The 72,089-nt window shown below is 34.6% G+C and overlaps 4 protein-coding genes across 7 annotated transcripts in view; 3 read left to right on the forward strand and 1 right to left on the reverse strand.

The window, feature by feature from the left end:
* Nucleotides 1–222, reverse strand: part of LOC116020122 (nudix hydrolase 26, chloroplastic-like) — a 3,617-nt gene extending 3,395 nt beyond the window's left edge. Inside the window, exon 1 of the mRNA XM_031260610.1 lies at nt 1–222. This exon is cut by the window's left edge and continues 92 nt beyond it. Within this exon, the coding sequence (XP_031116470.1) occupies nt 1–142 (142 nt within the window). The 5' untranslated portion in view covers nt 143–222.
* A 31,215-nt stretch (nt 223–31,437) lies between these two features.
* LOC116020916 (SART-1 family protein DOT2-like) lies at nt 31,438–36,992 on the forward strand. Of its 4 annotated transcripts, none has more exons than XM_031261481.1 (12): nt 31,438–31,553; nt 32,779–32,920; nt 33,110–33,164; nt 33,706–33,819; nt 33,937–34,033; nt 34,128–34,188; nt 34,305–34,364; nt 34,460–35,075; nt 35,491–35,828; nt 35,943–36,163; nt 36,370–36,425; nt 36,563–36,992. In XM_031261481.1, the coding sequence occupies exons 3-11, from the start codon at nt 33,149–33,151 to the stop codon at nt 36,416–36,418; spliced, it is 1,572 nt and encodes a 523-aa protein (XP_031117341.1). In that variant the 5' UTR covers nt 31,438–31,553; nt 32,779–32,920; nt 33,110–33,148; the 3' UTR covers nt 36,419–36,425; nt 36,563–36,992. The 4 variants fall into 4 exon arrangements, with proteins under 4 accessions (XP_031117341.1, XP_031117343.1, XP_031117342.1 ...); XM_031261483.1 differs by having other exon boundaries at nt 33,709–33,819; nt 33,906–34,033; XM_031261482.1 differs by lacking the exon at nt 31,438–31,553 and adding an exon at nt 31,583–31,696.
* Nucleotides 36,993–48,072: 11,080 nt separating this feature from the next.
* Nucleotides 48,073–56,102, forward strand: LOC116019955 (exocyst complex component EXO70A1-like). Its single transcript, XM_031260362.1, has 12 exons — nt 48,073–48,374; nt 48,943–49,038; nt 49,671–49,876; nt 50,143–50,397; nt 50,807–50,945; nt 51,019–51,231; nt 53,478–53,683; nt 53,882–54,082; nt 54,226–54,325; nt 54,408–54,520; nt 54,628–54,774; nt 55,634–56,102. The coding sequence occupies exons 1-12, from the start codon at nt 48,195–48,197 to the stop codon at nt 55,749–55,751; spliced, it is 1,974 nt and encodes a 657-aa protein (XP_031116222.1). The 5' UTR covers nt 48,073–48,194; the 3' UTR covers nt 55,752–56,102.
* Nucleotides 56,103–67,759: 11,657 nt separating this feature from the next.
* LOC116020134 (secreted RxLR effector protein 161-like) lies at nt 67,760–68,284 on the forward strand. The gene is made up of 2 exons (XM_031260622.1): nt 67,760–68,102; nt 68,169–68,284. Exons 1-2 carry the CDS (start codon nt 67,760–67,762, stop codon nt 68,282–68,284), a joined length of 459 nt encoding a protein of 152 aa, XP_031116482.1.
* Nucleotides 68,285–72,089: the final 3,805 nt, after the last annotated feature.

Consider the following 72,089-nt stretch of genomic DNA (forward strand, 5'->3'; position numbering starts at 1 on the left):
GAGAGCGTTTATGGCGGAGGAGTGGCAAGGCTGTAAATTTGGAGAACCTCGGAGGGGGAGAGAAAGTGGAATTGGCGATTATCGGCTGCAAATGGCGACGAGGAATTGGCGAGTTTATGAGAATGGATCGGCATATAGCCATCAAACAACCCAACTCGATATACCTTGCGCACTTCTCTAGGACTACTGTTTTGCTATCAAGAAGTGCGAGGTATACTTGCAATCCAAAGTCATACTCATTTCAAGTAGAGTTAATGACAAATTTAGTTCCTTTAACTATAATAAAATTATTTTTTTTAAGAAGACTATTACGAATTTATTGATTTGATCATGTAATATCATTTTGATCAAATTAAATTTTTAATTTTAAAAATTTTATCTAATTTCTTCCTCCATTGTCATCATACGATTCAAATTGATTATTATCCTACGGCTCAAATTGACAAAAAGACAAAATCGGTAAAATTTTCAAAATTGAGGGCTTAATTTGGTAAAAATGATAGTCGATGATCAATCTGTAATTTTGTTATAATCAAGGGATCAAATTGGCCATTAACTCTTTCAAGTAGTTAACTCGAGTTAAAAGAGATGAGTATGTTTGGAGTATATTTTGGAATGCCACCAACCAATGGTCATTAATGGAATAATATTCCATTATACACTTATTATTCAATAGTCAAGAAAGAAGAAGTCCAGGCAAGAAAGTAAAGAGAGCTACGGAAAGTTGCAACTGTCAGAAATGATTTTATATAAATACTCAGAGATTAAACAAACGATCTAATTAAGGCTCATTTTCAGTTCCAAATAATCCTCTTTCTACGACGTACTTTTCTCTCCTTTTCACTTCATAGCCATGGTTGCCTATGTATACATAATGAAGAATTTTGACTTGGCTTAGCTTAAAAAGGCCAGTGATTTTTACTGTTTTAGTTTGCACGTTAAATCTTATGTCCTGATTATTTATTAATTCCCTACAAACACCTTTTTTATTCATATTTTTCCATGAAGAAATCAATTTTCTCCATTAGTCATCAAAAGAAAAATAATAAGTTTAATTTGTATGCATTTTTTTTTGGATTATATATTTCAGTATTTTATGAAATAACACTAGCGTTGCATAGAAATTGCACAGAGATTTAAGAAATAATGATTTACATCAAGTTATAATGTTACCCATTATCAGTGGGAAGTTTAACATATTTTTTTAATGTTTTATTTTGTATAAATTTTAGAGGCGAAGAAGGAGAAGAATGTACAGACAAGTTCTTCCAAGAAGGAAGTTAGGAAACAAAAAAGTCATTTGAACTGTTTTATGATATCTACTTGCCATCAGAATGGTGTTATTAAGTTTAATTAGACTATACATCTAAATTGTAAAATGTTATATGATAAGGAATATTGTACATATGGGCTCCGATTCAAATCCACTTGAAAAAAATGATATGATCAAAAACTCAAATCCACTTGGAAGAATTACCCCATATGGCCCCGACTCAAATTTAGTTGGATTAGTCTTATTCCGTGAGATGTGGATACCAATGTGTAGTATAGTTGTCAAAACTGAATGGTAGGACAAGGCTTGTTGCCAACCACTTAACATGCTAAAGATTTGCCGGGAGCTCAGCATGTTAACCACAGCAGAGGCGCGAAGCGGTTGAGGTTTCAAAAGCTAAGCAATGAAAAGGGGAAGATGCAAAAGACGCAAATGAGAGGGGAAAGCTCCGGAAAATGACTTCTAGAAAAAAAAAATCCGGAAGTCATTTTCCGGAAAAAGCCCTCTTTTTCCGTTGACTACCCTCTTAATTTCCATTGACCGTGTTTTCCTTCCCCTTACCCCTTGCCAAACACCAGAAACCCGGAAAATAATTTCCGGAAATCATTTTCCGGCTTTCCAAACACACCCTAAATTTGAAAATTTTGGATATATGTTTGCTTGGCGGCAGACTGTTAATGGATAAGCATTATCCATGAGGCAACAAGCAAATTTGAAATTAGAATTTCATATTTCAAGTTTTGAATTCATTGTTAACTGACAATGTTAAGTCTGAATTTTGCCTATAAATAGGCATATTACATGCATGTAAACACACGGCAAAAGGAAGACGAGAAATGATATAAGAGAAAATATCCTTATTTCCTATGGAAATGGTTAAAGGAAATTATTTTTTATTTTCTAATTTTGCTGAGGTTGTTCTAATCAAAGTCTTAGTACTTTTTATAGAGCATACATTGACAAATATCCCCTCGTATTTGCTCTCGTGATTAAATATGTTAAGCAACCAAATTCAATTGTTACACTTTTGATAGGAAATAACTTCAAGGCATATGATCGTATATCCGCTCGGTACATACTCTGTATCCTCTGAGGAACATTACCTACCCCGACCTTGCCTCGTCCGGGTCCGACCCAACCCGAGATATAGAGTTATCCCTTTAGATAATTATTTATTGTGCAGTGCCTTATGAGATCAGATCCAACCTTATCTCTCGGACCGGGACTCTTCGACCGAATGCCGCAACGTAAGAGGAAAGAGGATGAATACCTCCACTACTACTCTGACCGATCTCATTATAAATGGACTTGTCAGGAATCGTCACCCATGTATGCCTATTAGAAGTGGCGCTGACCAAATCAGTGCATGCGGGACACGTGACGAGCATGCCAAGCGACCGACATGTGCTCCCTCTTAACCCCTATAAATAACGCATTAAATGCTTGTTTGGGGACTTGGGGATTTTCTCACCATTATGAAACTGGAGTATTTTTGTTTTAAATGCCACCAACCAATTGCCATCAAAAGAAAAATAGTAAGTTTAATTTTTAATGCATTTTTTTGTTATTTCAAATTCTATATTTTATGAAATAGCGTCGACATCGCACTGTAATTGCGCAGAGATTTATGTAATGACACCGACATTGCACATAAATTGCACATAGATTTATGAAATGATTTTTTTATTATTATTATTAACAAGAGTGGTGGCACTCAAAAATCTAGCTCTTATCTAAGCCTCAACATTTGATATAAATATAATCTAATGATATTGAATAATACTCTACGAGAAACCTAATCGTGTAGTAGCGGAAGTAGAAGTAATTTTGATATTCGGTTATAGTTGATAGAGCGAGGCACGATAGATCGTTAGTCATATTTAATTTATTTGTCCATACAAGACTCTGAACCACATATGGTATATTGGTGTCTATTGAACAGTATGAGTACGGTGAACTATATGTGCTATATAATGGATATCCTATATCTCATCAATCCATGTTTATATAGGCATAATGGTGGAATATGGACAAAACTTAGATGTTCAATCCAACCTATTATTTAATGGGTCTAGTCCACTCGCACCACATAATTAAGGCACACAATATATAATATATATTGTATGAAAAAAGTTTTACAGTCTTCCACTTCAGTGCAAGTACTAGCACAATTCTCATCAAAGATCAAAACACATGAATCATAGTGATATGTCCTCTATTCGACAGAGTAGTATCTTCTATGCATTACACATATTTTAATTCTCCAACTTAAGTACTTTATAAACAAACCGAACGTTTATTTTTGGTACTAACTCTACAGGTTCTCGGTATATCCAAAATATATTTGTGAAGAAGAGCACGAATAACTTCCGGCAGTCAATCGAAGCGGGTCATCCCATTCCTCTCAATAAGGGTTAATTAATTGACTTAATTCTGACTCTTCCGTGGACTACTCTATTTTGTTCTCTATTTAAATATAAGTGATTTTGATGTCCCATTGTCTATGCATTAAGATACCACACTTGGCCTGCAGAATGTTCAGGATTGGTCCATGCATCCCATTTGTACTCTCCGGTTTAGGGTTATGTGTAAGACAAAAGTTGTACACCATGGCGTTGTATCTTGAAAGGAAATTTTCTCTTTTCCGTGCCAATTTCTAATAAATTAAAAGTTTTAAGAAAAAGTTTTAGGGCGTTTTGAAATTAACCAAAAAAAAAGGAGGAAATTTGTTTGCATTGTCCAAATAAAAAAATATTGGGTAAAAATAGGAAAAAACCTCAACTTTTGATAATTACATTTACTACATAGCTCAATGCAAAGGAGGTCAGTGAGTATCCGTGAAGCTCTTAATTAGCTGGCTTAAAGGGATGGGTGTGGGTGTGGTGATATTGATGTTGAGACAGACTCACAGTTGGTTTTCTATGTTCTTTCTTCATATTCCTTTAATTCTGTTTTTGTTTTATTATTGATGATGTTAGAGAAACTGCATCCATGATAAATGGTGTAGCTTTTCGTTTTGTTAGACGATCTGCGAATCGTGCTACCCACATTGTTGCTAGGGAAGTCTTTTATGTAGCAGGTCGTGGGGAGTGGTTGAACACTCAGCCTCTTTATCTTGTGAATTGTCTTTCTTCTAATTTAATGCATTAAGTTTTTTATTTCAAAAAAGTATAATTTTTCCAAATAAACATTACAACTCTATAAAAGTTCAATAAAATTTTAAAAATACTAAACAAATTTAATACGAAGTTTTTTTTTTTCTTAAATAGGGTCTGATTAGAAATTCGAAAAAAAAAAACTTATAAAATCATTTTATGAATTTTTCAATGTTTGGATATCAAAAAATGAATTCAATAGAAAATACTCATTTTGGTCAAACTAAAAATGACCTATTTTGGTGGAAATTGTCTTCCAATTTTATTTTTTTTTTACACGAAAGATATTTTCCAAATTCTTATCTCACACTTAGCTCTCTTTTTCTCTCCCCCCGCTCCCCCTGGCAATTTATATCGTGGAACACGGTGCACAATGCATTGTGCACCCCGTACCAAAATGAGTTCTGTGTATTCTAGGTAATTATTCTGTGTATTTTGTGTATTCATGTTATTAACACAGGTTGTGATGTGTTTGTGCATTCGAATGTTAGGAGGATGAGTTCTGTGTATTTTGTGTCAATATTCTGTGTATTCTAGGCAAACGTTCTGTGTATTCTTGATAATGATTATGTGTATTATAGATAATGAATTCTCTGGAGTTATTCACGTCCGCGTCCACTAACATCGAAACGACGTCGTTTCGGACTAGGGTCCATAGTGCACTGTGGACCCTGGTCCACGATATAACGATTGCTCCCCCTCCTCTCCAATCATTATTGCATGGACCATAAATAAAAAGTACATTTTTAATATACTAAAAGTACATTATTTTTGTAAATAAAGTACATTATTTTAGGGTACATTATTTTTGTACTGAAAGTACATTATTTTATAGTACTATAAAATAATGTACCTTCAGTACAAAAATAATATACCTTCAGTACAAAAATAATGTACCTTATGTTCATGGTCCACACAATAATTTGCCCCTCCCCTCCCCTCCATGCCCTTGAGGCCTTGAGTAGTGTCAAATGGGTGGGTTGACTCATCACATGTCTAGTTATTATTTAAATTATATTGGACTAATCTAATTAAAATATAGGTATAATTGAGTAGGGTCAAACAATATAAATATTGGCTCGGCCCAACCCATAACCATAAGCCTAAAAAAAATTGTTAAACTTTTCTTTTTTCCAATTTCTTTAGTTTAGACTTATTAGTTATTACATTTATCAATGACCGATTAAAATATGAATTAGGTTAGGCCAAACTAAATAATAAAAATCTTGATATGGTCCACAACCCCCAAAAAACTAATTTTTTTCTTCAATTTCTTTAAATAAGAGTTATTACATTTATCAATTCTTGATTAAATATGAGTCGAGCCGAACCAAATCAAACACTACGGTTTTATATTTTCTAACTTTCAGCTAAACAACAAAAAATGAAAATTTATAATTCATTTTTAAAATTAAATGGCACGTGTAGGTCTCAAACTTGCCACCTTCACATTATTAGCACGACGCTCAATTGTTATATCCATGGGCAGAGTCGGATCAGATGGTGCGGGGGGCCAATCACGATTCAAGAGAGAATAATCAAATACATTAATATTCATTTAACATATTTCAAAATACATCATTGCATTAAAAATTTACTAAAATTTAGAACGTCTCCTTGCATGTCACGAAAATCATCTATAATTGAATCTATACTAAATTGTTTTGCAATTTGCTTTTCAATATATACTAATAAAAAATCATTAAGAAATTCATCTTCCATCTTATTACGAAGTGTAGTCTTGACTATATTCATGGCAGAAAAAGATCTTTTTGTAGTAGATGTAGATATTGGAAGTGTGAGAATGGGAGTTACTACTCTGACACAAGAGATAGATGTTCGATTTTCTAGTTTTCATTAACTATTGGCATAGATCATAAATACTTTCTAGTGTTCTAAAACCAGGAAGTTGTTGCACATGTTAAAAATGTTCAAGTTCCATTCTCAATTGTAAAATCTCATATGAATTAATTACCGAAATGATCAATTGACTATAGAAAAATTACCAATTTGGTCATTGACTATTTTTTTTTTTTTTTGCTTAATTAAGTCATCAACTTTAAAAATCTTAACCAATTTGGTCATCTGTTTGTTTAGCTATCAGACGTCTGTTTAATTCATGACCAAATTCGTAATTTTGCTATAGTATAGGGACCATTTTGCTAATTATTCGGGACCAAATTGATAATTTTGCTATAGTTAAGGACCATTTCGATAATTAACTTTTCAGTTTAATAAGAGAAGAAATTATGCTGGATGTGAAATTCCAACAATACCCTCAGATTAAACGGATTTCTGGCGTTGACCAAACGGAGGACCAAATTGGTTAAGATTTTCAAAGTTGAGGACTTAATTAGGTAAAGAAAATAATCAAGGATCAATTTGGTAATTTCGCTATAGTCAAAAGACCATTTCAGTAATTAACTCATCTCATAATCTTGAAAGTCTTGTGGGTAAAACTTCTCTACCAACTTACAAATGTCATCAATTTTGAATGATATATATACACATCTCTTTTGGGTCTAGCGATGAATTGAGAATAATTAACTCCATTGCTTTATCATCAAACCTATTGCTTAACTCTTGCAACTGAGGATCAATCGCTGCATTAAAAATATCAAATTTGTAATGATGTCCGATTGTGACATCATCTTGTTGATGTCTAGCCCTTCCTCTTGTTGCAATATCTTGATCATCAAAATTCAGCACAATTATATTGATAGTTTCACCAAAAAAAACTTCACATTTGCAACTAATTCATCCCATTCACTATCTCTTAAGTTTTGAATAAGCAATTTAGTAGACGACACATGATACATTGCATCCAATATATTAAACGTGTAGGTTTTGAAGATTGTTATCTTCAAGGGGTAACATTTACTTGAATCAATCCTGAAGATTCGGTCTTGAAGACAAACAATTATGCGCTTTTTCCTTTAATTGTATTTTGATATAATTTTGTTAATTAAGGATTTTTTGACAAGGCAGCTAGTGTAACCCATGAATACACACATATCATGTACTCTTTTCCTCACAAAGTTTTTTTTTCACTGGATTTTTCTAGTGAGTTTTAACGAGAGTACGAGACATGAGTATGATATATTAATGTCCAAGGAAATGTGTTGTAAATAAATTTATGTGGACATTACTAGAGAAATTGTATTATGATAATATTTTATCTTTTATAGACTTGTACATATACTAAAACTCTATGTATCATGTATATATTGGATTGGATGACGAATAATAAAGGATTGATGATTCTCACTGTATTTCTTGTCTTTCTTTTCTTTATTGTATTCTTATTACCTTCTTGCAAACAGGATGATACAACTGTTCACGCAAGGATCCGTCCAGTTTTATAACAATAATAAAATATTATTACAAACAAATACTAAATAAATGATGAATCAACTTTTCTAGTTAATTTATATTCGAGGAATGCAATATATATATATATATATATATATAATGATGAATCAACTTTTCTAGTTAATTTATATTCGAGGAATGCAATATATATATATATATAGAGAGAGAGAGAGAGAGAGAGGGAGAGAGAGAGAGAGGGAGGGAGAGAGAGGATTGCGTTCAAATGAGAACGGTGCACCTAGGGAAGAACTAAGAACCCATGACATCTGTCCACGTGTTCAGATCTAATGGTTGAGAAACATTGATTTTTTTTGTTAAATACAGTGACATTTTCATAAATAATTGTACATCGAAGTGCAAGTAAAATGTATTATAAGTGCAAGTGGCAATTTCATACAGTGCACCAAGTGCAAGTAAAATGTATTACAAGTGCATGTAAAATGCATTACAGGTGCATGTAAAATGCACTACAGGTGCAAGTAAAATGTACACTGAGCATCAATACTAAGTGCACCTAATGTTATAACTAGTTGCACCTAACGGTATAATTAGTTGCATCTAGGTGCACGAATGTTAACAAGATAAATTACTTGCACTTGTAAGTGATTTTACTTGCACTTTTTACTTGCAAATGTGCACCAACTACTTGCACTTATAACACATTTACTTGCACCAAAGTTTTAGTTATTTATGAAAATGCGCGTCATTTTTTTAAAATTACATCTGATTCGTTGATCTGAACACGTGGACGGTTATGAATCGTTCTTAGTTCTTTCCTGGGCGCCTGTTCTCATTAGAGCGCGCCCCTCTATAAATAAATAAATAAATAAATAAATAAATAAATATATATATATATATATATATATATAATATATATATATATATATATAAGGGGGGGGGCTCCCGCAGGAGTGGAGTATGCCTTTAGTAAAGGTTTATAAAGTTTTAGTCTGTCTCTGGTCCACTGGAATAATTCCAGTGTCTCCTATCCCAATCATCAGTCTCATGATGATTATTATAAGTGGGAAAGTTGAAAATTTGGAGTTTGTTACCAAGGTGGTAAGTGGCGTTTACCTCAAAAGGTCTAAGGAAACCTCTGAAGTCTGATATGTGATTTGAAGTAATTACAAAGTGGGATAATTCTTTGAGTTTAAGTTCTAGTTCGTGTTTTTCAAAAAGTTGACCAGTAGATTCTGTAATTGAATCTAGACATAAGGTTTCTTGGAAGGTTTGAAATTCTAACTTTGAAAGTATAGTATTTGAGATTTCTGTAGGGAAAGTTTTGTCTAATCCTTGTTTAATTAAGTTATGATTTGGTACAGTGATGTTGTAGTCAAAGTATGTTTCTGAATTTGGGTCTTGATAAAAAGTATGGATTTCATCAGTTTCCTGATGTATCTTCTCAGTTAAAAAGTTTTTAGTACTTCCAAAGTATTGTTGAATAAGTTTTTTATCCATGATGATAAATAAGTTTTTTAAGAAGTTTAAGTTTTATAAAAACCTTCTGGTTTGAAGATTCTTCTTCTCTCTTGCATCACAGGTTGCTGTACTAAGAGTTTTATTACTTATCTAGATCTTTTTAGTTTATGTTTGTTCTTACTTTTATTGCTTTATTATCAGATTTGTTCTTTTTATTTTCACCTTATCATCCCTAACCTACTAACCAAAGGATCCCATGACCCTCCGTCTACAACCTTAACAACATCTAAGTATTCAGACTCAGGTTTCTCTTTTCCCCACCTGGGTACTTTCTCTACCTGACATATAAACTTAGACTACACAGGTTGCTTCGGCTCAAGCAGGATTTACGTCTTTTAAATATGAACAATAAGAACAATAAAGCATAATAATAAGAACAAACACAAAGTAAAGAGATCTGGTTTAAGTAATATTACCTCTTAGTAGCAATCTGGTTTGCAGAGAAAAGAAGAAAGTTTTTAGAAGTGAAGTGTTTTCTGAAAAGGGTTTTTCATTGATATTTGCTGGTATTTTTCGTGTGTTTTTACAAATGTACAAGCTTCTCCTTATATAGAAGGAAGAAGAAGAACCTAGAACTACCTTTACAGCTGTCTACTAATTACATTATTGACATACCGAAGATAAGATGTAATCTTATCTCATATCTTCGGTCGAAGTGACAGAAAGATAAGGAATCTTATCTCCTTACCCCATAGTCAAAAAGTGTACAGCAAAAGTAGTACAGTTAAAGAAAAGTTGAAAGGGACAGGCCCCCTTATCTTAGCCAAAGTAAAGTAGAGATGTCTTCTCAAGTTATATTCATATCTTCTGATTCGGAAGAAGACAAAGTTCTTGGCAGTACTCTCCTGATCCTTCTCTTGTAGGAGTTGACAAGTCTTGGATTGGAGTGAGTGACTTCAAATGGAAAAAAGTATCTTGATCCTATGCTTGGATCACAGTAGATTTTCCCTTGGGAATCTTCTCTAAGTATGTTTTTGTTGGCAAATCTGTATTTTGTCCAGTTGAAGTTTTCAGCAAGTATCTTGGCTCTGGCCTGGTCAAGTTGTATTTCCATTGTTTCTTCCAGTTTCAAGGCCTTGGGATGTTGGTGTTCTGGTTCGAAGTCCTTGTATTCATCATCCACCTTATGGAAGTTCACTTCTAGTAAATGATATGCAGGTTTATTTTCTTTGAAGTCTGGGTAAAGGGAAGTGAAATCCAATCTGAATTTTTTGGGAAATTCAGGGATAATAGTTTCAAAAGTTTCTGCCAGCATTTCTGGAAGTATTCCAGAAAATTCATGGAGTGGGGAAATATTGGCTGACTTAACCAATCCATGTTTTAAAAGTGTAGAAAAGTTAACTGGATAATCCTGAAATTTAAAAGGTTTAAACCCAGGAATAAGAAGTCTAGCTCTTCTAATGGCAAACTCAAGTTTACAAAGGCATTCGAAATCATCAGACTGTTGGTTTTCTGGACAATCTGGAAAAAGTAAAGAACAAGTTTTGTAAAGGTTATAATTGAAATCCCAAGAAATTGAGATTCCAGGAGTTGAAATGCCTGAGTTGGCGATTTGAGCCAGGCATTCTTGGAGTAAAGCAAAAGTTTTTAAAGAACATTCTCCAAGAGAGACTGGAGTTTTGGTTAGTGAAGGGGAAGTGATAGTTTTGAGGGAAACGGCTGGAGTTGGGATCTTTCCAAGTGAAGGAATCTCCTTTTCCTTAAGTTTCAAGGAAGTTTTCATCACTTCTGAGAAAGTGTTCTCAAGTTTCTTTCTGGGAGTTTGAGGTTCAAACCTCTGAAGTTTCATTGAGCTGGAAGCTCCAGTTTCTAAGTTTTTCAGAAGTTCCTGATCAGAGAACTGATCCAAGTGTTTTAGGTATTCTTTATACCTAAGTACCTGTTCAGAAACCACAAAATCATTTCCAAACCTTTGAGTTAGCATAGAAGTAGCTTCCTCAATACTGTAATATCCTTTATAAGAAGGATTTCCAGACTTTGGATCTTTCTTAAGTTCTTCAAGTTCAGTGATCATTTCTTCCCAAGTTAAGTATAAACCAGCATTCTTACCAGTATAAAGTGCATAACAAGTAAATGGTTTCTTGGTCTTATGCCTTCCAGAGACCAAAAGTTGAATTAAGTAGTTTACGCAAGTAGCCTTCCTTCCGGAGGATTGGGCTATAGTTGACAAGCTCCAAATATTGTCAACCAAGCATTGCTCTTCTTCAGTAAGTTTCTCACGAAGTGGAGTTTTGAACTGATTCCTTTCAGGAATAACAGCAAGTTCATACCTGTCCACCTTGAAAGTTTTCTCCATAGTGAAGTCTAGAAAAGTTCTGCAAAACTTTAGACAAATTGTTAAAATGATTTATGGAGGATCATACAGTTTATAGTCTAGAATGTTTCTGGAAAGGATATCAGCAAGTCTATTATCTTTTCCTTTAGTATGTTCCCATTTAATATGGAAACCTCTAGTTAGCACAAATTCTCTGAATTTGAGCCATCTGTTTGCAGTAAGTTTCCTTTCATTTTTAGTGTCTGCAAATTTTACTATGGACTCGCAATCTGTCCTTATAGTAAAAAATTTTCTTGAAAGTATAAAAAGTGCAAATTTTTCCAGGACATAAATAATAGCAAGTAATTCATAATCCATAGAAGTTAAGTATCCTTTTTCCTTAAATACACCAGAAGTGTATCTACAGAGTTTTTCAGTAGATTTAGGAGAATATTCAGTTGGTTTCTTAATAAGTATTCCTCCCCATCCATCTTTACTTCCATCAGTTTGTACTATTAAGTAGTCTGAATCTAATGGCAAAGCCATGGGTTCAAGTTGTTGGATTTTTTCTTTTATTTGTTGAACAATTTTAATGTCTTGGTCATTAAAGTTTCTATATCCTTTGGTTTGTGATTTATTGTAAAGTGGTGTAGTGAGTTTTGCAAGATCTTTAAAATAAGGTCTAGTGTAATTTACTAATCCTAGAAAGGATTGTAATTGTTTTAAGTTTTCAAGTTTATCTGGGAATTCAAGTATTTTCCTAGAAATATGTGGTTGTAGTTTAATAGTGCCTTCTCCTATCTCAGCTCCTAAAAAAGAAATATGGTTTTTGCAAAGTTCCATTTTCTTTTTCGAAACAATAAGTCCATATTTTTCAAAAATAGTAAAGATAGTGTAAAGATGAGCTCTATGCTCTTCTTTAGTTTTTGAAAAAACAAGTATATCGTCTATATAGATGCAAGTAAAGTCATAGCAATCCTTAAAAAATTCATCCATCATTCTTTGAAATTTTTGAGGAGCGTTTTTAAGTCCAAATGGCATTACTTTCCATTCAAAAAGTCCTAATGGACATGAAAAGGCTGTCCATTCTATACTCTCTGGATGCATTTTAACTTGCCAAAATCCAGATTTCAAGTCGAATTTTGAAAACCAGTTTCTATTTTGTATTTTGTTAATCAAAGTATCTTTGTCAGGGATGCAATACCCATCTTCATAAGTGTTGTCATTAAGTCTCCTGAAAGTACCCAGGTGGGGAAAAGAGAAACCTGAGTCTGAATACTTAGATGTTGTTAAGGTTGTAGACGGAGGGTCATGGGATCCTTTGGTTAGTAGGATACCAAGTTTTAAAAGTTGGTCGATGTGCATTTTAAACTCATCTTGTTCCCAAGGTCCATATTTAAAGTTTTGGGATTTAATAGTTATGTCTGGGTTAATGATTTCAAGTTTACATTCAGTTTTGTTCTTTTCCCAGAATTTTACAGGATTCTCTCCTATAATTTCCATTTTTTCAAGTCTTTTAACTAAGTTTTCTAAGTCATTTTCTCTTAATTCTTTTTTGAAGTTAGTAGTTTCTACTAAATGTAAGTTTAATTCAATTCCCTCAAGATTCTCTAGATGTTCTGGAAAATCTTGTAATTCTTCAGTATTTATACAGTTACAATCTTTATTGTTACTGCATTTACAAGAGTCTAATATTTTAGTTTCAAAGATCTTAGCAGGGAAGTTTGAAATAATAGGAATTTGGAAACAATTCCTACTAATAGTTAAATAGTCTTTGTTAATGGTCATTTGACCATTATTATAAAGTATGAAATCTAATCCCATAATTACAGGAACATTATGGTTTTTAAGTGTTCTTACCCAAAGTTTTGGCCAATAAAAAGATTCTGACCAAGTATTGCAGTTGGTTTGAAATTTGGCTTGTATATTTTTAAGTTGAGTATCTATGGATACTTGAGTACCATCAAATTGAGTAGATTTAACAGGAGTAACTTTAACAGTTTTTTGTTTAATTGTTTCTGGTAATATTCCAGAATCAATCGTTGAAGAAGTAGCTCCAGTATCAACAAGTATTGGTACAAGTAAATCTATTCCATGTATTGAAAGTTTGGATGGAATAATTACTTGGGTTATTCTTGTATTATTACATACCAAAGGTATATTTGTGCTACAAGTTTTTTCAGTTTGAGTATTAATTATGTTTTGTTCTTCAGTAGTTATCTCAGTTATTTTGAGATCAGTTTCAGTTATTACTTGTTTTCTTTTTTCTAAGAGTTCAAGTATTTTTTCAAGTTTTTCTTCAATTTTAGCCATTTTGTTTTCTAGAGTAATTACTTGGTTTTCCAAAGTTCTTATCTTTAAGTTTTCCCATTGAGTATTATTAAGTGTAGTATTTTCTGGGATAGGTATGTTGAAGTTTTTTGTAATACAGTTATTACAAATTTGTTTAAGACAAGTTTGGCATTTCCATCTTCTGTCGAAGGCTGGATACCATTTGCAGATATGACAACAAATGTTGTCACTACCTGACCTATGTTTCCAGGAATGTTTACATTCCATAGTTCCAATTATTTAGTCTATCCATAAGGATATTAAGTGAGTCTTCTTCTTCAGGAATTTCAACCTCTTTGGTTTCAAATCCTTCCAAAGAACATATACTCCAAATTTCTGAAGTATCTGAAATATCAGAAGTAATTTCAAGTATATCTTCATTAATGGTGTTTACTAAGTTTGCTTCTTCATTAAATAAGTTATTTCTGTTTGGACAAACAGAGGATAAGTGTCCAGGTTTTTGACAAGCATAGCAAGTTATTGTTTTCTTGTAGTTTTTGTTTGGATTGTACTTAGTAACATGCTTATCTTTATTGAGATAAGGTTTTTTAGCAGTTGATTTTCTTATGTATTTTCTTTTTACATGGTTTCTTTTAGGTTTCGCAGGTTGTCTCCTGGGAGTTGGATCATCAGGATGTCTCCCATATTGTTGTGGAGTGTAGATATTTTTACAAAAACCTACATTCTTTTGTTTTAAGTCTCTCTGGATCTGTATATAAGTACATCTAGTCTTAAGTTCACTAATAACATGTTGAATTCTGGTTCCCATGTTATCAAAAAGTTCTTCTTTAGGTATTAAATTCCAGGAATCATGGATTTCTTTTCCTAAAGGTCCAGGTAATTTTGAAAAAAGTCTTTCTCCTAAGTCTTTAGAGAAATAGTTTCCAGAGGTGCAGGCTAGTGATAAAAAGTCTATTAAGAAATCTATAACTTTATGCCAATCATACAATTGGATTTGTTCTAGATCTCTCATGGCTTCAGCTTGTCTTATAGTTAAGCCAGTGTTTGCTTCTCTTCCAGTAAGAAGTGTGTGTATTTGGTAAGCAAAGTTGTGTATACTATTTCCTTGCATTGCTAATTCTGCAAGCTTATCAGGAAATTTTAGTTTAAAGGCTTCCCATGCTGCTCTAGCAGTTCCGCCTAAATAGTTTTCAGCTATTTTAATCATTTCTTCTCCGTCATTGACGTAAGGGTGTTTTGATTCAAAGTCTCTTATTATAAGTGCAGTCCATTGTTCAATATAGTTATCGAAAAGTTGTGGATGAACCCTAGTTATATTAAGTATAGTTGGTTCATTACTGAGTATCTGTACTTCATGAGGCATTTGTTTTCCTAAAGTTCTTCTGTTTGGATTATTTTGGTCATAAATAGTTACAGCTCTTCTGGGAAACTTAGATAGAAAATCAACTGCTAAGAAACCTTATCTTAATAAAGACAAACATGTTACTAAATACAATCCAAACAAAAACTACAAGAAAACAATAACTTGTATGCTTGTCAAAAACCTGGACACTTATCATCTGTTGTCCAAACAGAAATAACTTATTTAATGAAGAAGCAAACTTAGTAAACACCATTAATGAAGATATACTTGAAATTACATCTGATATTTCAGATACTTCAGAAATCTGGAGTATATGTTCTTTAGAAGGATTTGAAACCAAAGAGGTTGAAATTCCTGAAGAAGAAGACTCACTTAATATCCTTATGGATAGACTAAATAATTGGAACTATGGAATGTAAACATTCCTGGAAACATAGGTCAGGTAGCGACAACATTTGTTGTCATATCTGTAAATGGTATCCAGCCTTCGACAGAAGATGGAAATGCCAAACTTGTCTTAAACAAATTTGTAATAACTGTATTACAAAAAACTTCAACATACCTATCCCAGAAAATACTACACTTAATAATACTCAATGGGAAAACTTAAAGATAAAAACTTTGGAAAACCAAGTAATTACTTTAGAAAACAAAATGGCTAAAATGAAGAAAAACTTGAAAAATACTTGAACTCTTAGAAAAAAGAAAACAAGTAATAACTGAAACTGATCTCAAAATAACTGAGATAACTACTGAAGAACAAAACATAATTAATACTCAAACTGAAAAAACTTGTAGCACAATATACCTTTGGTATGTAATAATACAAGAATAACCCAAGTAATTATTCCATCCAAACTTTCAATACATGGAATAGATTTACTTGTACCAATACTTGTTGATACTGGAGCTACTTCTTCAACGATTGATTCTGGAATATTACCAGAAACAATTAAACAAAAAACTGTTAAAGTTACTCCTGTCAAATCTACTCAATTTGATGGTACTCAAGTATCCATAGATACTCAACTTAAAAATATACAAGCCAAATTTCAAACCAACTGCAATACTTGGTCAGAATCTTTTTATTGGCCAAAACTTTGGGTAAGAACACTTAAAAACCATAATGTTCCTGTAATTATGGGATTAGATTTCATACTTTATAATAATGGCAAATGACCATTAACAAAGACTACTTAACTATTAGTAGGAATTGTTTCCAAATTCCTATTTTTCAAACTTCCCTGCTAAATTTTTGAAACTAAAATATTAGACTCTTGTAAATGCAGTAACAATAAAGATTGTAACTGTATAAATACTGAAGAATTACAAGATTTTCCAGAACATCTAGAGAATCTTGAGGGAATTGAATTAAACTTACATTTAGTAGAAACTACTAACTTCAAAAAAGAATTAAGAGAAAATGACTTAGAAAACTTAGTTAAAGACTTGAAAAAATGGAAATTATAGGAGAGAATCCTGTAAAATTCTGGGAAAAGAACAAAACTGAATGTAAACTTGAAATCATTAACCCAGACATAACTATTAAATCCCAAAACTTTAAATATGGACCTTGGGAACAAGATGAGTTTAAAATGCACATCGACCAACTTTTAAAACTTGGTATTATAAGAAGATCAACTTCTAGACACAGAACTCCTGCTTTTATTGTCCAGAAAGAAGCAGAAAAGAAACGTGGTCAATCCAGAATGGTATTCGACTACAGGAGACTTAATGACAACACTTATGAAGATGGGTATTGCATCCCTGACAAAGATACTTTGATTAACAAAATACAAAATAGAAACTGGTTTTCAAAATTCGACTTGAAATCTGGATTTTGGCAAGTTAAAATGCATCCAGAGAGTATAGAATGGACAGCCTTTTCATGTCCATTAGGACTTTTTGAATGGAAAGTAATGCCATTTGGACTTAAAAACGCTCCTCAAAAATTTCAAAGAATGATGGATGAATTTTTTAAGGATTGCTATGACTTTACTTGCATCTATATAGACGATATACTTGTTTTTTCAAAAACTAAAGAAGAGCATAGAGCTCATCTTTACACTATCTTTACTATTTTTGAAAAATATGGACTTATTGTTTCTAAAAAGAAAATGGAACTTTGCAAAAACCATATTTCTTTTTTAGGAGCTGAGATAGGAGAAGGACTATTAAACTTCAACCACATATATCTAGGAAAATACTTGAATTTCCAGATAAACTTGAAAACTTAAAACAATTACAATCCTTTCTAGGATTAGTAAATTACACTAGACCTTATTTTAAAGATCTTGCAAAACTCACTACACCACTTTACAATAAATCACAAACTAAAGGATATAGAAACTTTAATGACCAAGACATTAAAATTGTTCAACAAATAAAAGAAAAAATCCAACAACTTGAACCTATGGCTTTGCCATTAGATTCAGACTACTTAATAGTACAAACTGATGGAAGTAAAGATGGATGGGGAGGAATACTTATTAAGAAACCAACTGAATATTCTCCTAAATCTACTGAAAAACTCTGTAGATACACTTCTGGTGTATTTAAGGAAAAAGGATACTTAACTTCTATGGATTATGAATTACTTGCTATTATTTATGTCCTGAAAAATTTGCACTTTTTATACTTTCAAGAAAATTTTTTACTATAAGGACAGATTGCGAGTCCATAGTAAAATTTGCAGACACTAAAAATGAAAGGAAACTTACTGCAAACAGATGGCTCAAATTCAGAGAATTTGTGCTAACTAGAGGTTTCCATATTAAATGGGAACATACTAAAGGAAAAGATAATAGACTTGCTGATATCCTTTCCAGAAACATTTTAGACTATAAACTTTATGATCCTCCATAAATCATTTTAACAATTTGTCTAAAGTTTTGCAGAACTTTTCTAGACTTTACTATGGAGAAAACTTTCAAGGTGGACAGGTATGAACTTGCTGTTATTCCTGAAAGGAATCAGTTCAAAACTCCACTTCGTGAGAAACTTACTGAAGAAGAGCAATGCTTGGTTGACAATATTTGGAGCTTGTCAACTATAGCCCAATCTCTCGGAAGGAAGGCTACTTGCGTAAACTACTTAATTCAACTTTTGGTCTCTGGAAGGCATAAGACCAAGAAACCATTTACTTGTTATGCACTTTATACTGGTAAGAATGCTGGTTTATACTTACTTGGGAAGAAATGATCACTGAACTTGAGGTTCATCCACAACTTTTCGATAACTATATTGAACAATGGACTGCACTTATAATAAGAGACTTTGAATCAAAACACCCTTACGTCAATGACGGAGAAGAAATGATTAAAATAGCTGAAAACTATTTAGGCGGAACTGCTAGAGCAGCATGGGAAGCCTTTAAACTAAAATTTCCTGATAAGCTTGCAGAATTAGCAATGCAAGGAAATAGTATACACAACTTTGCTTACCAAATACACACACTTCTTACTGGAAGAGAAGCAAACACTGGCTTAACTATAAGACAAGCTGAAGCCATGAGAGATCTAGAACAAATCCAATTGTATGATTGGCATAAAGTTATAGATTTCTTAATAGACTTTTTATCACTAGCCTGCACCTCTGGAAACTATTTCTCTAAAGACTTAGGAGAAAGACTTTTTTCAAAATTACCTGGACCTTTAGGAAAAGAAATCCATGATTCCTGGAATTTAATACCTAAAGAAGAACTTTTTGATAACATGGGAACCAGAATTCAACATGTTATTAGTGAACTTAAGACTAGATGTACTTATATACAGATCCAGAGAGACTTAAAACAAAAGAATGTAGGTTTTTGTAAAAATATCTACACTCCACAACAATATGGGAGACATCCTGATGATCCAACTCCCAGGAGACAACCTGCGAAACCTAAAAGAAACCATGTAAAAAGAAAATACATAAGAAAATCAACTGCTAAAAAACCTTATCTCAATAAAGATAAGCATGTTACTAAGTACAATCCAAACAAAAACTACAAGAAAACAATAACTTGCTATGCTTGTCAAAAACCTGGACACTTATCCTCTGTTTGTCCAAACAGAAATAACTTATTTAATGAAGAAGCAAACTTAGTAAACACCATTAATGAAGATATACTTGAAATTACTTCTGATATTTCAGATACTTCAGAAATTTGGAGTATATGTTCTTTGGAAGGATTTGAAACCAAAGAGGTTGAAATTCCTGAAGAAGAAGACTCACTTAATATCCTTATGGATAGACTAAATAATTGGAACTATGGAATGTAAACATTCCTGGAAACATAGGTCAGGTAGTGACAACATTTGTTGTCATATCTGCAAATGGTATCCAGCCTTCGACAGAAGATGGAAATGCCAAACTTGTCTTAAACAAATTTGTAATAACTGTATTACAAAAAACTTCAACATACCTATCCCAGAAAATACTACACTTAATAATACTCAATGGGAAAACTTAAAGATAAGAACTTTGGAAAACCAAGTAATTACTCTAGAAAACAAAATGGCTAAAATTGAAGAAAAACTTGAAAAAATACTTGAACTCTTAGAAAAAAGAAAACAAGTCATAACTGAAACTGATCTCAAAATAACTGAGATAACCACTGAAGAACAAAACATAATTAATACTCAAACTGAAAAAACTTGTAGCACAAATATACCTTTGGTATGTAATAATACAAGAATAACCCAAGTAATTATTCCATCCAAACTTTCAATACATGGAATAGATTTACTTGTACCAATACTTGTTGATACTGGAGCTACTTCTTCAACAATTGATTCTGGAATCTTACCAGAAACAATTAAACAAAAAACTGTTAAAGTTACTCCTGTCAAATCTACTCAATTTGATGGTACTCAAGTATCCATAGATACTCAACTTAAAAATATACAAGCCAAATTTCAAACCAACTGCAATACTTGGTCAGAATCTTTTTATTGGCCAAAACTTTGGGTAAGAACACTTAAAAACCATAATGTTCCTGTAATTATGGGATTAGATTTCATACTTTATAATAATGGTCAAATGACCATTAACAAAGACTATTTAACTATTAGTAGGAATTGTTTCCAAATTCCTATTATTTCAAACTTCCCTGCTAAGATCTTTGAAACTAAAATATTAGACTCTTGTAAATGCAGTAACAATAAAGATTGTAACTGTATAAATACTGAAGAATTACAAGATTTTCCAGAACATCTAGAGAATCTTGAGGGAATTGAATTAAACTTACATTTAGTAGAAACTACTAACTTCAAAAAAGAATTAAGAGAAAATGACTTAGAAAACTTAGTTAAAAGACTTGAAAAAATGGAAATTATAGGAGAGAATCCTGTAAAATTCTGGGAAAAGAACAAAACTGAATGTAAACTTGAAATCATTAACCCAGACATAACTATTAAATCCCAAAACTTTAAATATGGACCTTGGGAACAAGATGAGTTTAAAATGCACATCGACCAACTTTTAAAACTTGGTATTATAGCAAGATCAACTTCTAGACACAGAACTCCTGCTTTTATTGTCCAGAAAGAAGCAGAAAAGAAACGTGGTCAATCCAGAATGGTATTCGACTACAGGAGACTTAATGACAACACTTATGAAGATGGGTATTGCATCCCTGACAAAGATACTTTGATTAACAAAATACAAAATAGAAACTGGTTTTCAAAATTCGACTTGAAATCTGGATTTTGGCAAGTTAAAATGCATCCAGAGAGTATAGAATGGACAGCCTTTTCATGTCCATTAGGACTTTTTGAATGGAAAGTAATGCCATTTGGACTTAAAAACGCTCCTCAAAAATTTCAAAGAATGATGGATGAATTTTTTAAGGATTGCTATGACTTTACTTGCATCTATATAGACGATATACTTGTTTTTTCAAAAACTAAAGAAGAGCATAGAGCTCATCTTTACACTATCTTTACTATTTTTGAAAAATATGGACTTATTGTTTCGAAAAAGAAAATGGAACTTTGCAAAAACCATATTTCTTTTTTAGGAGCTGAGATAGGAGAAGGCACTATTAAACTACAACCACATATTTCTAGGAAAATACTTGAATTCCCAGATAAACTTGAAAACTTAAAACAATTACAATCCTTTCTAGGATTAGTAAATTACACTAGACCTTATTTTAAAGATCTTGCAAAACTCACTACACCACTTTACAATAAATCACAAACCAAAGGATATAGAAACTTTAATGACCAAGACATTAAAATTGTTCAACAAATAAAAGAAAAAATCCAACAACTTGAACCCATGGCTTTGCCATTAGATTCAGACTACTTAATAGTACAAACTGATGGAAGTAAAGATGGATGGGGAGGAATACTTATTAAGAAACCAACTGAATATTCTCCTAAATCTACTGAAAAACTCTGTAGATACACTTCTGGTGTATTTAAGGAAAAAGGATACTTAACTTCTATGGATTATGAATTACTTGCTATTATTTATGTCCTGGAAAAATTTGCACTTTTTATACTTTCAAGAAAATTTTTTACTATAAGGACAGATTGCGAGTCCATAGTAAAATTTGCAGACACTAAAAATGAAAGGAAACTTACTGCAAACAGATGGCTCAAATTCAGAGAATTTGTGCTAACTAGAGGTTTCCATATTAAATGGGAACATACTAAAGGAAAAGATAATAGACTTGCTGATATCCTTTCCAGAAACATTCTAGACTATAAACTGTATGATCCTCCATAAATCATTTTAACAATTTGTCTAAAGTTTTGCAGAACTTTTCTAGACTTCACTATGGAGAAAACTTTCAAGGTGGACAGGTATGAACTTGCTGTTATTCCTGAAAGGAATCAGTTCAAAACTCCACTTCGTGAGAAACTTACTGAAGAAGAGCAATGCTTGGTTGACAATATTTGGAGCTTGTCAACTATAGCCCAATCCTCAGGAAGGAAGGCTACTTGCGTAAACTACTTAATTCAACTTTTGGTCTCTGGAAGGCATAAGACCAAGAAACCATTTACTTGTTATGCACTTTATACTGGTAAGAATGCTGGTTTATACTTAACTTGGGAAGAAATGATCACTGAACTTGAAGAACTTAAGAAAGATCCAAAGTCTGGAAATCCTTCTTATAAAGGATATTACAGTATTGAGGAAGCTACTTCTATGCTAACTCAAAGGTTTGGAAATGATTTTGTGGTTTCTGAACAGGTACTTAGGTATAAAGAATACCTAAAACACTTGGATCAGTTCTCTGATCAGGAACTTCTGAAAAACTTAGAAACTGGAGCTTCCAGCTCAATGAAACTTCAGAGGTTTGAACCTCAAACTCCCAGAAAGAAACTTGAGAACACTTTCTCAGAAGTGATGAAAACTTCCTTGAAACTTAAGGAAAAGGAGATTCCTTCACTTGGAAAGATCCCAACTCCAGCCGTTTCCCTCAAAACTATCACTTCCCCTTCACTAACCAAAACTCCAGTCTCTCTTGGAGAATGTTCTTTAAAAACTTTTGCTTTACTCCAAGAATGCCTGGCTCAAATCGCCAACTCAGGCATTTCAACTCCTGGAATCTCAATTTCTTGGGATTTCAATTATAACCTTTACAAAACTTGTTCTTTACTTTTTCCAGATTGTCCAGAAAACCAACAGTCTGATGATTTCGAATGCCTTTGTAAACTTGAGTTTGCCATTAGAAGAGCTAGACTTCTTATTCCTGGGTTTAAACCTTTTAAATTTCAGGATTATCCAGTTAACTTTTCTACACTTTTAAAACATGGATTGGTTAAGTCAGCCAATATTTCCCCACTCCATGAATTTTCTGGAATACTTCCAGAAATGCTGGCAGAAACTTTTGAAACTATTATCCCTGAATTTCCCAAAAAATTCAGATTGGATTTCACTTCCCTTTACCCAGACTTCAAAGAAAATAAACCTGCATATCATTTACTAGAAGTGAACTTCCATAAGGTGGATGATGAATACAAGGACTTCGAACCAGAACACCAACATCCCAAGGCCTTGAAACTGGAAGAAACAATGGAAATACAACTTGACCAGGCCAGAGCCAAGATACTTGCTGAAAACTTCAACTGGACAAAATACAGATTTGCCAACAAAAACATACTTAGAGAAGATTCCCAAGGGAAAATCTACTGTGATCCAAGCATAGGATCAAGATACTTTTTTCCATTTGAAGTCACTCACTCCAATCCAAGACTTGTCAACTCCTACAAGAGAAGGATCAGGAGAGTACTGCCAAGAACTTTGTCTTCTTCCGAATCAGAAGATATGAATATAACTTGAGAAGACATCTCTACTTTACTTTGGCTAAGATAAGGGGGCCTGTCCCTTTCAACTTTTCTTTAACTGTACTACTTTTGCTGTACACTTTTTGACTATGGGGTAAGGAGATAAGATTCCTTATCTTTCTGTCACTTCGACCGAAGATATGAGATAAGATTACATCTTATCTTCGGTATGTCAATAATGTAATTAGTAGACAGCTGTAAAGGTAGTTCTAGGTTCTTCTTCTTCCTTCTATATAAGGAGAAGCTTGTACATTTGTAAAAAACACACGAAAAATACCAGCAAATATCAATGAAAAACCCTTTTCAGAAAACACTTCACTTCTAAAAACTTTCTTCTTTTCTCTGCAAACCAGATTGCTACTAAGAGTAATATTACTTAAACCAGATCTCTTTACTTTGTGTTTGTTCTTATTATTATGCTTTATTGTTCTTATTGTTCATATTTAAAAGACGTAAATCCTGCTTGAGCCGAAGCAACCTGTGTAGTCTAAGTTTATATGTCAGGTAGAGAAAGTACCCAGGTGGGGAAAAGAGAAACCTGAGTCTGAATACTTAGATGTTGTTAAGGTTGTAGACGGAGGGTCATGGGATCCTTTGGTTAGTAGGTTAGGGATGATAAGGTGAAAATAAAAAGAACAAATCTGATAATAAAGCAATAAAAGTAAGAACAAACATAAACTAAAAAGATCTAGATAAGTAATAAAACTCTTAGTACAGCAACCTGTGATGCAAGAGAGAAGAAGAATCTTCAAACCAGAAGGTTTTTATAAAACTTAAACTTCTTAAAAAACTTATTTATCATCATGGATAAAAAACTTATTCAACAATACTTTGGAAGTACTAAAAACTTTTTAACTGAGAAGATACATCAGGAAACTGATGAAATCCATACTTTTTATCAAGACCCAAATTCAGAAACATACTTTGACTACAACATCACTGTACCAAATCATAACTTAATTAAACAAGGATTAGACAAAACTTTCCCTACAGAAATCTCAAATACTATACTTTCAAAGTTAGAATTTCAAACCTTCCAAGAAACCTTATGTCTAGATTCAATTACAGAATCTACTGGTCAACTTTTTGAAAAACACGAACTAGAACTTAAACTCAAAGAATTATCCCACTTTGTAATTACTTCAAATCACATATCAGACTTCAGAGGTTTCCTTAGACCTTTTGAGGTAAACGCCACTTACCACCTTGGTAACAAACTCCAAATTTTCAACTTTCCCACTTATAATAATCATCATGAGACTGATGATTGGGATAGGAGACACTGGAATTATTCCAGTGGACCAGAGACAGACTAAAACTTTATAAACCTTTACTAAAGGCATACTCCACTCCTGCGGGAGCACCCCCATATATATATATATATATATATATATATATATATATATATATATATATATATATATATATTATATATATATATATATATATATTTATTTATTTATTTATATTTATTTATTTATTTATTTATTTACATTGTGACAACGGATATTGACTCATTTGTGTGGACCATGAACGGTACATTAATATTTTATTAATAAGCGATTTTTATAATTAATTATATATTACAAGTTATAGGTTAGATTGCACTCACAAAAAACTGTAGATTATAAATTGTTAAGAGAGTCAACACCTGATAACTGATAAGTGAGAAAGTGCATTTATTTGTCTTTAAAAATATCTGAATATCTCATATTCTTAGTGGTTAAGATAATGAATACAAACATGGATGTTGTTAATTAAGTATTGTAAATTTAACCATTTTAATAAAAGGAATAATTAAGAAGAAAACTAAAATATTATGTATTTTCTTTTGAATCGCTGAAAATGTAGAGACTAATTCAATAAAGGAATACAGTTTAAATTGGCCACTAAACGTAACTTGAAAGTGCAATTAAGCCACTGAACTAAAAAAAGTACAATTGGGCCACTGAATACTCCAAATTTATGCAATTTCACCTGATAGCATGTTACCATCCATTTCATAAGGCTATCATCAATTTCATCAAGTTACTTGCTTACGTGGACGGTGAATTGACATTTTAAAATAATTTTTAATAAAAAACTATTAAAATAAAAAATTTAAAAATTTAAAAATTTAAAAAATTTAAAAAAACACACACACACACACCGTAATAAAGCAAAAGTTATTTTCTGAAAGAAGTTTACTTTCCGTACATAATAATAATAATAATAATAATAATAATAATAATAATAAAATTAATTAATTAATTAATTAATTAATAAATTAAAGTTGATTCATCCACAGGTTTCTATCAAGGTGGCAATGGTATTATTAAGGGGAGGGGGTGGACGCAGGTGTGTTTTTTATTATTATTATTTTTTAATTTTTTATTTTAATAGTTTATTATTAAAAATTATTTTAAAATGCCAACTCACCGTCCACGTAAGCAAGTAACTTGATGAAATGCATGGTAACCTACTACTAGGTGAAATTGCATACATTTGGAGTGTTCAGTGGCATAATTACACTTTTTTTTTTGGTTCAATGGCCTAATTGCACTTTCAAGTTATGTTCAGTGGCCAATTTGAAGCTTATTCATTCAATAAATAAGTAGAAGTTTGAACGAATAAAAGACGTGAATTTATAACAAACAGAGTTAATTCCAGCAATGGTCCTCCGACTATGTTGATTTTTCAAAATTAGTCTCCGACTTTTAATTTGGACATTTTAAGTCCTTTGACTTTCAAATTCTTTCCAATGTTGGTTCTTTAGTCAAATTTTGGTTAAGTTGAGGTCAAATGAAAGGGTAAAATTGTTCGTTCACCTATATAGTGTATTATTACTCGTATTTCTCCTATCCTGTATGCTATATATATGAATATAATCTCAGTTGAAGAGACTTCGATTGAGATTAATGGCTCCGATTGAGACTACGACTGAGATTATATTCATATATACATCATATAGGATAGGAGAAATATGAGTAATAATACACTAAACATGTGAACAGACAATTTTATCCCTTCATTTGATCTCAACTTAACCAAAATTTGACGAAAGGACCAACATTAGAAATAATTTGAAAGTCAAGGAACCTAAATTGTCCAAATTAAAAATCAGGGATTAATTTTAAAAAATCAACATAGTCGGATGACCATTACTGGAATTAACTGTAACAAACATGTGTGTTTATCCAAAATCACACATATTTTGACTTGATGATTGATGCAAGCATATTTAGGTTGAACCGATGCATGTTAATTGGGTTGTGCATATTTAGTATAAAACAATGTGTATAAAAGATAATGCATATTTTTTCCATAATATATAATGCGTGCATTTTAGATATTATGCGTTTTTAGTCTAAAACAATGTTAATGTATTCTAAAATAATGTTGGTCTTTTAAAAAATGATGTGAATTTTTTTTTAAATATTTACAAAAATATCACTAACATCTTTCATTGAAACATATGTTTATTTTATTTAACATAACCCCAAAATCAAATGTGAAACCATATTAATTTGGTTATCTAAAAGTCAAACCAAATGATATTTTATAAAATAATCATGCCCAGGTTACTATAATTATCTTATATGACTTGAACAAAATATCATAAAATTCTAATAATTACACTTACATTTCTATTATCTGTATTAGGTGATCGAGATTCAATTAAACATGGGATATTTATAAACGTAGTCTCCAAAATTATATTTCATCAATCGCGTGTGTATACAATATAAGTTGTGATATCTATTTATATATAATTATATCAAAGACTTGGTTTTGCTCATAAAATAAATTAAACTTGTACCTTTTTCATAGTATTCTGTTTTCATCATGAATATGCTTTTCACTCAACCAATTCAATGTCAAAAAGTTGGTGAGAATGACATGGATGAAGAAGTTTTGACCAAGCTTGCCTTAGGTTGTGCCAAATTTGTTCTGGATGATTCATCAATACAAAATTTTGAGATCAAGACACAGTCGGTAAGTTTTCATATTATTTTATATATTCAAACCTACATTACTGTTTAATTTGCCAAGCACCTTAGCTTGTACTCAAATGGCATGTAGTGGTCTCACCCATATGGGAGGTCATGGGTTCTAGTCTTAGTGGAGGCGATATCGAATTAACTTTTTGTGTTTTAACATATTGAAAAAGTATATATGAACACATACTACAATATAATAGGGTCAGTTGTATTCGAAAAATAAAACATTACCGTTTAATTTTATTTGGAAATAACGATACCTACGTTTTATTACTTTATAAAAAATGAAGATTAAATACAAATGCTTAATTAAAAGGATATAAATCCTTATACTTGGATCCATTTTCTTGTACTGTGTTCAATGTATTGTTATGGATCAAAATTTGATTAATTCTAATTTTATTTTTGTCTAGAACTTTCATGGTGATGATGTTGGAACAGAGGCTTCTGTATTTCAGTCTTCCATACATTTGGTATTGAACACGATTTTACTAGCAATTCTTTTTCTAGAATATCCTTTTTAGTCAAATTCAATAAATCTTATTAACTTTTTAAAAACGTTCCGGGTTTAACTTTTTTAGCCAAAGATCTTGTGGTCAAGTGGCACCCGGTGTCCCGATTAACACTCTCACATGGATAATGGGAACTGTTGACTCGTTGTGCTTCAGTAGGTTGAGAAAGTAGTTATGAACAGATACTACATTGTAACAGAGTCAGTAGTACTCAAAAAAATTATTTCAAATATATGTACTGTGGAGCAATGGTGGAGTTTTATACATAATCCATAGAATTTTTAAAAAGAAAAGTAGTTTAACATTGTTGTATATCATGATGTAGTATCTTAAAAAGATTTTATTCCATTTAAATATAGTTTACGATATGATGCACAAAAACTACTAAAGATATCTTCTTTTAAAAAAGATTTCTTTTATAAAATTTCCTGAAACTCATTTGAAAATTTGTATATCGATTTGTAATAAAATATAAGTTTTTGGAATAGTTTTGGACCATTATGAAATTCACTAAACAAAAAAACCTTTTACATGGTCCAAATTTAAAAAATAAAAAATAAAATTTGGGCGAAAATATGAAAAACCTCAATTTTTATACAATCATCTAATACAACTTGGCTTTAAATAATTTTATTAATTATTATTTTTAATTTGGGTCTTAAGAACTTAGTTCCAATTGTTTCTCTACAATTTTATTTTCTTGCAATAACTTATATTTTATTTTCTTTTGGTCACATACATACACACAAATAATTAAATATATACATACATATAACTTTTTAATATATAGGCAAATAAGTTGGAGCAAGGGAAAGGAAAGAAAGGCCGTGGCTGGAATTCTAAAGGAACAGGAGTGTTTCATCCTCGTAGCACATTTTCTCAAAATTCCCTCCCTAAGTCTCATTTTGGAACTGGAGTGTTTTTTGGAATGCCACCAACCAATGGCAATCAAAAGAAAAATAGTAAGTTGAAGTTTTAATGTATTTTTGGGTTATTTCAAAGTATATTTTATGAAATAACAACTGTATCGCACAAAAATTGCACATAAACTAATGAAATGATTTACATCATGTTAGAAATGTAATCCATTATTAGTTGGAAGTCTAACATTTTAAATGTTTTGTTTTGTATATTTTCAGAGCTGAAGAAGGAAAATAATGTGCAAACAAGTCATCCAAAGAAGGAAGTTGAGGAAACAAATGAGTCATTTGAGTTGTTAAATGGTATCTACTTGCCATCAGAATGGCTATACTAAGTTTAGACTATACATCTAAGTTGTAGAATGTTATCATATGGGAAATATTGTTCCAAATAAAATGTAATAATTTAAGTGAAATATGCTTTGAAAAATATAATATGACCTAAAGCTCAAATTCATGTGTATATTATAATGTCCTTGGAAGAACTGCTCTGTATGTGTCTCAACCTAAATTTAATTTGATAAGTCCTATCCTGTGAAAAATGGGTCGATGGGGAACATGTAAAAATTGAGAACTAATCTGATCTATCTATTTAGTACATCAACAATTGATAGTTGCTAAAAAGTAAAGGAAAAAAGAGCAGGATAAATTTTGTAAATATTACTACCTCCGTCCCATTTTGTTTGTCTGATTCGGTTAACGAGGCTTGACTGAAGTTATTTTTAATTCAATTTTCATAATATTAAGCTTAGTATTACTATGGCCCTGTTTGGTAAATGGCTGTTGGCTGATTGAGTTGGCTGTTTGGGTTAGAAGGTATGATTCGTTGATAATATTAGCTGATTGTAGAAAGTTGTTTGATAAATTGGCTGTTAGCTAATAACTGTTTGGTATAATTTCTTTTCTCAAAAAGCTAATTGAAAAGGCTACTTTGAGTAGCCTTTTGAATTTTAGCATTTTAGAGTTACAAAAAGCTTATTAACCAAACAACTAATAGTAGTCAAATAAGCCAAAATTGGCTGATAGGCTGATTATTTACCAAACAGGGCCTATATAAAATTTATATATTTAGAAACTACATTAAAAGCACTATTAAACACAAAAAATCAAATTTACAAATAATTAAAAATTATTAAAGAAAATAAGCAATAAAGAAAGAGTTGGTTTGACCAATGAATAGTAAACATGACAGGTAAAATGGGACAGATGTAGTATATATTCATAAATTAACAATAATTATAAAATTGACCATGTATTTTTTTAAAATCCTTAACAATAAATAAAGTGGGCCCAATTGACGGTTGAGATTAATAGTTTTAATACTCACTGCGCTCTAACCAATTGAGGTAATAGGGACTTTGTTATAGAAATTGATTTTAGTCTAGGTTTTTGTTGTTTGCTATACTCTTAGGCAAAAACTTGTGTGAGACCGAGACGGGTCGGGTTGGGTCAGGTCAAGATGTAAATGTAACACTTATATGCACAAATGTCATACTTATATGCTCAAATGTAATACTAATCAGGAATAAAATTTTTGTTACTGGGTAAATGTAATACTTTTAAGGGAAAATACAATACTTTTACATTTCGATTTAAAAGTATTATATTTTTCCTCAAAAGTATTATATTTGCCCTTATAAGTAAGGGGCATTTGTCAACATTACTTATTATGAAAAATGTATTACTTTTTCTCTTATAAGTAACAAAAATTGTATTATTGATTAGTATTATATTTGAGCATATAAGTATGACATTTGCACATATAAGTATGACATTTGCATGGTGTTTTGACCCGACCCGACACGTCTCACAAATAAGGATCCGTGAAACGGTCTCACACAAGTGTGACCCATACTCTAAACATATCTAACACAAACTTTAAAAATAGGCTTATCCAACAAGCAAGCACATAAATTATAATTTTTCTTATAGTCGAAAGTAATTGATTAAAACCTGGATGGCATGATATTATCTAAAATAAACAAAATAAAATAAAGTTTAAAAAGGCATTTGATTTGTTTTCCTTCCAAAGAATTATCAATAAAAAACAAAAATTATATACTAAGTATTAATAATTTTATATATACTAGTATTTAATATTATATTCATTATTGAAAAAAATGTTTTTTTTTTCATCCTTCATTTTCCATCTTAATGTGGATGAAAATTATAGTCTCAATTTCATCCTCTAATTGAAACTTATCAAGTGGAGATATAGGCTCAAAAGTATGGAGGGTTCGAGTGTCGATTTGGAGTAGGGATGGCAATTTCAATCTGCTCCGCAGATATCCACCCAAATCCGTGCCGCATAAGTCGGATTTTTTGGTGATAGTGTGTGGTGGGTCGAGAATAGGTCTTAAAAAAAATGTAATGGTGTTTGCAAAAAAAAAAAAATTGATGAACATAAAATTGAGCCCAACACTAAAATAGGCCCAAACATCATTTTTTTAATTAGGTCCAGGTCTGGCCGAATTGGGCCAGACCCGGCCCCAATGCATAGTCCATCATATATAAACACCTATTTCTCCCTAGTACCCAAAGGAGTAGGTATAGAAAATTTCTTTCCATGTAAATACACACGTATCATAGTCACAACTCACAAGAGAGTCGCGGTCACCCTCTCACGCTCACGGTCAAAGGCTCAGGAAGCATCATTACCAGAATGCATGTAATCTTCTTCTTCTTGCCCCCTATAATTGTTGAGCCAACGATTTGTCTCTAAATCTTTAATTTGTGCTTTTTGCATAGAAGCCTGATTTGCAGCTTGAAATTTACACATCTGTTTGGTAATTAATAGTGGATTCCATTGAGGTTGATAAACTCCCAAAACTCTAGCTCCTTATAGTTTCCTTAGCTATAGATTTCCAATTGTTATTTATTTATGCCAACGATGAATGAATTTGAAGAAACAGCCACTCTACAGACCAAACTCTACTCATCTTGTGAATAATCTATTTCTACTTAACAAATGCCCTTAAATCCTTTTGTGTGTTTGATTTTTAATAGTTTGTGTATGTTTAATTACAAATAGTTTGTGTGCCTAATTTAGTAATATAGGAGTTATGTGTATCAGTTGGTGTGTAATTATGTGTATTCATTTCTATATAATGTTTCTTGTAAATTGTAATTATGTGTATCAGTTTAGTGTTTATACACTCCAAAATGTAATTGTTAATTTTTAGTTGGTAAAATTCAATGAGTTCACCAAATTTTAGTGTTTATTTCTTTTATGTTCTGTTAGTTTAACAATTTGTAGGTTTAAAAAGAATATTAGACTATATGAGAGACTATAGTTGTGTGTTACAACAGGTGTATGGTTCGTTTGCATTTCTATTAGCAGTGATAGAATTAAAATTTGCAAATCAGTGTTGTGGTCCATTGGTGCAACATAAATAAACTTCTAACGATTGGATAATCATCACTCAATCAAAATATAAATAAGTTTATATAAAAATGCAAATGAAATTTTACAATTAAAAGAGGTATACAAAATTGTGATTTTCAACTTACAGGTTGGGAAGTGCAGCTATCGGAATTTATGCAGCTCAAATAATTTTTGGGCATATATTGGTGTGGGTTAGAGTTTTGAGGAATGGCAAGCTTTTATCTGCACCACTCCCAAAACAAGAAACCAACAACTCCTGTTCTTTTTTTTTGCCAAATTGTAATTGTTTTTTTGGCTTGGCTGTGATTTTTCAAGATTGTAGCTTCATGATGTTTGATCTCTATGTTGTTTAATGGAATGTGTTGTCTGATATTGCTTGAAAAAATAGAAGAACCTTTTTGTTAAGTGGAATGAACTTTCAATTTCTTATTGGATGTGAAAAGCTACATTTTGAAAATATTGGCGGGTATTTAGCTTTAATTCTCACATAAAGCCTTGTGACCTCCAGGATGGAGGAAGAAAGGTTGAAGAAAAAACCAGAAGGTGTCTCTGAGGTTTTAGCATGGGTTAACAAGAGCCGCCAGATTGAGGAAAAAAGTTAGGCTGAAAAGGAGAAAGCCTTGCAGCTCTCAAAGATTTTTGAAGAGCAGGTAGATTGTTTATGTTTTCAGATATTCTTTATCTGTTGCTTATCAGTTATCAAATATAAATTAACCCCCACCCCCCCACACCCCCCACCCACCCCCCCCCCCCAACCCCCCAGACACCACATCCAAAAGAAACAAAACAGATTCATGTTAACAGCACAAGAATTAATCCTTGCATGATCAATTTTTCAGGATAGAATTGATCAAGAAAAAAGTGATGATGAGGAAGCAATGCGACGCACTACTGGTATTGCTCTCTCTCTTTCTCTTTCTTTCTCTCACTCTCTATCTTTTGTTGAAATCTTTTTCTCATTTTTAGCAAATCCATAATTTATTATATGTTACTTTTAATAAATAGGGGGATGGGAAAGGAAAATAGTTTGATGTGGTTCTTCTGTCTTGAACTCTCAATGGAATAAGATTATTACCTGTTGCAAGCATTTGTTTGAAACAGGGGCCATTTTGTCTTAGATGTGAGTAATGAACTGAAGTTCTTGACTTTCAATGAAGGGTGTATTGTGAATCTACAGGAAAAGTTAATCTTTTTTCTTTGGGTTGGTTGGTCTGAAATTTGATTTTCCTGAAATGCAGTCACTCCTTTTTATGTCTTGGTAAATTTGGTGGTTGGGTTCTCAAATGAGAACAACACTCAATATATAGTTTATTAAATGATTTAATATTGGCAGTATGCTTGCAATTTTCAGATTCAAATGTATGGGTCAATGAGATATGTGAATGAACTTTATTTGATTGGATTAGTCTAATTTTTACTATACATCCTTCAATAGAAGAGCTGAGTGGGGCAAAAATTCTTCATGGGCTTGACAAAGTACTTGAAGGAGGTTCAGTTGTCTTAACTCTCAAGGATCAGAGCATACTTTCTGGTGATGATGTAAATCAAGGTACACATTCAAGTCTTATTTTATATTTCCCCCATTTTCTTGCATATTCTGTTGAGTCTTCATCTTTTTGGAATTTGTGGATTCAGATTCTAAGGTGAGGTATATTGTATATCTCAGAGGTTGATGTGCTTGAAAATGTTGAAATTGGAGAGCAGAAGCGGAGGGACGATGCATACAAGGCTGCAAAGAAGAAAACAGGGATTTATGATCAGAGGTAAGATTTAATGTAATCGTTAATAACGTAATTAGTGATGGACCAAGGTGTTTGTTATGTTGATATTTATCTCTCTATTTTTTAATTTGTGCAGTGATGAGTTTGGTTCTGAAAAGAAAATGCTTCCACAATATGATGACCCGATGGAAGAGGAGGTTAATTTTTTTTATTTTTTTTATAATTTTTATATATATATAATTTCTAGTTACTGCTACTGATTTGCAATTTTTATTAGTAGTGTCTATTTTACTTGGCTTATTCTTAACTTTAGGGTGTGACCCTTGATGGAACTGGACGTTTTAGTGGTGGTGCAGAGAAGAAACTGGAGGAGGTAATTAATTTGTTTTTCATTTATATTGTGAATGACCCTAAGGATTGTATCAAGGAATTTGTCTGTTAATCCAAGCTCTATGTTTTAATTGCCAGCTCCGGAGAAGAATTCAGGGGGTTGCCACAAAAAACCACACTGAAGATCTCAATTCCTCTAGTAGAATATTGACAGACTATTATACTCAAGAAGAAATGCTTCAATTTAAGAAGCCGAAGAAAAACAAATCTCTAAGAAAGAAAGTGAAGCTGGACATAGATGCCCTTGAAGCAGAGGCTATTTCTACTGGACTGGGTGCTGGGGATCTTGGTACTCGGAATGATAAGACAAGGCAAGCCCTAAAGGAGGAAAAGGAGAGAGCTGAGGCTGAGATGCAAAGTAAGGCATACCAGGCTGCATATACAAAGGCTCAGGAAGCATCTAAAGCACTTCGACCTGAGCAAATTATTACCACCAAGGCAAAGGAAGATGATGCTGTATTTGATGACGATGATGAGGAGCTTCGAAAATCATTGGTAAGGGCAAGACAATTAGCTCTGAAAAAACAAGAGGCTGGTAAATTTGTAACAGAGGCCATTGCATTGCTTGCCACTTCAAATGCAAACAATTCAACTGTAGATAATAACTCCAACCCTGCAATTGGAGACTTGCAAGAAAATAAGGTTGTCTTCACAAAAATGCAAGAGTTTGTTTGGGGTCTTCAGCTTGATGAAGGTAGGTGACATGAATATAGTAATGCTCAATAGCTTTCAATATTTGACATGGCACAGTGTTTTACTCAGTTTTATCCGATACATGACTGGGTGATCTCATCTCTCTTGCATAACTTGTGTAGAACTAGATTATGAGGTTTAGGAAGATATGAAATGCTTTCCTGATGCTTCCTACCTTTATCCCCCTCCCCTGTTTTTTTTTTTTCTTCAGACACCACTTAGGATGAGAGAATTTTGAATCAATAACTTTTTCTTACTTTTAGGTGCAGCTTTCCATTCTCTCCATGGACATCTTTTGTGTGTTTTTGGTCCTTTTTAGTATGTTGGATCTATACATTTATGTAGTTTTCTTATAAAATGTTGTAGTTTTTGTAGATGTATTTTTACTGTTATCTAATTTTACTTTACTGTTTTAGATGCGAAAAAAACAGAAGCTAAAGATGTTTTCATGGAAGATGTTGCACCGAATTCTCCTGAAGCAGCAATAATTGAGGATTGTGGTTGGACAGAGGTGAAAGAAACTGAGAATAATGAACCAGCCATAGAGGAGAATGAATACGCAATACGTGAAGCTGCCGTTGGAAAGGGGTTATCTAGAGCTCTCAGGCTTCTGAAAGAACGAGGAACACTTAAGGAAACAATTGAATGGGGTGGTCGAAACATGGACAAGAAGAAAAGCAAGCTTGTTGGCATTATTGACGAGGAAGGACCCAAGGAAATACACATAGAGAGGACTGATGAGTATGGCCGAATTGTAAGTACTGTTTCATATTTCTGCATCAGTATTTTGTAATTACCTCCTATCCAATTTGTGGGTAATTAGGCATCAAGTGTCCTTAACCATACTCTTATTTTTTGGCTTTACTAGTTGACTCCAAAAGAGGCCTTCCGGTTGCTTTCGCATAAATTTCATGGAAAGCGCCCTTGCAAAATGAAACAAGAGAAACACATGCGCCAATACCAAGAAGAGCTAAAGATAAAACAAATGAAAAATTCAGACACACCATCACAATCTGTGGAGAGAATGAGGGAAGCTCAAGAAAAACTGAAGACTCCTTATCTTATTCTTAGTGGACATGCTAAACCAGGGTACATCTCTCCTTAACTGATTTATTCTGTCTCCTTGATATTTGGAAATTTCTCCCAGGTACATGCATTGCTGATATTGAATGCTATATCACTAACAGCATCTAGTAAATTTATTGGCATGGGTATATGCACTTACAATTCTTTAAAGATGTATCTTTCTTTTCTTCTTTAAAAAAATATCAATTTTGCATTTTTATTGTTGCCAGGCAAACTAGTGATCCCAGAAGTGGTTTTGCTATTGTTGAGAATGGGTGATAAAAAGGTCATTGTATTTTCAACTTATGTTTCTGTTGTCTAAACACCTATGCTCGGTGATATAATAATCTTTTCTAGTTTGTTATTCAGTCTGGATTTACTACTAGTGTTATCTCTGAGGTACAGTGTTATTTAATATCTCAGGTTGAACACATGTTGGGCATAAAAAGGAAATCTGAGCCAGGTGACTCTAACTCACAAAAGAAACCTAGAACCTGATTTGAAGTTAATGCACTCTATGCGCTGAAGGTTGAAGCAACTGGTGCTAGCACTACATTCTTGTTGAAAATCATCAATCTTGTCCCTCAAGTTTAACGGTTATAATTGACATTACAATCTTGTTGAGCATCAATGAACCAGATTCCCAATTTAACAGTAGGACTAAAAAAAGAACCTCATTAATTTTTGTCATTGCGGCCAGTCTTATTTAGCCCGGTCGTCCAAAATAGGGATATTTTGGTCGTTTTATGCTTTGGTGGTCTCCTTTGCCCTTTGCGTTGTCGACAATGAGAATAACAAACAGGGGCTTGTTAACATTCACAATTGTGCAATGCAATTTTTGGGATTTATCAAATGTGAGCAGGCAGCAAATATAGCACCAAGCGAGCAATACAAAAGTACAGAACAAAGGAAATATCGCATTCGTTAGCGTATGGATTTGATGGAAGAGGATGTGGTGACGGTGACAACGACGACGAACAGTCCCGATGACGAGACAGAATTCCACGACGCGGCCGATGAATTCCAATTCGATGATTGCTGCGACGTGTTTTCGGATACGGAACCAGAACCGACGGAAACGGATCCTAGCGGAGGCCGGAAGTGTTGATCGAAAATCAAGATTCTCATTTGCCGGCGACGAATCTCCGGCATCGACGAACGGTTTCCCGTTGTGCATCCAAGTTAGATACTCCGGATCCTAGTTTATCGATGAGTTTAGAAAACGGTTCGAATTTGAGCGAAACGAGCATGATAGTTTCCCAAGGAAATGAAGGAAAACAAGAGCAAATCCACTTTTGAAGTATGATGAACTCTCTTTCTTCTTCTGTTTTTGTGGCGGCGACACCAGTGAGGAACAAGGGAGCCTTTATTTCTCCGATGCCAACGAGGGGTCTTGCCATTCCTAGTTATATTCCATGGCTGATGGGTCTGAATTTGATATAGCGGTTTAGAACAATTTGTAAGTAAACTGTACTTGTAATTATAAAATTAACTCTAGCTAGGCTCAATCTAAATTAGTTACAAAATGTGGGTCAAAAGTGAAATTGTAAATTGTCTTTGATAATTTTCATTTACCTAAGGAGCAATCACATGTATTTAAAAAAAAAAAAAAAACACAATCTATGATATCATAAAGTCATTGTACCAACCAATATAAATAGAAATGAATTGTGATATTTTTATTATTAAATAATTATCATTCTATTTACAAACAAAAATATTAAAGTACGTACAGAATTCATATTTGAAAAGTGTTTGGCACAAAGTAGTACATTAATGACTTTTCTATTGTTATGATGCTCTTCATATATAATCACATATAACTTTATGATAAGTGTCAAAGTTGTAAATTGTACGGATGGATTTTGTCATGTAGTTAGATATTTTACACACACAAAAAAAAAAAATTAAAAAAAAAATAAGTCTAAGTTCAATTAAAATGTTTGCTTTGATACATAACTCAAATCTATACCTTAGATATATTGTGTCAACAGCAAAATTGTTAAAGTTTAACATTTTTCAGTCACCAATTTTAGTCTAGTAACAAAATTTAAACATGACGCTTAGCATCCAAATCATAAAATTATCTAAATTCTTTAAAAGAAATTTCAGTAAAATCAAAGAAGGAACTTGTTTGTCTAATGGAATATATATATATATATATATATGAACTTGTTTGTCTAATGGAATATATATATATATATATATATTAGTCATAATCAGGTGTGGCCGCCTCTTAACGTGTAGTCAGTGCGGCCACACCACTATGTATACAAATACATACCACTCAATGTTAGAAAATATACCACACAAATATGCATCATTAGGTACGCATCACCAAAAAACACACCACTAGGTATGCAAATATACACAACACAGTGTTAGAAAATGCACCATTAGGGGCATGGGAGTTATGGTGCATTATTTTGGGTGTGTGGTGTGTTTTTTGGTGTTTTTGTGTATTTTTGTGTATAATTAGTTGCACCTAGGTGCACGAATGTTAACAAGGTAAATTACTTGCACTTGTATGTGATTTTACTTACACTTTTTACTTGCAAATGTGCACCAACTACTTGCACTTATAACACATTTACTTGCACCAAAGTTCGAGTTATTTACAAAAATGCCACCGCGTCGTTTTAAAAAAATTACATTTGATTGATCTGGACACGTGAATGATTGTGGATCGTTCATATTTCTCTCTTGGGCATCCGTTCTCATTAGAGTGTGCCCATATATATATATATATATATATATATATATATATATATTTGTGATCATATGAGAACTACCATCCCCATGAGTATATGAGAAATTGAAAGCTAATATGGTGCATTAAAAAAACAGATATATGAATGAGATTAGTTGTGGAATTCAACCTTCACGTGTGCATATAAAGCATGTGTTGTGTGCATATCTCATGTTTGCACACAACACATGCTCAATATGCACACATGACTAATTATGCACACAACACATGAACCATATGCACACACGAATGTTGAATTTCCCCTAATTAATCTTATTCATAGATATGCTTTTTTAATGCACCATATTGGCTCTCATGTACTAATGGTTAATTTAAAAAGATGGTGCTCTCATGTACTAATGGTTAATTTAAAAGGATAATTATAAAATATGTTTAATTTAATAATCCTCATAGGCGCCACGGTGGCGAGGTAACCTACTGAGGAAGTGATCAACCTGCTAATTGGTATAATTGAATCGATTTGACTTGAGCGATCTAATTACACATTTTTTTTTAGTTCAATGGTCTGATTGCATTCTTTTTTAATTCAGTTTAATGGTCAATTTTAACGTTTTTTCATAAGTAAATATATTTACATCATTGTGACAACGGATATTGACTCATTTTGTGTGGACCATGTACGGTACATTACAATTTCATTAATGAGCGATTTTTATAATTAAGTATAGATTACAAATTGTGAAGGGAGTCAACACGGGATAAGTGAGAAAATGCATTTATTTGGCCTTAAAAATATCTATATATCTCATATTCTTAATGATTAAGAGAATGAATATAATACGAATTTGGATGTTGTTAAAGTATTGTACATTTAACCATTTTAATAAAAAAAAAATTTAAAAAGACAACTAAAATATTATTTATTTTTCCTTCAAATGGCTAAAATGTAGAGACTAATTCATTTAACAGTGTCACAGTGATGGTGATATTTTAGTAAATAAGTAGAATATTGAAAGAATAACAAATCTAAATTTATACCATTTATCCAAAATTACATATATTTAGACTTCTTGAATTGATTGATTCAAAATTATATTTACAAAAACGTCACTACTTATCTTATTTAAACTTATGTTCATTTTAAACTAACCCAAAATCCAATGTGATAGTAACAACAAATTACTTAGGTTATATCTTAAAACACAAATCAAATGATGTTATATAAGGTAATCATATTCACATTACTTTATTAGTTATCTTATATAATGTGAACTGAATGTCATAAATTTTTAATAATTACACTTGCATTTGTATGATCTGTATTAGGTGAGTTTCAACTAAACACATAGATATTTATAAGCGTAGTTACCACAATTATACTTCATCAATCACGCATATAGACTCTATAAGTAGTGATCTCTACGTATATATAAGTATATCAAAGACTTGATTTTGTTTATAAAATAGATCGAACTTGTACTTTTTCACAATATTCACCATGAATATACTTTTCACTCACCCAATTGAATGTAAAAAAATTGGTGAGAATGACATGGACGAAGAAATTCTGACCAAGCTTGTCTTAGGTTGTGCCAAACTTGTTCTGGATGATCCATCAATACAAAATTTTGAGATCAGAACACAGACGGTAAGTTTTCATCTTATTTTATGTATTCAAAATCATGTTACTGTTTAATTTTATTTGGGAATATCAATACCACATTTTATTGCTCAAAATATGAAGATTAAATACAAATGCTCATTTTAAAGGATCCAAATCCTTCTACTTGAATCCATTTTCTTGTATTGTTTCAAAGTATTGTTATGGATCAAAATTTGATTTATTCTATTTTATTTTTGTCTAGGGCTTTCATGGTGATGATGCTGGAACAGAGGCTTATGTATTTGAGTCTTCTATACATTTGGTAATGAACACCATTTTACTAGCAATTGTTTTTTTTTCGAATTTCCTTTTTAGTAAAATTCGATAACTCTTATTAATTTTTTTTTTTTTTTTTTTTTACATTGCTTGTTTAATTTGCTTTATTTAATTATTTCAAATATATGTAGTGGGGAGGCAGTGGAGCAAATTTGAAGTTTTGTACATAATCCGTATAATTTTTTTTTTAAAGAATAGTTGTACAGTGTTTATATTATGATGTTGTATCTTAAAAAGATATTTTTTTTTATTCAATTGTAATTTATGATGCATGAAAACCACTAAAGATATCCTCATTTTAAAAATGTTTCTTTTATAAAACTCTCTAAAACTCTTTGGAAAACATTTCTACATTAGTTTCTAATAAAATATAAGTTTTTGGAATAACTTTCAACCATTTTGAAACCAATCCACAAAAAAAGGAAAAAATAAAATTTAAGGGTCCAGATTAAAAAAAAAAAGATTTGGTGAAAAATATAAAACCCTCATTTTTTATACAATCATTTTAATATTTTATACAACTTGGCTTTAAATAATTTTTAAATCATTAATAGTACTTTTAATGTAATTTCTAAATATATAAATTTTATACACTAATAATAAACTTAATATTATGAAAAGTTAAATTAAAAATAATTTAAATTAAACCTTGTTAACCGAACCAAATACATAAAATGAGACGAAGAGAGTATTTTTTATTTGGGTCTTAAAACTTTGTTCCATTTGTATTTTTACAATTTAATTTTTTTGTAATAACTTATATTTTATTTCCTTTTTATCACAATGCATACACACAAAAATACATACATAAAAAAATATATACATACATATATAACTTGTTGATATATAGGCAAAGATATTGGAACAAGGGAAAGGAAAGAAAGATGGTGGTGGAAATTCTTAAGGAACGGGAGTTTTTCATCCTCGCAACACATATTCTCAAAACTCCCTCTGTAAAACTCATTTTGGAACTGGAGTGTTTTTAGGGATGCCACCAACCAATGACCATCAAAAGAAAAATAGTAAGTTTAATTTTTAATGCATTTTTGTTTTTTGTTTTTTTTTTTTTGGTTATTTCAAAGCCTATATTTTATGAAATAACACAGATATCGCACAGAAATTACACAAAAACTTATGAAATGATTTGCATCAAGTTATATGTTATCCATTATTAGTTAGAAGTCTAACATTTTAAATGTTTTGTTTTGTATTTTTTTTAGAGCTGAAGGAGGAGATGAAAGTGCAAACAAGTCCTCCGAAGAAGGAGGTTAAGGAAACAAAAGAGTCATTTGAGTTGTTTAATGATATCTACTTGCCATCAGAATGGCCTTACTAAGTTTAGCCTATACATCTAAATTGTAGAATGTTATGTGTTGAGGAATATTATGCAAAATAAAATATAATAATTTAATTAAAATATGATATGAAAAAATATGATAGAGTTAAGAGTTCAAACTCATTTGTATGTTGTATTGCCCTTTGAAGAACTGTTCCAAATATTGTTTGACCTAAATTTAACTCGATTAGTCACATCCCTTGATATAGTAATACCAATGTGCGTTATAATTTTTTTAAAAATCTAAATATGTAAGTACAATTACCACATTTAGTTTTATGTTCATTTTTCAATTAAAAAAAAAAAAAGAAGAAGCAATATTAGACTATATTAATGTATAAAATTATGTAATATTTTATTTACATTGGATTAGCATTGACCTTAAAATTTTAATTTTGAAAATATAAAAAGGTAAACAAATTATACTTGAATCTCTTCAAATTTGTTCAACATTTCTAAACTCCTAGATAAAATCGTATTAGCACTAGAAGATGTAGAAGTTATCTTTTCTGTATCACAGTCATTTGCCATTAAGCATTGTGAGTCGAGATCTACCGTCCTGTTGATCTTTCCACAACTAACGTTGTTCGAGCTGTTGGACTCTACTGTGACCCCCCTTCTATTCTGGCCATTAAACAGATTAATTCTTCTTCATTTGAGCTAGAAGATGAAATGGATGACTTGCTGCTCTCTAAACTTTCATCTTCTAATTCTTCAATCACAATAGCCTTTCTTCAACCCTTCCTATCCTATCTTTATTCTTGTCAACAGACTTGTCACGTCTTCTTCTATTGTCCTTCTTTTCTTTAGATTCTTTCTCTTAGTGTGCAAAATCGACTTTGAATTGTCTTAGTTTCTTGCAATTGTAACACAAATTTTCATAATCTTCAATAGTTGGTTTATACCATCTTACCTTTGCATATGCTAATGATGACTTCTTTGAGCTAGAACCCTACTTCCTATAAACTCGTAGGAACTTCTTGAATTTCTTCAGCAGAAGTGCCATATCCTCATATGTAACCTTTGGATTTGAACTTGAAACTCTTCCAAATATGAAGGGAACACGTTCACTAGTGTTATTGTAGGCCTTTCAACTACGGTCTCTTTTCTGTCCAACCTCTTCATATCATAAGATCCATGAGATCCTAGAATAGTGATTCAATTGGAATAGTAGCGAAATCCCGCTGGCTTTTAATGTTGGTAGTCTTGGCTTGCAATTCCTTCGATAGCGCTTGTAGAATCTTATGGTTGACTTCTCTTTGGGCAATTGGGTGTACTCCTTTTGTAAAACAGACAACTAACCCAAAAGTTTAATAAAGCGAATATCCATTTTTTCAATGGATTCCCCAGTTAGCATCTCAAAGTTCTCAAGCTATTGTACTACAACACTAAGCTTATTTTCGTGAATTTGCTTGTTACCGATAGATAGCTCGACTAGCTTACCCCATAGTTACTTCAATGATCTGGTGTACGCCTTAACCTTGCTGAAAGTTGTTAGATTTAGCGTTTGAACAATGGTATTGATTGCTTGATTATCAAGGTTGTTCAGAATGTGGTCCTCCTTGGTCCACTTTTCGATCACTTTTTTTTTTTTTTTTTTTTTACATACATCGGTCTCAACGCCTTTTGCTCTTTAGCTAGTTCTAAAGTTCCAACTTCCTCAATGCCTCGCTAGACTGGTGTATTCGGTGTTGCATTAACTTTCTAAATCTTGATAGGACTGATGTATAGGGGTGCTGGGCCGACTGGTCTGACTGCCCCAAAGCCATTGGGCCGACTGGTCAACCATGAAACTTGGGCCATAGAGACCAGCACAAGAAAGTAAGTAGAATAGAGGAGCCCAACAAACAATATCCAACACAAAATAGATCAAAAGAACTAGCCTATTTATTAAAAAAATGATTGGGCTGCCCCATTCCCAAAATAATAAGGACTTCTAATATGAGACAATCTAGGATTCCTATTTCCTATAGGGTTGGTAGCCTAAAATATGTATAAATAGCCCCTCCTCGTATATAAAAAGAGACAAGCAATATTCATCACTACAACATATTTATTCTCTCAATATTTTTATACTCATTATTTTAGTGGTATTGTTGGCTAGCTGTTGACTCCCAAAAGTTTATGTTCGTTTCTCAGCAAACCACGAAACACACAACCCAAACCAGGGTAACCTCTCAATACAAAGCTCATTCTGGTTGGTCGACTCACGACTTGCGTGAAACCTTAAGCTAACCCAATTCCACGGCACTGTCCAATTGATCCATCCATCCTAGGGAGAGTGACCTAGAGGAAGATTCTCAAGAACAATTAAAAAGTACGACCGTTATTTGGATCGGTAGCCCAAACCTCACTGGTCGGCCTAAACAAAACTCGTCCAGCAATAATAAAGGTTGCTGAGTGCCTCATAGAAGCTCTACAGCGCAACCTTGCAGTGGGAAGAATGTTTCCTGCGACGATGGACCCTGCCAGTCACAATTGCACATAGAGAACAAGCAAGCAGGATTGGTCCCCTGAAAAAGCGTGAGGGCCTTGCTCGCTTGTCGATCAATAGAATCACCTAATTAAGACGCTCAATCCTAGAACGATTGGGCCATTGAAACCAGCCAGCCACCTCTAAACCCCTTAGTCATGGCAACCAACTGGTCGGAGATGAATAGAAAATAGCTAGGACCAACCCACGCCGTTGTTAAATGATGTTGTTTTGAGTGAAATAACCCATTAAAAAAAAAGAACAATAGTTAATCGACCGACTAGAAGGCCTAGTCGGTGCCTAGTCGGTCTAGTCGACGCCTAGGCAGTGCTTTGGCAGCCTAGGCGGAGCTTAGGCGGCCTAGGCGGTCGCCTAGCCGGCTAGCCGCCTAGACCACCATTTAATGTGATACGCTAGGCGGTTGACCAGCGCCTAGCGCCTAGGCAGGATTTTTACAACACTGCTATTCACAGAGGAGATTTAGTATTACCACACACCTAGAGATTTTAAATGCCCCTCTATGTCCATTTATGATGGAGCTGACGACCCCAACGACCACTTTTGGTTTCTAAGCAAAGATAATGGTTATATGTGTGGAGGAACCCATGTATTGTCACACCTTCTACTCGATACTTGGAGGTACAACCCAACGATGGTTTCTTTCATTACCCCCTTGCTCTATTGATTATTTTGAAACATTGGTCAAGTAGTTCTTAACACATTTTGCTGGTAGCATGAGGGCCTAAAGTCACTTTGAAACTCTGACTTCAGTATAATAGGAAGATATGGAAACGTTAAAGGAATTCCTGAAGTGATGGAAAAAGGAGGTATAGGCAGTGGGAGGACCTAGATGACCTGTTAAAATCCTACGAATTGGCAACTATTCAGAAAGGAAAAAAAACATACGCGATGTAGGAGAGTAGTGAGCCACATGTGGATGCTCTCGTCATTCCGAGGTCTCCAAAGAGTGCTAGTCAGTGGGGAAGATGACGTTCTCAATCCACTCTAGGGGGTTGAAGTTACACCACTTGTCGGCCATAGTAGAATCAACCCAACCTTCTACCCTTACCGTCAGGGGTTGGGGTTCCTGCTTGGTAGACTAGTCGGAGAGCTGGCCGAGTCCTTTTGACTCTCTTTCAGGGCAGGCTTAGATGCTTACTGCTTCCTCTTTTCAACAGCAACAATGATTGCCATAAGCGAAGGCCTTATCACCAACCTTACCGATCGGGTAGATGGCGGAGGGATGGTGGTGGAGGAATTGACCATCAATGGGATTTTTGCCCTTGCCCTTGGTTGTACTGGTAACGAACTCCTTGGTGGTTGAGTCTTTGCATGTGGTCCGAGCTCCTCGGTGAAATTGGGCTTGGAGCGCCTCATGGCAGGTTACCATTTCCGGACTAGTTGGAGGAAGAAGCTAAGAGGAAGTAGGGACGTTGGGATGGCTTGACTAGTGAGTAATAACTAGCTGATCGGCGGAGCCCTCGTAGTCCAAGTCTAGCTCGGTGTCAGAATTACCTATAAAAGATAGACATAGGATTATTAATTGAAAGTAAAAGATTATTTGGAAACAATAAGTTAAAGCACAAAACGGTCTCCATGACATCCTCTAGTAGCAGCCTAGCCTTTTTAAGAGCCTTCAATCGGGACTAGGTAGAAACCTGCACTAAATTGAGGTAATTGAAAGCCTGTTTCTGTTGGGTTAGCTCCTCAGTTGGTGTAGGCGGACGATCTAGCTTGTAGTATGAAGAAGTCCAAGTGGTTAGGAAGTCAAAAATACCTTTTACTGATCGAACAAAAACAAAACCCTCCTTCGAGAGCTTTACGAAGGTGTCCAGACCGTCAAGAAAGCGCAGGTCGTCACTTTGTGATATCACTATGTAACTAGGTGACCGAGTGTCCACCGCGACTACTTGTAAAAGTTGGGTGAAAAGTGGAAAAGAAGGGGGAATGCATAAAGGATGATAGAGGGTAAAAAAAACCATATAACATGCGAAAAAATTGGGAGGAAGTTGCTCAGGTACTAAACGGAAATATCTAAAAATTGGGAGGAAGTTGCTCGGTATTAATTTGAGTGAGGTTCAAATTTGATTTATATCGAGTCAAAGTATGTTGGATTCTTCTAGTCGAGAGAATAAATTTGATATATTATAAACTCAAAATGGATAATGTTTGAATGAGAAATCAGTTCTCAACGTGATACACACGCTTTTAATTAACATTTGTTTCACATTGGAAAAACATGTAGATGTACTAGTATAACTACAATTCAACTTTCTAATAAGTTTGAATTGTGTAACATAGAATCTCTATCTTGTATATAAATGTTTATTTTGAGAAATAATTTACCAATTACACACGCTTAGTATGTTATGAATATCATTGTTATTTTGTTAGATTTAATTGTAAAATTTAAAAAAAGTTGTTTCTAACGTTTTCTTTTATATATGTATGTGCATGTGTTTAAGGAATTATCATGTCGTGTAGATTCAAAACATGTTTAAACCTGTTTAAATATTATGCTCATATTCTTGTCAACATATTGCTTTAGTCAATCTAAAACTTTGCATGATTGCCTTTGAGGGACTAGTAAGCATTTTGACCACTTCAACTATTTCTTTGTGTACTAGAAGAAGTGAAAGACTCGTGATGAAGTTATAAGATAGCTTAATTGGGTCAAATTGGTCAATATCCGCAAATAGTAGCCACATCTTTCTGAAAGACCAACTCATGCCCAACATGCAAATTATGAAATATGTCCAACAACTCGCTTAGACTTGCAATAGGCCAGATAAATTAGTTAACCCATACCTATAAAACTATTGACATACATAGGCTATCATAACTATCTGAATGTAATATATCACTGCCTAACCAATAAACTAACTCTCACTACTAATCTAAAGACACCACATTAACCAATTTACAATGTGTTATCATGCCATATATAACTTGAGATCTTATATATATAGAGTACTCCAATTCCAATCTCCATCACATTTGCTGCTTGCATTAACTACTATTATTGCAATGACCTAATTGAAACTGCTTGACCATACTCTTACTTAGTCTCTTGTATTTCTTTTTATACTCGATCTTAACAATCTGAAATATACTTTATATTTTATCTTATTGTGTAACGTAAACATAATATAAATCCCTACCCGATTTCAACTATCAAACATCAATTTATGTAAGATTGTTGTAATTGGAACCTATGTTCCAAATTTGTAGAATTTGATCTACAAATTTCATATTTGAGTTTAGAAAATCAAATTTAATTATTTATTTATTTCAGTTTCAAAGACATCCTGTCAATAGCAAAGCAAAAGAGCATCAACATCTGACCTGCCTCCACCATTGGCAACTAATATGGACCCACTGTTATGATAAAAATTAAATAAAATAATCCCTACAAAGTACAAACAAATATTTTTATTTTAAATATTTTCCCCCATATTTATTTTCACTTCTCTCTTTTTCTCTCTCTATCTCTTGAAAATTTTCTCTTTAGAGTTTGGAGTCTTTCTTCTTCCCCTTCAACTGTAGAACAATCCAATTTCTGGTTTTACCGTCGGCAAGGGGAACTCGAGTTCAGGAATGGGTATCCGGAGAACGGCGGGAGGCGGCGGCGGAGGGGTGGATTTGCTGAGCGAAAGAGCGGCTATGATGAGGGAGGCAGTGCAGCAGAGCCAGTCCATCACAGACAACATGGTCTCAATCTTGGGTTCCTTTGATCACCGCCTTTCTGCCCTTGAAACCGCCATGCGCCCAACTCAGGTATCATTTCTCTTCTTTGGGTTCCTTGATCTTGCCCACCAGCTTTCTGTAGAAATGCATTGCATACCCGGTTTTGGTTTTCTGTTGGGTTTTTGAGAAATTAGTGAAGGAAGGAGAAATAGCTTCAATCTTTTTGGTATAGTTAAAGAATTAGAGATATGGGGACCTTGGATCTGCTTGCTGGTACTCAGTTTGGTAACAAAACCAACGAGCAACAGCTCTAACTGAAAATACCCAAAAGGGGAAAAAATATAAATGTTTTTTTTTTCTTCTGAGATGTGAAGAATAACTTGCTTGATTTACTAAGGAGAAGAAATGGGTAACAATCAAAATAGAGCAATATTGTGTTAGTTCAGGTTTTAAGTGTTGTTTTCTGTTATCAGCACCTGAACTTTGGAAAATCACCTGTTGAAATCCTGGCTTAGATTCCATTACTCAGTTTCTCTATTTAGAAAGCTCATTTGGTGGTTTGACTATTGTGACACCAACAGTTCTGGTTACTTCAATTCGATATGCCTTGTTCTTCTATTTGATAATTGAAAGTTGAAATGCATTGTGTATCTTGTAGATAAGGACACATGCTATACGGAGGGCTCATGAGAACATTGACAAGACTTTGAAGGCTGCAGATGTTATTTTGGGCCAGTTTGATCTTTATCGACAGGTTTGCTTTATATAAGGGGTTGTGATGTAATTAACTAAATAAACCAACTGAATCATCTGTAGATGCAGTATGTCAGACAGGCATCTGAATTGACATGCTTCTAAGTATTCTTGGAAAATATATGAAGAATCTGTCCTTAAGAACTTCAACTAGTGCTGGGATGATTTCATTTGTTGATTTACATTTTACTTGAAGTTTTGATCAAAGTTTATGCACTGGATTTGTGATTTTTGTCACAAGCTTTCTCAATTATGCTTTGTAAATTCATTGAACCAACAAATTACTTAGGTGCTGTGTCTATATAGACATTCTAAACTGTAATCCAGGAAAGGAAATCGTTGTTTCTATTCACTTTACAAGATGAGAAAGATGTGCCATATCTGTCACCATAATTTGTTAAAAGAGATATCTATACGCTTCGTAACCTATTGCATTTATAGCAGCATAGAAAATTCAGTCACTGTAATTGCACGTGTTGAATCAGTAACGCTGAACCATCCTAAATGGGGTCCAACAAGTGCAATAGAGTCATTTTACATGTGTGCATCATTTCCTCTTAACAAAGTGTAATGTAGGGTGATTCCCTTATTTGGTGCTTCGACATTGATCCCACTATTTACTATCATATGTAGGCAGAGACTAAAATCCTTAAAGGGCCACATGAAGATCTGGAAAGTTATCTTAAGGCTATCGAACAGTTAAGAAGTAATGTTAAATTTTTCAGCAACAACAAAAGCTTTAAGAGTAGTGATGGAGTGCTCAGCCATTCAAATACTTTACTTGCCAAAGCTATTTCCAAGCTTGAGGAGGAATTTAAACATCTCTTATCATCTTACAGGTTTGTTTGGATATTCTAAGTTACCTCGCATTGTAATATTGCTGGTCTTGCTTATATTTAGTTCAAATCAATTAATGAAAAGTTACTGTTTTATTTTTTGTGCTCCTACTGAGTTGGCCTTTAGAAATCATTCTACTCTTTCTCTTCTTTGGATATTTTTTCTTACTTATTTGGGTAAACATGCTACTTGTGATTTTTAATCAGTTTGCGGGTTATCTTTGGCAGTAGAACTAGCTTTCCTTAAACTCTGGATTTTGTTTTTTCAGCAAAGCTATTGAACCTGATCGTCTTTTTGAATGCCTTCCAAATTCACTGCGACCATCAGCTGGGTCACCTGGAGATCAGGCTAGTGGCAAAAACCCATCATCAAATAGTCATGCAGAACATGATAACAATGGCACTGAAAATGCTGTGTACACACCACCAACTCTTATACCTCCAAGGGTTCTTCCATTACTGCGTGATTTAGCACAACAAATGATTCAAGCTGGTCACCAGCAGCAGTTAGTAAAAATATACAGGTAAACATCTGCTGTTAGTTGAATATTTGATCATGCAGGCGAGTGATCTGAGGATTACTCATTGTGACCTGATCAAGACAATTACTTGATAAGAATCGGGAAAGTTCCAAGTGGAATTTGATAAGATAAAATACTCTACATGTATACTTGGTTTTGTCTTCCTAAATATATTTCTGTTAAAGATAGGAAACATTTTACTATCCTTCTCTATCTAACTTCTAAACTGCATTCTGGTCATTTTAACATACATTCTGGTTCAGGTTATTTTGTAACAAGTACAAATTGGCTAACATAAACCTATGTTAATGCTTTTATTATGGTTTTGTACTGTCAGACTGTAATTAGTATGCCGCGTTTATAGTACAGTGACACTAATTTGTTTTTTTGTACGTATACCATGTTCAATTAGGGATGCCCGTTCTCCAGTTTTGGAAGAAAGCCTTCGCAAGTTGGGCGTTGAAAAACTTAGCAAGGATGATGTACAGAAGATGCAATGGGAAGTTTTGGAAGCTAAAATTGGAAATTGGATTCATTTTATGCGAATAGCTGTAAGTTTTCTACAATATACCTACAAGTAGTAAACCGTTTTGTTCTTTCAAATGTCTAATAACTCTTGAACAGGTTAAATTACTGTTTGCTGGTGAGCGTAAGGTTTGTGATCAAATATTTGAAGGATTTGATTCCCTTAGAGATCAATGCTTTGCTGAAGTTACTATGGGCAGTGTTGCTGTGCTGCTTAGTTTTGGTGATGCAATTGCCAAAAGCAAGAGGTCACCTGAGAAGTTGTTTGTGCTCCTAGACATGTACGAGATAATGCGGGAGCTTCACTCAGAGGCATGTGCCATTACTTTGAAAATTTTACATTTTCCCTTATTTTCTGATTGTGTCAACTTTATATTCTTTCTTTTGAAATTCCTGAGAAAAAAGATAACTGGCATCTTTTTAAGTGCCGATGTGCCTAAACTGGATTCTCTCTCAAATTTAATTTGTTACTTATTATCGTCATTAAGATTCTGTTATTTAACTTATTGATAGATTCTGTTAATTTAGAGGTCAGGCTGGAAAAAGTAGATTCAACTATATACAAGTTAAATTCCATTAGTTGCCAGTTAGATGTTGTCTTAGTCTTTTAGAAGGAATTGTACATTTCCAATGCCAATTGTGTTTTATAAATGGTTAAAATGGTCTTAGACAAGCAGTCACTTCTCTGAAAATCTCATTTCATGGAAGCAAAGGTGTGGTTATTGAAACTATTCTATCTTTTTATGTGATGGAATTTAAACTCCATCACATTGAAAGATTACACCAACTCAACATGTTTCTAGAGTAACCTACCTGAATACACAAAAGGAAAGGTATACTAAACTTAGGTCAGGAGTTTTAATCAAGCTAAACTCCCCTAGTTCCCACCAGATGTAACCCCACATCCAAGCTTATCACGGCGCCCCCCGACCGTCGCCTAGGCGACAAGTTAAAAAAATACAATATATATATATATATATATATATATATATATATATATATATATAAACATTCTAAAGTCTAAACAATTAAACATATTCAACATACATTAAATCACCAACTAGATAACACACAATAAATAAATATGAAATATCCATCAAAAAGTAGAATAATATCCAACATCCAAGTTAAAACTCTCAAATATCCATCAAAAAGTCACTCCAACATCCAAGATCACCATTGATTTCTTCATTGTTGATGTGCTTTGAATATATTGTTGCATCTCCCTCATAATTTCCATAGTTGTTTTGGGACATTTAGCAACATCTCCATAACCGGCCGCAAGGTAGTTTTAATCGCTTGATTCCTGAATGCATTTGCTTGTGACAAAGTGAGCATTCAATCAGGTCTTTGTTTGTCAAGTCTGGCCAAAATCCGTATTTCCATCCCGGATCATTGGATTTTGCTTTTCTCTTAGGATCGGTAGATGGATCATAGCTTTCATTTTCAGCCATATCCTACTGCCCAAACAATGAAGGGGAAAAAAAAAAACAAGTGGCAGGCTGGCAATGTACTGCCCCTGTGATACAATACAGATCCTGCTGCCAATCTGCTAAAATTAATTGGAAATCAATTTAGTTATCTTATTTCCTAGTTTGTTAGTAGTTGCCCTTTTTACTTTTAAGTAAGCATATTTTAGAATATTGTTTCCTTATGTCTTAAGCTTTAACTCCTATATATAGGGAGAATATTAGATTATCTTAGTAAGTTGGAATCTGAATAAAATCAAAAGGGAGGTTTCTTCGTCCAACTTCTCTCTCTGTCTCTCTATCGTACTGTTCTCAGTCACCATAGGGAATCCATCTTCTTCGTCATCTGTTAACCACCGACTTGTGACGCGTAGTCAAACCACTGACTCATATCACCATGCCCACTGCCCAGTGATTCCAGTGAATCAACATTCAACAACAACATAATGAACAACTATAATATTATTAATAAGTTAATAACTTAATATAATAATATATTATATATCATTAATCATTATAAGTTATAACCCAAAACCAAAGAAAAAAAAACAGTGGCAGCCAGCAGAAAACCAAAGAAAATGGAGAAGAAAGAAGGGCGACTCACGGAGTGGGAGGGCGATGGCGGTTTGAGGGCTATGGCTGTAGGAGGTCGATGCACTGGGTCTGAAGAGCGACGGCGAGAAATGCAAAATGTTTCTTCTCTCTCTTCTCTATTCTTATTAGGTCATACCTTTTTTTAAAAATGGGTCGGGTTTACGGGTTTGGACGTCGGGTCGGCATCCATGGCGTCAACTGGGACACTTGGGCGAAGCCTCTAGGCGTCCTATCTCCACCAACAGGAAGCCTAGGCGTTGCCGTGATAAGCATGCCCCCATCACCACCACCCACACAAACCAAAGTAAAGCATTGTTAAAGATATAAAATAATAAATTGCTTCTTCAGCTTTCATATTTCCCTTGACCTATCAAATTATCTCAAATTCTTTTGTTTAAAAGGAGTGCATTATATCATCTTTCTTGGCCTGTAATGTTTTCTTTCACCTTGTTTATTTAATGGACATGAAGAGATGAATATGTGAATCTTTTGCAGATTGAAGAACTTTTCCAGGGTAAAGCTTGCAATGAAATTAGAGAATCTGCCTTTGGCCTGACAAAACGGCTTGCCCAGACAGCCCAAGAAACCTTCAGTGATTTTGAAGAAGCTGTTGAAAAAGATGCAACAAAAACTGCTGTTTCAGATGGAACTGTCCATCCATTGACCAGCTATGTGATCAATTACGTAAAGTTCCTATTTGAGTAAGTGCGAAGAATAATCTCCCTTCTCAAATTCATGACTACAGACCTACTGCACTTTTATATTGCTTAAACTGGTTTTACAACAGTGTTTTGCTTTCCTGTCAAAGTGCAACTATATAATCTTGAATGTCAGGTTTTGTAGGTGTAATCTGCCTAATCTCTGCCTAACTGCTTTTTATTTTTACTTTCCTTTCCTAGCTATCAATCAACATTAAAGCAGCTATTCCAAGAATTTGAAAATGGTGAGGAATCAAATTCTCAGCTAGCTTCCGTAACAATGCGAATAATGCAGGCTCTTCAAACCAATTTGGATGGGAAATCTAAGCAGTATAAAGATCTTTCTCTTACTCACTTGTTCCTTATGAACAATATTCATTATATGGTCAGATCTGTTCGCAGGTTTGTACATGTTCACACTTCTCCACAATATTTATGTACATTTACCATACAGTCTATATTTCACATAACTTGGAGATAAACTGACAGATCCATGAATGTCCTTTATCTTGGTAGCATTATGATTATTTTTGCATTACTTCTAGGTCTGAAGCCAAGGATCTGCTAGGGGATGATTGGGTGCAAAGACACCGGCGAATTGTTCAACAGCATGCAAATCAATATAAGAGGATTGCTTGGGCGAAGGTCACTATAGTTTTATTTTTGTAACTCCTGTTTAGAGTAGTATTGTTCAAAGTAAATGAAAATGCATGTTTCTAATTTGCAGATACTGCAATGCTTATCTATCCAAGGCCTAACATCATCTGGGGGAAGTGGTTCAGTTGGGGGTGTAGATGGACAAAACAGTAGCGGAGTTTCAAGAGCAATTGTGAAAGACAGGTTCTTAAGCTCAATATATATGAAAAATTCCTGATATTTGTATTGACTTTTAGACTTTTACCCCTCTGCTAAGCATTAATTTTTTCTTTCTTTCTTTCTTTCATCAGGTTGAGGATATTCAATTCACAGTTTGAGGAGCTTCATCAAAGACAAACTCAATGGACAGTCCCGGACACAGAGTTGCGAGAGTCTCTGAGGCTTGCAGTTGCTGAAGTTTTGCTGCCTGCATACAGATCTTTCATTAAGCGCTTTGGGTATGCTTTCTTATATTGATTTAGTCTTATTTCTTGTTCTGCTGACTCATACAATCTACTATGCATGAAGTTTTGCAGTGGCACTAGCACAACTAAATGAAAAACCCACATAAAAAATAAAAATAAAATAAAAAATCATATACTGTTATTTTTGGATTATGTGGTCATTATAATTGTTTAAGTTAAATCGATGCACATTTCATTATTGCATAGAGGAGAAAGGGTCAAATAGGCCCTCCAACTTTACACAAAAGTGCATTTAGACCCTTGAACTTTTGAAAGGTGCAATTAAACACTTCAACTTGTCATTTTAATGCATTTGGACCCAATAGCCGGTTAATGACCTGCAATAGAAGGTCGTTAGTGTCCCGACGGTGCTATGGGGAAAAACCGGCGATCGATGATCGACGAACGGTTGCGGTCGCCTTCTTTGAAGAAAAGGCGACCATCTAGTCGCCTTCTCCAAGGAGACATCGCCTATTGCCTTCTATCTGAAGAAGGCGACCACGTTTGGTCGCCTTCAATCGAAGAAGGTGACCAGTCTAGTAAACCGGACATCAATATTTTGTGAACTGCGGCAGGCTTACCTGTAAATTAGACTTATTTGACCGATTTTAATAAGTTGAAGTGTTTAATTGCACTTTTCAAAAGTTTAGGGGCCTAATTACACTTTCGTATAAAGTTGGAAGGCCTATTTGACCTTTTCCATTGCATAGACAATAACACTTCCTTTATGCTATTTGGAAAATATATGCCTGGTTAGTCTTATTCCTTAGAAACAGTTAAAACGTGCATAAGATTGTCTCATTGCTACATTGCTATTGTGTGGGGGATTCAAAATCGCATCTTTGAACTACAGGCCTTTGGTCGATAATGGTAAGAACCCTCAGAAATACATCAGATTCACGGCGGAAGATCTTGAACACATGCTTGGCGAATTCTTTGAGGGTAAGACAGTGAATGATCCCAAACGCTAAGTTGAGGTGCAGATACTGACATTAAACGGTAAATGAACTGTTTACTTATGAGCAAGATGGTCGTTGGCTCATGGCATCATTCAGCTTTTTCTTCATGGCTGCTCTACTGCGTATAGAATGACATTTTTATCATTTATTTTCAAAAAATTTTTAGTGGTTGATAGAGTTGTTGCTATCTTCTTTGCTCCTCATAAATGCTCTTCTTTTGGTGGTAAAATATGTTAGTAATAGAGTACATTTGAATGCTCTGAGTCTGAGGGTTTTATTGTGCAAAGTGTATTATTATGTTCATAGTGCTTCTTGACTCCTAATCTAAACAATAAAAGTTGCTAATTTTTCTTGTTCCATCAATCTCATCTTTTTAATTTTAATTAATAATTTTATGCAATAATTTAAATATTTTATGACCATTAACCGATTACAAATATGATTCCAAATTGCTTTTAAGAGAACTATTAGTATTCCACACTGTAGGAAATAATTCTCTTTAATAAAGAAAATATTATTTTGCATTTTAATTTTCACCTTTTTCTATTCTCCATTGTATCTCTGTAGAAGAACTTTATATATGAGGCTTGTTGGTCAGGAGTCTACCTACCAAATAGTTATACCATGGACCTGCGAGCCTACCTTGCAAGGTAGACCCATGTTTATTTATATATTGAATGTTCACAATTTGAACTCGGGTCTACCTTGCAAGGTAGATTCATGTTCATTTATATATTGAATGTTCACAATTTGAATTGTGAATATTTAGTATGTAAATTGTGAACATTCAGTTGTGACTTGTGAACATTCAGTATATAAATTGTGAACATTCAGTATGTAAATTATGTATTTTAAATTTGAGTCCACCTTGAAAGGTAGATTCGGGTCCACAGAATAATTTGCCAGTAAAAATCAGTAGCAACCTCTTCTATCACATTGTTATATATGGATAACCATTTCATACTCATCAGTAACGATGAGATTGACATTGACATTTGCCATGTCTCCTCCGTTAATCGCTGTATCAAAAAACTGTAAAGTAAAATCAAAGATAAAAACAAACTCGCCACAAGAACGGGGCACAAGTCAAAGAGCTAAATTAGACATTATAACTTTTGGAAAGTTTTATAATAGCACAATGTGAAAAAGATATGAAGTATACTACTCTAAAATATATTACTTTTCATTTTATTTATACTCTCTTTCACATTTTACATTTACTATTTATTTGTCATTCCTTATTTGCTTTTATTATTATTATTATCTTTTTTTATTATTAATTATTTTTAAAAATTAATAATAATTTCTAAATAATTTTTAAATACATAAATTTTATTTACTAACGGCAATGTAGTTGTGGTCGCTCCTCAGGAAGTCGACCATGCTTCCATTGGGGATCCATGCCAACAACTCAGTTGTCGTAATTCATCAGAGCGGTCGGTGGCTAACAATGACCGACCAGTCATACCTTCAACAGCGATGCTAGTCATCGTGGCCAATCCTCTAGCAGCTCCTGCACCAACCATCGCCGAGATAATTGCCCAAGTAATTGTGGCTTTGTGGAATAGCGGGTGTATTGCCCCTACCGCCCGACCAGCAAGCACCCCAACTAATCGCACCAGTGGAGTAAAGTAGGCGTATGGCCTCGCAAAATACTAATCATTCTGATCGCTAGAACGGTGGTGCTGCTAGTTGGTTTGTTGGTGCCGCCGACCAGCTGATTTGTCAAGCTTTCGTACCCACATTAACTGGCCAGGCACAGAGGTGGTTTGCCGGCCTACCTCCTCATTCTATCAATTGCTTCGAGCAATTGGCAGAAGCATTCTTGACACATTACGCATGTAGCATGAAGCCTAAAAAGAAGTTCTCGGACTCGACATGGGTACGCCAAAACAAGGGAGAAAGCCTGCCAAGCTATCTGACTAGGTGATAGAAGGAGGTCTAAGCGGTAGAAGGAGAATGGGGCGATTAGACGGCACTGGCCTTCTTCATACAATCCTTACACCTGGATGGGCAATATGGGATGATGAGTGACGAAAACCCGCGAACATACGCTTAGGCTATTCAGAAAGCTAATCAACTCGCCGACACTAAGGAGACAATCAGACAGAAGAGAAAGCAAGTCGGGGTGACCCTGAAGTGACCCCGGCCAGAGGATCCTAAGAGTGGTCGGATGGAAGGAGCCGAGTGCATGATAGGGTGAGACCGAGTGGTTATTGGCCGCCTATGCGGCCTGTCTAAGAACTGTGAGAACAGTTACTGCCTCCACCACCAGTTCACCCAGGGGATGACCCGCAAGTGCTGGACGAATGTACAACCCTGTATTGTCGATATCATCAGAACAATTTGCACTCGACAGAAGACTACGAGATATTGAAGGCCAAGCTTGAAAAACTAATCCAGTGCGGGCGACCAACGAATCAATGGCGTCATCCTGGTCTGCCATGGCATTTAGACAATGTTCCTTAATCGACTAAGAGGGCAGTAGATAAAGGCAAGCAGCCCATAGTAGAAGGAGAAAGTAGTAAAGAATGGAAGGGCAAGCCTGTCATTAACATGATCGTGGGGGCCTAGAAGGTGGAGATACGGTAGGCGCCCGAAAGGCATGGGCTAGGTAATTATACATTCACTAATGATGACTTGCCGCGAGGTCTGACTCCGCACCGTGATGCACTAGTCATCGCGATGGACATCCATGGGATAGTGGTTCGAAGGGTAGTGGTCGATATGGGCAGTAGTGTGAACGTCATGTATCTGGCCAGGTACAAGAAGTTGTGGTTGCCTATAGAGTGATTAGGCCCTGTCAAAACTCCGATGGCTGGCTTCACTGGCAATTCAATGATCTCGAGGGATCTACCTCGTTGATAGTCGAATTAGGAACCTGGCCCAATGTGAGGAAGATGATATGGAGTTCGTGGTGGTCGGCTTAGAATGCACACATAACATCATTCTTGGTCGGCCAAGCCAGACGATTGCTGGGAGCCGACGGTCGAGTTGGAGGAAATTATGTTGGACTTAGACTGGCCAGAGAGGAAGGTGAGAATTGGAGTCGAGCTTCTAGAGGATGTACGAAAGGCAATCATCCAAGTATCGAGGGACTTCAAAGAAATATTCGCTTGGGGACTTGAGGACATGCCGGGAGTCGACTGGGCTATCATTACTCCCCGACTAACCGTCGACCTGGGATTAAAGCCCGTGGCTTAGAAGAGGCGTTATCTCTCGAATGACTGACGAGACTTCGTTAAGAAGGAGGTCGATATGTCACTAGCGGCCGATCATGTATGGGAGGTTAAATACCCAAGTTGGTTGGCCAACGTAGTATTGGTGCCAAAGCCACCGGCTTAGCTTATGTGCGTCGATTACAGATCCATTCCCGTTGCCACGAATTTACCAGCTAGTAGATGAGACGGCTGGCTGCGCGTTGTTAAGTTTCATGGACGCCTTCCGCGAATACCATCAGATCATTATGCATGCGGAGGATGAAGAAAAGATTGCTTTCATTACGCCGGACAACGTTTGTTGCTATCGGGTAATGCCCTTTGGTTTGAAGAACTCATAAGCCACTTATACCCGCATGATGGCCACGCTATTCAAAAGCCTGATCGGCAAATTCATGTCTGCCTATATGGATGACATGCTAGTCAAAAGTAAGGAGGAAGAGGAGCATGTGAAGGATTTGACTAACTGCTTCAGCATAGTAAGAAGATATAACCCGAGGCTGAACCCGAAAAAGTGCACCTCCGCGGTCAGGGGAGGAAAATTCTTGGGTTACATGGTCAACCGGCGTCGGATTAAGCCTAACCCCGAAAAGGTCAAGGCTTTCTTGGATATACAACTGCCTAAGAACTTGAAGGAAATGCAGCGCCTGACTGGGTAGCTGGCGACTCTCAGTCAATTCCTGTCCAAGTCGGCTGACCATGCCTTGCCATTTTTTGAGGCCATAAAGAAACGGGAAGGTTCCAATGGACGGAAGAATGCCTGACTGCCTTTGAAGATCTGAAGAACTCAGGAGCCACTTATACCCTCATGATGGCCAAGCTGTTCAAAAGCCTGATCAACAAATCCATGTCTGCCTATGTAGATGACATGCTGGTAAAAAGTAAGGAGGACGAGGAGCATGTAAAGGATTTGACTAACTGGTCAGCATAATGAGAAGACATAACCTGAGGCTGAACCCGAAGAAGTGCGCCTTCGCGGTCAGAGGAGGAAAATTCTGGGGTTACATGGTCAATCGGCGTGGGATTGAGCCTAACCCCGAAAAGGTTAAGACTATCTTAGATATGCAATTGCCTAAGAACTTGAAGGAAGTACAGCGCCTGACTGGGCAGCTGGCGGCTCTCAGTTAATTCCTGTCCAAGTCCGCTAACCGTGCCTTGCCATTTTTCGAGGCCATGAAGTTCCAAATGACGGAAGAATGCCAGACTGCCTTTGAAGATCTGAAGCAGTACATGCTAACTCCCCTGCTACTGTCTAAATCTAAGGAGGGAGAGACATTGTTTCTATACTTGGTTGCCTCTCAGAAGGTAGTCGGATCGGTTCTAGTGCACGGAGAGGAGAAACTCAACGCCCCGCTGGAGGGGGACGCTCAAGGGTGCGGAAATCAGGTACTCGTCGCTAGAGAAGGTAGTTTTTTCACTAATTGTGACGGTTCGGAAACTCGTACCCTACTTCCAAGCTTACCCCGTCTAGTCTTGACTGGCTGGCCTTTGGCCAGTATCCTACGGAGCTCCAACTCGTTTGGCAGAGTAATGGACAGTTGAGCTTACCTAGTATGGACTGGAGTACCTTTCCAGGCCCTTTATTAAGGCCCAAGCTTTAGTGGATTTTATAGTGGAGTGCTCGACACAGACTGATGAGCTTCGCACTAATGAAGAGCCCAATGATGCATAGTGGTGGGAAATTCAGACAAGCGGTGCTTCTAGTAGAGCTGTCAAAATGGGCCCAACCCGTCAAGTTGGGCTTGATATGTCATTAAATGGCATCATATTTGTGCTTGTTTATGCTTGCTTTTTATTCAAATATTATGTAAAGGAATGTGGAATAACTCTTAATTTGTTGTATTTTGTTTGAAGGAAAAAATGACCGAGCAATGAGCAAACAAGCATGAAAATGTGTTAATCTTTGGAGAAAACGGGGCTTTAAAGCATAAGGAAAACACCCAAGGGGACAACGGAGAACAAAGGAGCAAAACGAAGGCGTGGAGGTCAATTTGAAAAACTCACGCTGACACTCACACCGTGAGTGTCAGCGTGAGTCCTCAGTGTGGTTTCTGATCAGAAACTCACGGTGTGAGTCTCAGCGTGAGTGCTGATCAGAAACTGATCATTGAACTCATGCTGACACTCACACCGTGAGTGTCAGCGTGACTCTCAATGATCAGTTTCTGATCATTGAGACTCACGGTGGGACTCACACCGTGAGTCCCACCGTGACTTCCTATCCTGGAGGCTACGAAATGGCGCAAATTTTAGACTATAAATAGATCATAGTAGTTATTTTCAAGATACTTTTGAATTTCAAAACACCCCTTTTAGTTTTTCTCTCTAGGAAACCTTAAGAACACTTCCCACACTTGCAATCTATTGTATTTACACAATCTACATCAATTTCCAGATTATTTCTTTCAATCAAATCATCAAGTTAAGTTCTTTATTTCCTATTTTTGCATTTATATTTCTTAAAGTTTCTTTTGAATTCCATGTTTATTATTTCAATTGCTTATTGCTTTACATTCCAAATATGAATACTTAAACATATTTAGGATTTGAATTGAACTTCCTTGAATCCAAATATGAATTAAATTGCATAAATTAGGTTTGCATTGTCTTAATGTTGAACTTGGCTATGAATTGAGTAGAATTGATTTGACTCTTCATAGTTATGGCCAAACTATGCAAAAGATATTTGGAATTGGTGTTCCACCTATGAGAATAGGGCTACACCATAGCCATTCCTCTCATATTTCTTACTCACCTTTGAGAAAAGGGAGTTTGAAGGAAATAGGCACACAAAGTGTTTGTTAAATTGCCTCTTCTAGCTAAGTTGCCATGAGAATGGGACTTAGGATTAGTTGATAGTCCAATTGATCACGAGAGTGACATTGGCACTTAAACCATTTCCCCAAGTTCATCATCTAGACTTACATAACTTAATCTTTAGACACAAGGGATTTTATGCAAGAATGTTTGGTTCAAATCTCTATTTCATTTATTATCTTTTAATTCCCTTATTTTCTCTCGTTATTGATTTCTTTAGCATGCAACACTCCAATATCTTTAGGTTAGCTTTCAAACACTGCATGAACCCGTGCTTAACCCCTTATTACTCAAACTCCCATTAAGCCATTCCTTGAGGACGATACTCTTAATTTCCATCACCACTAAAAACTACAACTTTCAGGGCTCGTTTAACCCATGTTTTGGACGGGTTGGGTCGGAGAAATCCCAACCCGTCTCGTATTTGACACGGTCCCTTTAGCCCTATTTGATACGGGCTGAGCCTGGGTAACCTATGGGTTACCCGGCCCGTATACTAAAAAAAACATAAATGATGTATATAATTTATAAACCCTAAAATCTCAAATTAGCTTTGCGTCTCTGCTGGCTTTCATCGACGGGCGACGCCACGACGGCGATCGGGGGCGCTACATCTACGAGGACGGCGGCGGCTTCGTGAGAATCTAGAACAGATGGTGGCTCAACTACTCCACTCTTCTAGTATCCCTGTAGCACTGCTCCTGTGCTATGTGAGAACCAAGAAGGTGAGAACCACTGCTCCACTTTCACTGATATTTGGAGCTTTAGAGGGGTTGTGAGCTTATGCGGATATTTGGTAGACATGGGAAAATTTAAACATGAATAATTGAATATATAAGAATTTCAAATATTGACAAATTTTTGACACAGTTTGCACGCTTTGGTTTGTCTTTGTGCATACTTATGAAGAATGGATTTCACGAAGATGAACTACGGGGAACTTACTATGATTGGAGATAGGATCTGTACATTGCTTACAATGCATTTGATAATACAAACTTTGACTTAACACCTCTTTTACTGGAAGAACCTAAAGGACCAAAAAGCGATTATATAAAAACATAATAAATGTGAATGAAGGTTATACCCCTTATTTATGTCCGTTTTTTCAGTTAAGTTTTTTTATTTGTACATTATGCTATAAAAGTTGTACTACATAATATTTTGGACAAATATACCGCTACCGTTATAACTTCCGTTATCTTTTCCTTTATTGTTACTATGCACATGCATCCACCATATATTTTCTTATCTTCTTCAATAATAATAATAATAATATATACACATTAAATATTAGACATATATGTTAATTATTTTTTAAAATATAAATATCTGTTATGAAATAAAAAAGAAAATGGATGTCCAAGCAAAAATTTGAACCTTTGATCTCTTATTGAGAAATTGGGATTCCGTCCATTAAACTGCATACACTATTATTGTTAATGTTATGTGTATATATATGTAACTGCTTACTGGAAGTTTTGAGCAACCGAACAATCAGCAAAACAACAAAATTAGGTGGAGCCTTAGAGGGGTTAAACATGGGGATCCATGAGGAGGCTTAGCTTCTTAGGCTTCAGACTATCCAACTAGACTAGCAAAATTATATGCCCAATTACTGTATGTTTAATATTTTTTTATTCATTTCCGGGCACTATAAATACCCCAATAATTCCTTGTAAAATTCATCCAAAAAATCATCACTAATCAAAATCATCAGCTCATTCATTCTTCTCTCATCTTTGATCTTTACTCTATTCTTCTTATTACTATAAATATTCACATTATTAGTATTAATATTATTATTTCACAACACGTTATCAGCACGAAGGCTCGGGTTCAACCATTACATAGGTAATATTTATTTACATATCTTATAATATTTTATCTAATATTATCAATATGTCTAATCTTACAAATCTTGAGTTTATGGGACTTGATATAACTGGAAAAAATTACCTATCATGCGTATTGGATGTTGAAATACATCTAAATGCAAAGGGTCTTGGTGAAACTATTAAAGAAAATAATGATGCCTCGATTCAGGATCGAGCAAAGGCAATGATTTTCATTCGCCATCACCTCGACCAAGGGTTGAAAGATGAATATCTTACTGTGAAAAAAACCCTCTGAAATCTGGAAAAATTTAAAAGAAAGATATGACCACCAAAGGACAGTTATTCTCCCGAAAACCCGTTATGACTGGCTTCACTTGCGTTTGCAAGATTTTAAAACTGTGAGCGAATATAATTCTGCTATGTTTAAAATAAGCTCTCAGTTGTTATGGGGGGAGAAAATCACTGATGATGATATGCTTGAAAAAACCTTCTCTACTTTTCATGCATCGAATATGGTGCTACAACAACAATATAGAGAGAAGGGTTTTACTAAATATTCCCAGTTGATTTCATGCCTTCTGGTGGCTGAACAAAATAATGAGCTGTTGTTGAAAAACCACGAAGCACGTCCTACTGGCTCAATCCCATTCCCCGAGGTGAATAGTGTGTCATATAATAATAATAATAATGCAAAGGGTCGTGGCCGTAGCCGTAGACGGGGACATGGAAGATACCGTGGTTATAATCCTGGTAGTGGACAAAATCATCATGGTGATTACAATTTCAAAAATAAAAACTACCACCGAAGAGGGGAAAATAGTGGTGCAAAATATGATAAGGAAAAACGTGAAAATTATCCCAAACATACTGAAAGCGTATGTTATCGTTTTGGCATGACTGGCCATTCGGAGCGCGTTTGTCATACATCAAAGCACTTTGTGGACCTCTATCAGGCATCCCTGAAAGGAAAAGCAAAAATAGAGTCCAACAATGTTTTTATGGAAGACGATTTTGCTGACACACAGTTGGATGTTGAAGATTATCTTGGGCCAGTAGAAAATCTAAATTAATGTTTCAAGCTTGTTGTATCTTTAAGATCGTTAAGATCTTTTTGTTAATGTTTCTAGCTTGTATGTTTAAGATCGTTTAGATCTTTTTGTTGTACTTTTGTTGTATTGCTTTTGTAATATATCTAATAAAATCTATCTCTTTGCTTGAAGAAATGAATACATCATCACTTGTGGTTAAATCCAAGGCAAATGAAGAAGATGTATGTATTGTGAATTGTGCAACTACACATACAATTCTTAAAAGTGCAAAATATTTTTGCCTGTTGAAAAAAAATGAGGCATTTGTCACTACAATAAGTGGTAGTGCAAAAATGATTGAAGGCTTTGGAAAAGCCAATATATTATTGCCTGGATGAACAAAATTGATGATTGATAATGCATTGTTCTCTCCAAAGTCTCATAGAAATTTGCTAAGCTTTAAGGATATCCGAAGTAATGGATATCATGTTGAGACTGTTAAGGAAGGGAATCAAGAATTCCTTCAAATAATAAAGGCAATATCGGGAAAGAAATATGTGATGGAAAAATTCCATGCACTTCTCTATGGTTTATATTGCACAAAAATAAATGCCATTGAAGCCAATCTTAGTGTAAACGGAAGGTTTAATGATTTAACTGATTTTAAGATTTGGCATGACCGATTGGGTCATCCTGGATACATGATGATGAGGAAAATAATTGAAAATACAAATGGGCATACCTTGAAGGAACATAAAATATTTCAAAGAAATGAATTCTTCTGTTCCGCATGTTCTCAAGGGAAATTGATTATAAGACCATCACCAACCAAAGTTGGTATTGAATCACCTGCATTTCTAGAACGCATTCAAGGTGATATATCTGAACCTATACATCCATATTGTGGACCATTTAAATCTTTTATGGTCCTAATTGATGCGTCAACAAGATGGTCACATGTGTGCTTATTATCATCTCGTAATATGGCATTTGCGAGATTGCTTGCTCAAATAATAAGGCTACAAGCACATTTTTCTAACCATCCAATTAAATTAATCCGGATGGATAACGCTGGAGAATTTACATCCCAAGTTTTTGATAATTACTGTATATCACTTGGGATTGATATTGAACATCTAGTAGCGCATGTTCACACACAAAATGGTCTAGCAGAATCACTTATCAAAAGGCTACAATTAATAGCTAGACCATTACTTATGAAAAGTAAACTCCCATCAAATGTATGTGGGCATGCAATTTTGCATGCAGCGGCTCTAATTCGTATTAGGCCCACAGGTTATCATAAGTATTCTCTAGTGCAATTAGCCTTTGGTCAGGAACCTAATATTTCTCATTTGAGAACATTTGGTTGTGTAGTATATGTTCCTATTGCTCCACCACAACGGACTAAAATGGGTCCTCAAAGGAGATTGGGAATATATGTTGGATATGAATCTTCCTCTATAATTAAATATGTGGAGCCATTAACGGGAGATGTATTTACTGCACGATTTGCAAATTGCCATTTTGATGAAGCATCCTTTCCAACATTGAGAGAAGAAAATAAAGTTGTGGAAAGAAAAATAACATGGAATACTCCATCATTGCTTCATCTAGATCCTAGAACTCAACAATGTGAACAAGAAGTTCAAAGGATAATTCATTTGCGAGAATTGGCAAATAAACTACCAGATGCATTTGCTGATCCGAAAAGGGTAACAAAATCTCATATCCCAGTAGCTAATGTCCCTGCTAGTATTGACATTCCAAAAGATCAAACTGGGAAGGAATCTCAAGTACGCCTGAAGCGTGGAAGACCTATTGGTTCAAAGGATAAAAATCCTCGAAAAAGAAAGGTCAATATAAAGAATGATCTTTGTGAGAATAATGACATTCATGAGAAAAGTCAAAGAAATGAATCTGAAGGGAATGAGATTCTTAGAGAAATTCATTCACCAGAAATTGAGAAAAATGAAGAAATGTTGATAAATTATACTAATGCTGAAGATGTATGCAATAGAAGTGAAGTTATTTTGAATGATTATTTTGCATATAATGTAGCATTGAGTATCATGAATGATGAGATGGATCAAGAACCAAGATCCATTCATGAATGTCAAAATATGGACGATTGGCCTAAATGGAAAGAAGCAATGTAAGCATAATTGAATCCTCTTGAAAAATGAAAGGTATTTGGCCCAATCATCCGAACACCTGAAAAGGTAAAAGCTGTGGGTTGCAAATGGGTCTTTCTCAGAAAGAGAAATGAGAAAAATGAAGTTACGAGGTACAAAGCAAGACTCGTGGCTCAAGGGTTCTCTCAAAGACCAAGTATCGATTATGATGAAACATATTCCCCTGTAGTGGATGTTGTAACATTACGATACCTCATTAGCCTAACTGTGCATGAAAGGCTAAATATGCAACTAATTGATGTTGTAACAGCTTATCTGTATGGCTCACTTGATAGTGACATATACATGAAAGTCCCTGAAGGATTGAAAATGCCAGAAAGGCATAAAACAAGTCTCCCTGAAGGATTGAAAATGCCAGAAAGGCATAAAACAAGTCCTCGAGAACTTTATTCGATGCCAGAAAGGCATAAAACAAGTCCTCGAGAACTTTATTCGATAAAGTTACAAAGATCTTTATATGGACTGAAACAATCAGGGCGCATGTGGTATAACCGACTTAGTGAATATTTACTGAAAGAAGGTTATACTAATGATCCAATTTGTCCATGTGTTTTTATAAAGAGATCTAGACATGGATTTGTTATAATCACAGTTTATGTTGACGATTTAAACATCATTGGAACTCCTGATGAAATTCCAAAAACAGCAGATTATTTGAAAAAGGAATTTGAGATGAAAGATCTTGGAAAAACAAAATTCTGCATAGGCCTACAGATCGAACATTTCAATAAAGGGATATTTGTCCATCAATCAAATTATACCAAAAGGGTCCTTGAGAAATTTTATATAGACAAAGCATATCCATTAAGCAGTCCAATGGTTGTTCGATCTCTTGAGTTGAAAAAGGATCCTTTTTGACCTCGGGAAGATGATGAAGAAATCCTTGGTCCAGAAGTGCCATATCTAAGTGCAATAGGTGCACTAATGTATCTTGCTAATAATACAAGGCCTGATATTGCATTTTCTATTAATCTGTTAGCAAGATATAGTTCTTGTCCAACACAAAGGCACTGGAATGGCATCAAACATATAGTGCGTTACCTCCAAAGAGCAGTTGATTTAGGATTATTTTATGCAAAAGATTCCAAATTGGAGTTGGTTGGATACGCAGATGCTGGATATGATCCGCATAAAGCGCGATCCCAAACTGGTTATTTGTTTATAAGTGCAGGTGCTGCTATATCTTGGCGTTCTACTAAACAGACATTGGTTGCCACTTCTTCAAATCATGTTGAGCTAATCGCTATTCATGAAGCAAGTCGAGAATGTGTGTGGCTTAGATAAATTACTCGATACATCAGAGGAGCATGTGGTCTGTCTGTGGATAATACAGCAGCAACCATATATGAAGACAATGCAGCATGTATCGCCCAGTTGAAGGAAGGATACATCAAGGGAGACAGAATAAAGCACATTTCGCCAAAGTTCTTCTTCACTCATGACCTTTAGAAGAAAAATGAGATCAGTATTCAACAGATTCGTTCATGTGACAACTTAGCTGATTTGTTCACCAAAGCGATACCCACAACTACATTCAAGAAATTAGTTCGTGTAATCGGTATGCGTCATCTCAAAGATCTTCAGTGATGTCATAAACAGGGGGAGCATATTATTGTATTCTTTTTTCTTTAACCAAAGTTTTTTTTTCCCACTGGGTTTTTCTTTGGTAAGGTTTTTAACGAGGAAATATAATTGAAAGTTGTTATTTTTAGTGGTGATGGAAATTAAGAGTATCGTCCTCAAGGAATGACTTAATGGGAGTTTGAGTAATGAGGGGTTAAGCATAGGTTCATGCAGTGTTTGAAAGCTAACCTAAAGATATTGGAGTATTGCATGTTCAAATAATCGGTAATGTAAACAAGTAATTGAAGTAAAAGAACAATATATGGAATAGAGATTTGAACCAAACATCCTTGAATAAAATCCCTTGTGTCTAAAGAATAAGTTATGTAAGTCTAGATGATGAACTTGGGGAAATGGTTTAAGTGCCAATGTCACTCTCGTGATCAATTGGACTATCAACTAATCCTAAGTCCCATTCTCATGGCAACTTGGTTAGAAGAGGAAATTTAACAAACACTTTGTGTGCCTATTTCCTTCAAACTCCTTTTTCTCAAAGGTGAGTAAGAAATATGAGAGGTATGGCTATGGTGTAGCCCTATTCTCATAGGCGGAACACCAATTCCAAATATCTCTTGCATAATTTGACCATAATTATGAAGAGTCAATTCAATTCTACCCAATTCATAACCAAGTTCAACATTAAGACAATACAAAACTTAATTTATGCAATTTAATTCATATTGGGATTCATACAAGGAAGTTCAATTCAAATCCTAAATATGTTTAACTATTCATATTTGGAATGTAAAGCAATAAGCAATTGAAATAATAAACATATAATTCAAACAAACTTTAAGAAATATAAATGCACAAATATGAAATAAAGAACTTAACTTGATAATTTAATGGAAGGAATAATCTGAAATTGATGTTGAATGTTGGAAATACAAATGGATTCTTCTTCTAAATTTCATAATTAATGGTAAATTACAAGTGTAGGAAGTGTTTTCTAAAGTTTCCTAGAGAGAAAAACTAAATGGGGGACTTAGAAATTCAAAAGTATTCTAAAAATTAACTTCCAAGAGGTATTTATAGTCCAAATTCGCGCATTTTCATAGCCTTTAGGATAAGGACTCACGGTGGGACTCACGGTGTGAATCCCACCGTGAGTCTCAATGATCAGTTTTTGATCCGCGCTCACGCTGAGACTCACACCGTGAGTCTCAGCGTGAGTTCCTGATCAGAAACCACACTGAGGACTCACGCTGACACTCACGGTGTGAGTGTCAGCGTGAGTTCTTCTAATTGACCTTCACGCTATCGTTTTGCTCCTTCGTGCCCCGGCGTGCCCTCGGGTGTCTTCCTTGTGCTTTAAAGTCCCATTTTCTCCCAAGATTAGCATCTTTTCATGCTTGTTTGCTCATTGCTCGGTCCTTCCTTTCTTTAAACAAAATACACAAAATTAAGCACTATTCCATATTCTTTTACATAGCGTTTAAATAGAAAGCAAGCATAAATATGCACAAATAAAAAGCTATTTTATGACATATCAAATCTCCCCACACTTAGATCTTGCTTGCCCTCAAGCAAGACAAAACCAAGTTAAGTAGATTGAAATACCAAGCCCCTTCAAAAATAACCATACAATTCCAAAGATCAAGCAAATCAGTTGTGCACCAGAAGTCAATGATATGTTATTCCTCTTCCTACTTTGTAAAAATGGGAAAGTGAATGTGGTACCCTCAATTGGCTCAAAATGTAAGGACTCCAAAAACCCCAAGGTCTCTCACTGTTTTGCATGGTAAAATCTCTCAATTATATTAATTCACAAGCAAAGGGGGTTTGATTCAATCCACAATTTCCACAGGCCTACCCAGCTGAGCCCACTAATGGGAACGATGCACACGGCCTTTCCAACTTTGCCTCATTTGGCCCCAAAGACCCATTTAAACATGCGTGATAGTGTGACACAAGCCTCTCCACGCGTTTTGGCTTAGCGTGAGAATCTCTCTATTTTCTAATCACCTCTAGGATACCCCGTTGAGTCAACCGCCCGGCAACGGCGCCATTTGAAAGTTGTAATTTTAGTGGTGATGGAAATTAAGAGTATCGTCCTCAAGGAATGGCTTAATGGGAGTTTAAGTAATGATGGGTTAAGCATAGGTTCATGCAGTCTCTTCAACATGGATTTTCACATTTTCTTCCTCAATTGGACTCTTTGAGGTGGAGCCCTTATGCAGTACAGGATCAGGAAGCTCTTTGCCACTTCTTAAAGTAATGACATGAACCAACTCCCGGGGGTTATTTTCTGTGGTACTAGGAAGTGCTCCCCGGGCTCTTTCTGTAATTGTTTTGGTAACCTGGGCCATTTGATTTTCCAGGTTGCGAATGGAAGAAGTGGACTCTTGCCTGTAATTTGAGATCTCCTGTCTCACAGTTGAAACTTCCTGTCTTATTTCCTGTTTCCACTCTTGCCTCATGTGACCCATATCATGTTTCACAGTTGAAACTTCCTGCTTGATGTCAGTCATCATTCTCAACATTTTCTCTTCAAAACTCTCCCTCGGTGGCTCATCTCTAGGAGGATAATTTCTTGTTCTCTGTGTAGGTGGTGGTCTATAGGGCTTCTCTCTTTGAGGTGGAATTTGAGTGTTAGAGTTTCCCCTATAGGTGTTATATGAAGAACTTCCACCCTGATTTCCTCCTATCCTTTGATTTTGCCACCCTTGATTCTGACTTGGGTGTTGTTGCCACCCTTGACCTTGCCTCCAGTTCTGATTGGTTTTACCATATGAATTGATATTTTGAGGCCTTTGGCAGCCCACAACACTCACTTGCTCACAACCGGGATCATCATATGTAGAAGTGCATTCTTGTGTCCCGTGAGGTCCACCACATATGTCACAGTAAAGAGCTAGTGACATACATGGATTTCCCTCCTGAGGTTGTTTTCCCATCTTCTCAATCCTTGCCTGGAGCCTTCGGATTTCATGGCCCATTGCCTCAACTCTAGCATCTGAAGCCGTACTGTTACTCACCTCATACAACCCAGACTTGGAATCCCTTTTATTATACCAACAAGATGTGTTAGCTGAAATAGTCTCAATCAATTCCTCAGCATCTTCTGGCAATGAGGACACAAATGCTCCCTTTGATGAGGAATCCAACAGCATCTTATTCTCGTCAGTTAGTCCCCCGTAGAAAGAACTAATGACATCCCACGGATGAAACACGTCTGGTGGGCATTGTCTTTTAAGTGCCTTGAATCTCCTCCAGGCTTCCCCTAATGACTCCATTGAACCCTGCTTGAAGTCTTGGACTTGCTTCCTGATTTTCAAAGTCTTTGTCAAGGGAAAGAACTCCTGCATGAATTCTTTGTGCAACTGTTCCCAAGACCTGAAGTGATTGTTGGCATGGGAATCCAACCAACGAGCAGCATCCCCTATCACTGAAAACGGGAATAACTTGAGCCGAACCACTTCTTCAGGCACCCCATTCTGTCTGTACATTCCACAGGACCTCACAAACCGAGTGATGTGGCCATGTGGATCCTCTGAAGGCAAACCATTAAATGGAGCATTCTGAACCAAAGTTATAACCGAAGGCTTGATGTCAAAGTTGTTTGCTTCCACGGGTGGTATGTAAATAGAGTTGTGCATACTGAACTCCGGGGTCATGAAATCTGCTATAG

The sequence above is a fragment of the Ipomoea triloba genome, chromosome 5 (genome assembly GCF_003576645.1).
Source record: "Ipomoea triloba cultivar NCNSP0323 chromosome 5, ASM357664v1".
Lineage (NCBI taxonomy): Eukaryota > Viridiplantae > Streptophyta > Magnoliopsida > Solanales > Convolvulaceae > Ipomoea > Ipomoea triloba.

Coding starts and splice junctions, on each gene's coding strand:
- LOC116020134 (XM_031260622.1), top strand. CDS start 67,760: ATGTATCTTGCTAATAATACAAGGCCTGATATTGCATTTTCTATTAAT. Junction 68,103..68,168: donor TCATGAAGCAAGTCGAGAAT/GTGTGTGGCTTA, acceptor TGGATAATACAG/CAGCAACCATATATGAAGAC.
- LOC116020916 (XM_031261481.1), top strand. Junction 33,820..33,936: donor TGGTGATGATGTAAATCAAG/GTACACATTCAA, acceptor TGTATATCTCAG/AGGTTGATGTGCTTGAAAAT. Junction 34,189..34,304: donor ATGACCCGATGGAAGAGGAG/GTTAATTTTTTT, acceptor TCTTAACTTTAG/GGTGTGACCCTTGATGGAAC.
- LOC116019955 (XM_031260362.1), top strand. CDS start 48,195: ATGGGTATCCGGAGAACGGCGGGAGGCGGCGGCGGAGGGGTGGATTTG. Junction 50,398..50,806: donor CAGTTAGTAAAAATATACAG/GTAAACATCTGC, acceptor ATGTTCAATTAG/GGATGCCCGTTCTCCAGTTT. Junction 54,521..54,627: donor AGAGCAATTGTGAAAGACAG/GTTCTTAAGCTC, acceptor TTCTTTCATCAG/GTTGAGGATATTCAATTCAC.